We start from the raw sequence: 70,935 nt of genomic DNA on the forward strand, positions 1-70,935 counted from the left end.
AAACGTCATAGTATAGTATGTCGAAAATCGTCAAATTTTGACATGTCAGAAAAATGGCTGAAAACTACATATCATAGCCTGTAGAGATGCATCATAGTATACAAAGTGGAAAAAAAGGCTAAAGAAGGCCAAAATCGTCATAATTCATTGTGTAAAAAATATGTCCGAAATCGTCGAAAATTGTCAAATTTTGACACGTCAGAAAATTGGCTGAAAATGACATATGATAGCTTGTAGAGACGCGTCAAAGTGTACAATGTGCAAAAAAGGGCCGAAAAAGCCAAATACATAATAATTTATCATGTCAAAAAAAAGTCTGAAAACGCCATAGTATAATGTGTTGAAAAAAGGCAAATGTTGTCACATCATAAAAATGGCTTAAATGACATATTATAGCTTGTATAGACGCGTCATAGTGTACAAAGTGGAAAAAAAGGCCAAAGAAGGCCAAAAACGTGATAATTTAGCATGTTAAAAAAATTGCCAAAAATGCAATAGTATAGTATGTCGAAAAACGTCAAATCTTGACATGCCATGAAAATGGCTGAAAACAACATATTACAAGCTGTAGGAATGCATTATAGTATACAAAGTTGAAAAAAAGGCCAAAAAAGCCAAATACATCATAATTTATCAAGTTGAAAAAAGAACCAAAAAAAGAAGATGTCAATTGTCTGGATACAACATATTTTAGCTTGTAGAGACACGTCATAGTATTCAAAGTAGAAAAAAAGGCCAAGAAAGGCCAAAAATATCATAATTTAGTATGTTGAAAAAATGCCCAAAAACGCCATAGTATAACGTGTCGAAAAAAGGCAAATTTTGTTATGCCATAAAAATGGCTGAAAATGACATATCATAGCTTGCAGAGACATGTCATGCTGTACAAAGTGGAAACAAAGGCCAGAGAAGGCCAAAAACATTATAATTTATAACGTCAAAAAAATGACCAAAACTGCCATAGTATAGTACGTCAAAAATCATCAAATTTTGACATGTCACAAAAATGGCTGAAAACGACATATGACAGCCTGTCGAGATGCATCATAGTATAGAAAGCAGCGCTCTCTTTGGAATTTAAATTTGCCATAACCTCTTTCAAGCTGAAGCTGGACTTTGTTCAGACAATGGTCGCAGATGACAGACAACGCCTGACTTCCATCGAAGCTAACGCAGACCATCTCAGTGATAAGACTGAGGCTATGGAGACTATCATGGAGAATAATTACAACAATCTCCAGGCTAAAACCATCGACCTCCAATCACGCAGCCGCCGCAATAACATATGAATAGCTGGCTTACCTGAGTCTATTGAAGGTGCACAACCCATGGCTTTTTTTTCCAAGCTGCTGTTGGAGCTTCTCGGTGAAGAGGTCCCCGGCTCGCCTCCTGAGCTCAACCGGGCTCATACAACCATGACAGCTAAACCAGGCCCAGGGTCCAAGTTGAGAGTGTTAATCACACGCATCTACAATTACAAGATGAAGGAAAAGATCTATTTTGACAATATAGCATGTCAAAAAAATGGCTGATTTTTGAACATGCTGCCATAGTCTTAATGGAGCAGGACTGTTAATTAAGAGCTGTATTAAGCCACTGTTGGGTTAGTTATAGCACAGTAGAGGCGGAGACGTGCAGTCGCTCAATGTTGCTCAAAAATCATCAAATACATCATACTAGAGTATGCTGCTCAAATATAATCTCATAGTACATAATGTCACTCAAAAATCACCAAAACCGTTGTAGTATAGTATGCTGCTCAAAAATCAGGAAAAATGTCATAGTATAATTTAATGCTAAAAAAATAATCAGAAATGTCATAGTATAGTATGCTGCTCAAAAGCCATCAGAAATGTCTTTGTATGATGCTCAAAAAACACCAGAAATAATCAAACACATCATAGTATATGTCCCTCAAAAAAAAAGTCACAGAATAGTATGTCACTCGAAAGTCATCAAAAACGCCATCGATAGAAAACCATAAAAAACGTTGCAGTATAGTATGTCGTCCAAAAATCATCAAAAGAAGTCATAGTATAGTATGTCATCTTTAAATCATCAAAAAACTTATAGTATAGTATGTTGTCCCAATATATTCAAAAAGGTCATGGTGTAATATGTCGCTCAATAATCATCAAAAAAGTCTTACTGTAGTATGCCATTCAAAATGATTCATAAACGACATAGTATAGTATGTCGCTCAAAAATCATTAAATATGTCATAGTATAATATGTCGTCCAAAAAGTATGTAAAATGTCATAGTATACTATGTTGTCCAAAAATATTCAGGGATACATAGTATACTCAGTAAAGTATGTCACTCAAAAATCATCAAAAATATCCTGGTTTAGTTTGTGACACAAAAATCAGCAAAAACGTCATAGCATAGCATGTCGTCCAAAAATCCTGAAAAATTAATGTATAGCATTTTGCTAAAAAAACATTAAAAATGTCATAGTATTGCTGTCGATCAAAAATCATGAAAACGTCATAATATAGAATGTCGTCAAAAAATCACTTTCACTCAAACCATCATCATAAAATGTCATAGTACAAAATGTCTCTCAAAAAATCATAATATCAACAAAGTATAGTATGCCTCACAAAAAATCTGAAAAAAAATATCTTAGCTATTCAAAAAATCATTAAAAGTCATAACAGCATATAGTATGCATTCAGAAAATCATAAAGACATCATAGTATAATATGTCATTCAACAAATCATAAAAACATTTGAAAAGTACGTTGATCAAAAATGTATTTAAAAAAAGTCATAGTAAAGCATGTCGGCATCTGCTGATGCCCGCCAAAAACACTTTTGCAAGTTAACTTTTTTTAAAATCCAGTTTGAAATGTTTTTTAGCCAATTTATACGTGCTATGTTTTAGTCATCGTTTGTTTTATAACGTGTCTTTTATCTGGATGTATTTAAGTACCAGACTTGTGGATGAGAAGATTTTGAGTAAAGAGCTTCAGCTGAGCTCGCAACTGCACTCGTAAAACACTGACTTTTACTTTTTACTATGGGATTGCCTGCCTCGAAGTTTAAGAGGCCTCTGGGGATATTTCGGCTCACGGTTGAAGCCATTTTATCTAATCTCGGTTGTGTATTGTGTACACTTGAATGACTGAGTGATGGCTGTGTGAGAGTGTTGCCTTCTTACCTTATCAAAGCTGAGGGAAAGCATCTCTGGTCTGCTGGCAGAACTCAAAGAGAAGGACAAGATGCTCCTTGATTTCTCCTCTGTTGCCTTGTCCCAGGTTAAACACATTGCAATCCACAAACAATGATACAACTCTGTCATGGCCTGGCACCGTCAACACCGAAACTCCAGCTTCTGGGACTGCCTCAAAACAACCTGAGGCCCGGTGGGTTCTCCACAGTGCAAAATCCAAAATAACGGCGACCTCCACCGTCTGGACACACAGCTGCATCATGGTGCCCTCCAGCGGTTCTTCTATGGTCACCTTCTGCCACCCTGGTGTCAGCATAAGGGACATCGCATCATCCGCCCTGCAGCTTGTTGTCCAGCACAACTCAGCATTTTCTGTGGTCCTAGAGGCTGGTGTGAATGACCTTAAAAACAAAAAGTTAGAGCTTTTCAAAGAGGATTTGGTCCACCTGAAAGCAGATAGTCATTTGCGGCCTGCTCACCTCGCTGCATTTTTGGGATGTCATTACCAGTCGCTTTAGGATTTTTCCCAAATCAGTACGACATCCGGGTATTTCTGGCGTACTGTGGTTTTTGTTTTTGTTTGCATACGGCATACTGCATTTTGACCAAATCAGTACGTACTGCTTGTGTAGTAGGCGGTTTCATTGAAGGGATACTGTATGACCATGGGTATTCCATTTATTAACAACTTTGCTGCCTTTTTAAACAAGGCCCAGCTATTTAAGCAGGATGGCTTCCATCATAACCAGAAAGGGTCACACCTTTTTTCAATTAATATTAATCTGTCTGTGCAGTCCTGCAAGGCATTCAATGCATGACTTGGTTTAAATACATCTACTGTACTTTGCTGGGCTCGTATAGTGCCCCCCATTTAGGACCTTCTAGCTCGCCCCACCTATCTGCTAGTCCTCCTACTTCCACATCTATGAATATTCCTGTTGGTGCTGTTCATCAAGGAACAGCACCAAAAATGTATGTCCAGTCAGTATTTTATCCAAGATGGTCTATATTAAAGTCCCAGCACAACACGCCTAAAACTCTCCAGTCAACCAATCCACCTTTAAAAACACAAACAGTTTGGGGATTATCTATTTAAATATCAGAAGCCTCATACAAAAAATTGACATTAATTTGATTCTGCAGACTGACCCAGATTTTCTTGTACTGGCTGAGTCACGTTAAATAAAAGTATTAATGATTCTGATGTAGCCTTACTGGGCTACAGTTTATTTGAGTAGATAGAGTTGGGAGAGGAGGGGGAGTAGCTCTTTTTGTGAAAGTAGGATTGTCTGTGGTTGACTCCATCACTAAGCTGAAAGGCTTTGAATTGCTTGCCTTGAAGATAACATTAGGCCCCATATCAGTGATTTTAATAGTTATCTATTGACCACCATCTGCTAACCAAGAGTCTACTGACAACTTAGTACAAGTTATCTCTCGTTTTGCGAACTCTGAGCTGGTTGTAGCTGGTGATTTGAACTTGAACTGGCATAGCTTTGCATCAGATCATTTAAAGGAGACCTGTGAGATTTTTCCCATCTTATAAGTTTAGTTCAAGCCACATTGTGCGACATGGATCTCAATAAGAATAATCAAGTAAGTATTAGCATCTATTAGCATTTAGCAGTGTCTCGCTGGTCAGTGCGTCATTTCATGCTGCCTTTCTGTTGGCTGGTTAGTGGACGTAGGTTGTAACAGCTGTCACACTGCTTTTGGTGGAACTTTTTTTAGGTGACTAAAATGGGTTTATTTGATGATCACATCTGCATCTAACTTCTGTGTCAATACTACTTATAATACATATAAGTACCTCATATGACCATAATTAAAAAAAATCCGAACTATAACTTTTAGAATCAGTGTGGCTGTGGAAAATGTACCACACAGTTCCTGGTCACAATAAAGAGGCAGAAAACAAAACATCATTGAGACAAACACTCAGATAAAGACAACAGAAATGTTTTCTCCATGCTGTTTAATATAGGGGCTTTTGGTCTTTCTTTATACAGTGTGGTGGGAGTGTGAATGGAGAAGTAGCTCATTAACGTCTTTAACTGTACACACTACTATTGCCATTAAAATAGTTAATTTACATTACGTTATCTGTTGATATTACTGATGTCAGCTAAATTCCTATAGAAGACATTGAATGCCCTCAATGGTAAGATGTTAAAGGACTTGGAATAACCTCTGTTTACATTAATTATCATTACATAATTAGGCTATGGAACACATATTCAGACAATAAGACAAGGAAAAAAGCATAAAGTGACAATACACATTCAAATATTGACAAAAGAAAAAGCCAAACACCCCCCACCTCCTCCTGTCTTCCCCAAGAAATATTCAGCATCATATGTGTTTAAGGATATACGTAGTATATAATCACTCAGTCACCACCCTCCACTCACATACTGTACACTGGCACAACTACCACTACAGCAGGAAGTTCAGGTGTATTTTGGGACAGAAAAAAGCGTCACCGTGAGGTACGACAACGCTCTTGCAGAGACAGCGTAGGTAATGGCCTCCTTGGCATTGCAGTAACCTTGGAATGGGTTTTGTTAAAGTGCTGCATGATAGAGACTGACTGAAGGAAAGTCAGATGAAACTTTCAATGAATATTTATATATCTCACCCTGAAGACTACAGCGTCTTCTGGAACTGAAGCCTGTATATCAAGGGTTTGACTTCTGCAGGCCATAATATTTGTTACCTGTTGGACAGGGAAATGTAGGGAACAAAATGACTCCTAGGATATGAGTATGTTTACCATAACCTATTAGGACAATTAATTGCAGACATACAAGGTGTTACACAGGCCTGTTAGATACACCTGCACACATTAAACATCTCATAGCAAATGAGGAAAAAAAACCTACTGAATACGGAGGCCCCCAAAATCTTTTTTTGTGTGCACAAAAACACAACACTGTTCATTCTTTTCCTTCCCACACAAACTGTTTTTTAAGATGTGTGCAAAGGGTATTATCTTACACACACTTACACATAATGGACGTAGTTACCGTGACATGACCTGCTGGTTTGTAGACTTCTGTTTTTGAAGCCTTGAGTTTGAAACTTTTTGGCTGTTGCCATCTTGTTTTTTTTTGAGCCAGAAGTCACCATATTTGGATGATTGGGTAGAACTTTGGGGTGAGGGGTGGATATGACTCATACACTGTTTGTGACACCTAAAAGACAGCCTGTCACTCAAAGTGGCCCCACTCTTAGTTATGCATAAATTTAATGAAATGTAGTTGTATAGTGAAAATATAACTATATAATATATAATCGGTATATAATATCGAAATAGAGCCCCGCACAGGTGTCATGAATGTGGAATTCAGCTATACAGACCAAAAACGTGTTTTGTACCAGGCTGTAATCGTGTTTATTTCTGCCATAACATTGGGTTTTAACATGGGGGTCGATGGGGATTGATTTGCTCTTGTAGCAGCCATTCAAGAAACTGCAGTTTTTGGCACTTTTGCATTGGCATAATTTTTTAGGCCTGGAGACTGCTGCTTGGTTAACATGCAATATTTTCATGCATAAACAATGCAACAAAAGTTGATGCCGTATCACAATAGGTTTTTGCCTTAAGATGTCTCATTTTGGCGTGTTAATACTTTAATACCTGTCACAGTCAATCGATTGTTCCACTCTTGTCTAGTAGGGGTACTTGAAAGGGAGTCAGCGATTTTTGGCTATTGCTGTTCCCAGCTGAATAGTTTGGGGTGCACACAAACCTAAGCATTAGGCTACACTGTGGCTCACCTTATATGCCTCTACTTAGCTTTATCATGATGATGCAGTATAGACCGGATCAGGTTTGTATGTATAGTATATTCTGTCAGGCATGAATCGCTCATAGAGAATATTTTAGGGGTACCCAGTGGATTTATTTGGTCTTAGGCACTATCTCCCTCCAAAAAGAACTTTCTTTTCAACCCAAACTCTGAACATGACCGGCTCTGGAGCAGGTTGGGTGAATTACCATGGTGATCTAGCCAGGTTAAAAAAGAGCCACCTTTGTGTGATTAGAAACTCTGGCTTGGAGAAAACATACCTTACTAACCCACTAATCAGGTGTATGTCCTGTGTTGCGTGCACAAGATTCAAAGCACACAAAAAAAACCCCAACAAATCCTTCAGGGCTTTGGGGGGCTCCGTAATACAATAATAACAATCTACCACAGTTTAGTGCTAAACTCATCAGACACTCAACTATGACCACATAAGTAGCTGAAGTGTAGACTGTTGTGCATAGAGGTCAATTAAGGGGGTTGAGATGATTGCTGCTACCCACAAGCCTGAACGTCAATACAGCATCACTGACTAGAATGAATGTACAATGCTGATGTACAGTAGTTATCATTCACATGACTTTCATCATTAGATATGAAGGAGGAGGCCACCCCCATATCCACACACCTGTTCCCTCACAGGATTATATGGCTTTTTGTAAAACATAAAATAGTTTTAGCCTCCAAATCCACTTAAGCCGGGTGGCTTGTACAGTCAGGAGATGGGAACACAACTAGTTCACAAATCGTGATAATGTTGAAGTTAGGCAAAGTGGAGAAGAGGTTGTCCTTTGTTTGAAGGCGTCCCTTCAATCTTTTCACGGATCTCAGTGAATTGATAATAGATGCTGCTTTTGTGGATCCTTGATATCACTGAGGTGCAAATCAAACAGAGACAGTAATCGTCATGATTGTCACTGATGTCTGACAATTACATAATTTGACCAACACTGCTCATTCTCTACCAGTGTGTATTTTTACAACAGCATTAAGACTTAAATGTCCATTAGTTTGTATGGCATGTAGATACATAAAGCGCTGAGGTGAACAGCTCTTTAACATGGATGAAAGGCAACTGCTTTACAGAATTCACAGAAATAATGACGTTTAGTATTTCTAAGGATCTACCTGAAATGTCTGCATTATCTTAGTTACACTTCATCTCTTTCGTTTTTGCCTTAAACATCATCTGCATGATGTCAAACTGAATCGACACTGCAGACCAAAAAAACAATCAGTAAGTGGACGTACAACGCTTTGGATACACGTACAATCTCGACTTCAAGTAATTGCTTAAAATTCATAAAGTGAACAATAGTGCAAAATATGTCAACCAAATTGTGAAAAAAAAAAAAAAGTTTCATGCTGCTTATTTCTTCACCGAAGAACTAAACAATTCAATTGGTATCAGACTATTTTTTTGCTGGTTGTGTCAGGGTGTTTCTTGATCCATGCTTGGCTCATGAGTCTCTGACAACTGGACAAATTTTAATTTGACAATTAAACATCTGCACAAGATCAGCAAACAAAAGTAAATTGCCATCAGGTGCCACTTTCATCAAAGCCCTCTCGAAAAAACACACACATTCACACGAAGTACACATCCTGATCCTCAATGTGATTACAACCCAGATATCGTATTGATTTTGTGTGTCAACTACATGTAACACTTCATGTCTAAAAATGCTTTGCAGAATGACCCATTAAACAACTAAAGTTGGATTACTAGCAGTGACTGGCTAACTCTTGTACAGCGGACTTGGAAAAACACTAGAGTGACAGTTAAACTACATCACAAGAGCATTAAGTTAGCAGAAATATACAGCACGGAGTACAGACTGAGCACCGCTCACCTTATCCAGATCCACATCAAAGTGTCAGACTGACCGAGTGAGGGTCTACAATCAAGCATGTTATGACTTTCCTATTAAATCTGACGTATTGACCAGATTTTCCTACGGCTGTTTTGTGAGATGAAAGTAACCCAAATTGAGTTATAATTCTTTTCAATGATTCAATAGTTCAGCTGAGTCTGCCTTGAATGGAAATGTCAAGGTTTAAGGACAGGAAAAAGTCCACCTTAAAAACACAATGTCCATGTTGTTCTTATTCTCCCTCTCACAACCGAAAACCCAAGACCTGACTGCGATATGAACAACACAAACAAAATGGCTGAGAACTGTCATATAAGAAAGAAATAGTTCCAGTCATAGAAATAGAATGAGAGTAGAACACATACTCAGATTCAAATCAACGTAGCAGGATGATCAGAGTGGTGACAACTTTTATTTGTACCGCTGCCAATGCAACCACTGTTGTGAGCTAAGTTCCGTATAAACTTTTGTATAAACCAACTTGCGGCAAGTCATGAACTCAGTTATGCAAGGTTTTGCAATACTGACCACACGAGGAGTGGAGTACACAACATGGAGAAGCGTCTTTTGTGAAGTACTTTCGAGGACCTTTGCGCCCCCCAGAGTTCAGAGCAGAGTTCACTTTCTTTGCACATATCTAATAAACAAAATAAACTCTCAAAACAACAAAAATTTCTTACATCTATCTTCCTTATTAAAATAAATAAAATTGTGTACCAACCAAAGTTCCTCACTTTCACAGAACAAAGACTAATATTGGCTTAACTGCCATGCTAACTCATTGTTAAATTCACCATTCAAACTCGACAAACAAAATATCTTAGTGTTGTTAGCCATCTAGTTAGTTAGTCCACTGCTCAGACACTAATCATCTCTGGTGTGGTTGAAAGAAATCCTTATTTCTCTCCACTTTCTCTCCCTGTTTCTCAGCTGTCAGTTGAGCAGCAGCTCTTACTCATTCTTCGAAGGCAGCACCATTAACATTACATCATGTTTCAAAAACAGTTCCAGCACAGTTCAGTGCACTTTCTATTACTTCTATTTCCATGGATCCAGAACTTAACTCAACATTAAACCACAACTTAGTTTAATTAGCTTATTGCCTGCTGGCTGTAGCTTTAGATTTACCATACGGACTCAGAAGTGGAAATAATTTTTGCACCTGACTCACGGCAAGAAAGCAAATAAACATATTTTCAAAAATGTCAAACTATTCCTTTAATGGTTGAGAGAAACAGTGAAGCAGTAGAAAATATGTTGGCCGTGGCTGTAACTGCACAGTCAGAACCCAGAAGGATGCCGTGCATTAAGAGGATAATGTAATGTGATTATGTTATTTGCTTGCAGTCATAAAATAAGTGGCATTTTCTGTTTAGTTGATAAAATCTGCAGATTTGCAGGATACTTTACTGAGGGCGAAGTTTGTGAATTCATTGAACTTGAGTTTGAGCTTTTGCATCTAAACCAACCTTCTTTGATTTCTGGAAGTGTTATCATATGGCCTTGTCTGAGGATAGATACACATCGAACACAGTGAGCAGGAGGGAGCCACTGGCTTCCACTTATTTTCTATTAGAGGCAAAAAATACCACAGAAAACCTGAGTAATGGGACTGTGACTGTTTCGTTTTTAATGTTAAAGACAGGCTGCAACATCAGAATGTCCTGGGCTCCTGGACATGCTGAGGTTGATGGAAATGCAAGAGTCGCTTTCAAGTCAATCTCTTGAAAGAATCTCTTGAGATAGTTGCCTTGGTCGGACAATTAAATCCACCCCATAGACTTTAATAGTACCTAGACACCGGACCCAAGGACCCAAGATGGCCCCTATTTATTCTAATGGAGTTGCTCACCTGGCACATATGCCAAAAAAGCTTTCTAGCTTCTGGGTTTACTTTCACTGTATGCGGCCCACTGAATATGCGCAGTAGTGTTTCTCTTAATTGTCTATATGGGACTGTCCGTGGGTTCTATGTTGTCCCCACACCAACTACCCTCATGGCTGGGATTACTCAAGTAGGGCATGGACACAAAATAGGGATGGCCCACTTGGGTTAACCCTGCATGTGGGCAATTGGCATGGGGCCAGTATGGAACCCATGGACAATCCCATGTAGGGCCCATTTTTTGACCCATTTACTTCCCACATGGACCCCACAAACAAATGCTGGCTGCACCTCCACAAAATTTTATTAACCCTATCTTCAAAACCCCAAACGGGAAACCTGAAATTTCACAGCTGGAAAGATTTTTTTTTTAAACTAGGCTGTCTATGCAGTAGAATGACAAATACTTTTGAAATTGGTGCTACATGACCAGAGAAAATGGACAAAAGGAGCTCTAGCATTTGCATTTGGTTAAGAGGTAGAAAGTCTACAACTACCAAAATGCACTGCATCACACTGGACCAATAAACCCTCCCCCTAGTGCCCTAGTGGGTGAAGTAATGTGAGCTTGATCATTTTGAAACAGGAAATAATATGACCACCAGCTCAAACTAGAATTATCTGCCCTCCAACACCTAAATGTTGGAAGTGGTCGTTGGTGTCTTGCTGTGGTGTGTTTTGGTGTGTTCTACCCTTAAAAACAACCTGTATTCTTTTTGTTTTCATTGTGGTTTCTTGATAGTCACACTACATGATTTCTTCATGATAATGATAAGACAGACTCTCATACAGGCACATACCACATGTCCACACTAACAGACATTTGACTATTTGAACATGTCAGAATTGAGATGTTCTGACAGATTGACAGATCAATGAACCTTAAACATTTCCCTGCATTTCAAAAGAAAACAATCAAGTGTTAAAAAACCAAGCATATATCATTCATTTCAATGAGCTCATTCAGTTTTGCACAAGTCAGTAGCGTTAGCAGACATCTTGGTAGCAACAGCAAGGACCAGTAGGTGAGACAATAAGGAGCAGGACCAAACAAAACAGACTTTACCAGAGATCTGAGTCATAAATGCTCATTCCTGTTCCAGATGCTCTCCTCAGCTATTAACCTTGATGAGGAATGCAGGACAGGAATTTTTATCTCTTCCTCCCCTCACACTACAGGTACCCTCCAACAAGGTAAGGACACAGACCCATCCAGTAGAGGTCGAGGTTAAGGACCACAGAGGTGCTGAACAGATTCTCCTCTTATATCTGTGATCCGCCCAGGTCTCCCCCGCCTGCGGGGTAATGCCTTAGCCCACCTCCCCTGCGCAGTGAGTGCAGAGCCACAGTGCAACAACCTCGCAGCAGTGACCCTATATGATACATGGGCTGTCCGTCACGGACTGGACCACGGCAGAGCCATGCCACTGTTGGCACCACAGGGATGGCCACTGCCAGCAGATCAACCAGGAAGTGACGACTCCAGTAGCTTTTCTGAATTGTCGCAGAGTCCGATGAATCTCCTTCCTCTGCTGCAGCACCCCCTGTGGCGCCTTGTTCTTTAGTTTTATCTTCAATATCATCCTCATCATGCAACTCCACTACAGTGACTCCTGCTATCTCCTCGTGGGAAGTAGATCTCCTTGGCTGGGACGTTTGAGGCTGTTCTGTGTCTGGTGACAATCCTGGAGGACTAGGACTATGTTCTGCTGTCTCTACCTGGGATGATGCTGCAGGTAGACCAACTTCTTGCTGCCTGTCTTCCATGTTCAGGTTTCCCAGTGTTGTCCGAACAAGTCTGCCTTCTCCACAACACCCTCCAAACTTAAGCTCCCCCTCCATCCCTGCTGATGTGTCTGCTAAGTTGCACTGTTTTACTGGTGCTGCCTCCTCCACTGCACCCTGAACTTCCACCTCATTCCCTTCCACTGAGCCAATTTGCATGTGCTGCCCTTCTTCTGCCGGTGTAATCACTGTTGTTTCTTTTTGTTTTTCCGTTGCTACGGCTTCCTTCTCCCTCTTCTCTTTCTCCTGCTTTTCCTCAGCCTCAACTCCCTCTTTCCCCTCATGTAGAGGACTTTCCATGGAACATGCCACAGTAGCAGAGCGAGGAAAGGGAGGGATCACTGGTGTTTTGGAGACTGGGATGGGTTCTGTTGCTGTACTCATGACTGTTGCTGTGGTTACTGAAGTTGTGGTGGTGATGGAGTCCAGTTCCTCCTCCCCTTCATCAGACATCCAGGTAGAGGTGGGGCTGCAGGCCTGGGAGCGGAACGTGCGTTGCTCCGCAATGGTATCCAGATCAGAGGGGTAACCTGCCGTTGCAGGGATAGGGCAGCTTTCAGTCTGAATGCCTGTCTCCCGCAATGGGTGCAGGTAGAGGTGGTGGGACAGGCAAGGATGGCTCATACAGCCCACTCCACCCAGGCTGCAACGCAAAGGTGCCAGCCGCTCCCCTGTGCAGAGCTTCTCATAGGTGGCAGAGTGCTGCATAGTGTGAGGAACAGAGTGAGACAAATTGTGGGGGAAAGAATGAGGTAAAGTATGGGAGAAAGTGTGCGGCAGAGGGTTGGTCAGAGAGTTGGGTAGAGAACGGGGCTGAGTGTGGGGCAGAGAGTGGGGTAGAGTTTGGGGTAGAGAGTGGGGTAGAGAGTGGGAAAAGGTCTGTGAGTAAGAGTTGAGTAAAGATGCTGTTTCCTCAGAGAGGAAGGCGGCCTCCAGTAGCAGGTCAGCCCGGCTGGGGATGCTGCTCTCCCCACAGCACACAAAACCACTGTCCTGGGTGCCATCACCTGACAGACAAGGAAAGTCTGTGCCATTGCCGTTCCGGTCTGCAAGTGCCTGATCACTCAGCTTGGTATAGGTGGAGCTCCGGGTCAGAGAACGGGCTGGGGAACCATCGCAGGAGCAAGACCCCCTTCCTCCTACTGCCGGTTTGGGCATTCCCCCTGGACTTTCTCCGGATACCGATGCTGGTGCCGAACCTCCGACACGGATCCGACAGCCTTGCATGGCTTCACCCTCCTTGGCTAACCCAGCCTGAGCTAGCTCCATACTGAGCAAAAGGTTCTCAAGCTTGTGGTTCTGAGTATTGATGTCCTGAAAGTACTTCTGGACCCCAACGTCCCCGCTGAGCCCCCCAGCATCACTGAGCCTGGAGCGTACCGTGTCCACAGCCTGTTTGAGCTGTTGGATCTCCTGGCGTGCCTCCTTAAGGGCCAGCTGAGCCTCCACACGGTGGCACTCCTCCTCAACCCAGTCCTCCTGCATTCTGTAAAGCTGGCCTCTCAGCTCATCTATCTCTGTGTCCCTAAGAGGGTGTAAATGGAGAGAAGAAAATGTAGAAAGAAAGAACAGAAGACAAAGTAAGAGAACAAGAGAATTAGGAGGATGAACACATTAGAGTTAGGGGTGAGAACAAGGCACTTAAGGAGAAACATAAGAAAAGACAATATAAAAAAGACTTTCTGACCAATGTTGAAAATCCCTATTTCTGTCTCAGCATCTCACCTGTCTTGTAGAGTATTGATGGTTTCCTTTAGCCTGGCCCGCAGGTGTCGGATACACACCTCTTTCTGCTGCAGGGGTGTAAGGTACTGCTCTGGTGGAGGGGGCCGGATACCATGGTTGTCCGTACATGACGTGTACTTCTGATGACGACTAGGACACAAGCATATGAAAGGTATTTTTTGAGTTCTTTATAGCCGATTTCACTTCAGTGTGATGTTTTATTGATTTACTTTTATATGTCTTTTCAGTGAGGCTGGGTATTGAACCGTGGTACGTTTTCTTGGTATTCTTTTTTGGTATTGGCAAAAAATGTATCTGCAGCACTAAGTATCAAAAACTGTCACGTTCTGAAAGCCGGCACTTATACATTTATTTATTAACAGATCAGGTAGTTTCTAATTTAAATTTTAAAAATGTCAATTTTAGCTCAGTTTTATCTGGCATTAAATTATATATGTGTACGTATTATGTTTAGCCATAATTTAAAACTGAAGAATTGCTGGCTATTCAAACAATACCCAAAACCTGGCTGACTTTTACATTTTCTGCTGGCTAGGTGGTAGTGGCATTTCCCTAAGTTTGGTAGCTTCATCTTTCCTATTATCTTGTTCTCTCTCTCTCTCTCTTCTAGTCTTTTTTTTCTCAATGACTTTTAACAACCTTAGATGCTAGCTAACAGTGACTTATTTACATATGTAGCAAACAAAGAGCAACATTAGCATTCATTTAAAATTGTGTTTGTGTCCCCCTGAAAAAAGGGCAGTACAATGTTCACTCTACTGTTAGCAATGTCGTCACTGCCACCAACTCCGGTGAGAAATAATGGCTCTAGCTGCCAAATGCTGTCAAAAACCCCATAACCACTGGTTAAAAACCAACTCAATGTATTTCTCTCAAAATATTCTGTTTCAAACCCCCACCAATCTGGTTTCAATCTGGTTCATGTATAGTACCATCTCTGCTGTTATACTAATTGTAAATGATATTGTTTTTGGTAAATACAAAAGGAAAGATTGTGCAGATGATATAATTTTCACTTGTGAAAAGCTTTTGATGAGGATGATCATTCTTTGTTTATGCAGACACTATGTAATATTGGGATTGATTTAACTTCTTCTAGATAGTTTCAGAATTCCCTTTCTGAAAGATTTGAGTATATCAAAACTGGAAATATACAATCAGTTTTTAGCCGTAACAAAAGGTGTTCCACAAGGATTAGTTCTGGGTCCTGTCTTGTTCGTAATTTCTGTTAATAATACTGTCTTGTCTCTAACTGACAGTAATGTCGCTTGCGCTGCTCATGCACTTTTCAACTTTAAACAGTACTCAAAGCAAGCAAGACAATGTTCATGCTATTCTCTAGAGCAATAAATGGTGATTTTAATAGTCTTCGTCCATCTACACTGAATGGTAGCAATATGAAGAAAGTTACAGGTAATATCTTGGTACCTGGCTTCACGAGTCTTTTACATTTTTGTACAGAAACAGATCTAGAATTCTAGGAAAAGTTTAGTCAAGACAAGACATTTACCAACCTATGTAATGTATGCTGGACCTGACCACAGGACCCTACCAAACTCACTCAAATAGCATATATCTAATGCTTCATGCTTTATGGGTTAATTCTGAACTTGGAAAAAATTGTCTTTAGTTTTTGTGCACCAAACACCCAGAATTATCTACGACACATTCTCATGATTGACATTCTCACTGCCCCATAAAAATTCAAGTTGATGATCTGAAAATGTGAACGTGTTTTACTAAGTATTATCCTGTTTATATTTCTGTGTATTTTATATGTATCTAAATGTGATTGCCAATGAAGAAAAAACTCAATTAGTACATTTACATGATGTTAAAAAAAATCCAATTATTGTTTTAGTCTGACGAAAACTGGTCTAATTTCTAAAAGTTGGAATGAAATGCAGATATAATGTGATGGGAGTCAATTTACTCTTTCATGTACATGCCTCCATTGGACCTGAACTAACCAAGGTGTTCTGCGCATGCTCCATAGTCTTTGTGCTGGGCTTTGACCCGAAAGTCAAACAACATGAATTTATAGAAGAAAGCTGGAAAAAACAAATTAAGAGAATGAAGGGAAGAAAATAAATCAAGAGGTAGGTATCAAGTAAAGCATAGAGTATGTATGAAATGTACAGTGCTTTAAAGTTATCCATGTTGTCAATATTCAACGTACAACCTTTTTGCCCCTTGCCAACTTGTTTGGTATGTGACATAATAGGTCAAATGAAAGAAGGTCCAATAGCAATTACCTAAAAGGGGACAAGGACAGTAATCCAATTAAATGGCCTAATCAAAATATTTCTGTTGCTTAACTTAACTGTGGATTTAAACATACTAAATGATTCTTGGGGCTTAAATTGAATTAAATTGAATAGTTGTTGGAGCCACTATTAGTACAAAACTATTGATAAGAGGGTCATTAAAAGACTGAAAATGTACTTTGGACACTTTGCTTTATCATCAGATAAAGTGAAAATGAAATGGCAGTTCTGTCTGTTTATCAGGCTAATGAAACAGCAGGAGAATAGAAAGTTGTAGGAATATCAATTTCTGGTCTTCACTGATGTGAGGAAGTTGTTTCAGTTTCTATTTGTAACTGTTTTGAAAACCAAACCAGTACAATCAGTCACTCTAGGGAGTACATTAGACACAAGCACTTAACAGAGCTTTCCATCTCCATTACTGATCAGGCCATGCACTTTGTGATGCCTTACCCTTTGGTGGGGCTGCAGTCGCTGCCTTTACAAGAGCCTGAGTTACTGCTGCTGCTGAGGGAGGTGTTGCCATGAGGATCTCTATTACTGGGCGCGGCTGGTGTCCGCCTGGTCCAAAGCAAGAGGAGACAAGTTACCCTCTTCCTGGTAACACCATGAAATCAAACTCCAAACAAGATGTTTGTGAATTCTGTGAGCTGTTGAGTAAAACCATCATGACAATTTTCAAAACCACAAACTGAAAAAGACAGAAACCATCCACTAACATGCCAATAAAACACAGAAACGCACAAATATACACACATTACAAACACAGAGGCCAAAGTCTCTGTGAACAGTGACAAGTTTTCTCTGGAAAACAAGGACACACTCATTTGGGCACTGACAGTGATGCTATATAAAATGAGATCTGCAAAGATGAAAACCAAACCAGCAATTCAAAGAAATAATATAACTTCAAGAAACATTCCTCAAAACAAAAAATAAGGTGAGAAAAGAAGAAGGGAGTAACAGGTCAGACGAGACATGATGCTGTGAAAACAGTTCTGCCATATGTATTCCTTAGTGCAACATCATGAAACATTCACTACAGTGCAAAGGGCTGCATCATTGCCATGCTTCAGAAAGTCAACACTAATCATGAGGAAAGAAGAGGGACTCAGGACAGACCGAGAACGAGGGGTTGAGGGAGAGTTTGTCGTACGGCTGTGGCGATCTGGAGACTTGGTGGAAGCGTATCCTTTAGTCGGTGACTTGGTTGATGCATAGCCTTTAGTGGGACGCATTGAGACCATATAGCCTGTCTCCATAGGGACGTAGTCTAGCTCTATGAACCTGCAGTAGTCAAACCTGACCAGGCAGAGACAACAGGGTGTTAAATCACAAAGGACAGCAGAGGATGACACCAGACTACTGATACAATGTGCATGCTACAAATGTATGCACAGTATTGAGACAAAATGGTGCACAGCAGTCATACTCAACTTAAGGCCCGTAGGCCAAATCTGGCCCTAATAAGGTACTGGGTGGCAACCATTTTCTAATTCACACAAAAGGATTAAATTCACACTGGGTTTTCCAATTTTAATGATCATAAAAAAGGTACAGTACAGAATGTGTTTCCAAAAATATCAACACTGTTATAGTATATAATGTTAGTCAAAAAATCATAAAAACATAATACTATAGTATCTCAATCAAAAAAAGAAAGAAAAAAATTATCATAGTATAGTGTCGTTCAAAAATTGTAGAAATTTCATAGTATAGTATGTTGGTCAAAAAATGAATTAAAATATCACAGTATAGTTTGGCATTCAAAAAATTATTTTTTAAAAATGATAATATAGTATGTCCGTCGAGGTAAAAAAAAACAACAACAAAGAAATGGTTTCAATTATGTATGTTGGTCAAAAATCTCAAAATTGTCAATATATATGAGGTAGTCCACTCTGATAGTTATATGTACCCGAAAAATGGACCTACTTCACATTTCAATACATACACAGGTAGTAGTCTTCTCTGATAGATATTTGGACCTGACAGAATAACCTACTTCACATTTATACAAGTAGTAAACCATTCTGATAGATATATCACCTGACAGGATGACCTACTCCCCAGTTATAAAGGTGTTACTCCATTCTGATAAATACTTGTCCCTGATAGAATTACCAACTCTACAATTAACTATATGTTTTGGTCTGTTCTGATAGATACTTGTACCTGACAGAGAGACCTACTCCACATTATATTCCACATAACTACATATATACAGGTACCACTCCATTCTGATTTCTGTAACTTACGGAATGACCTACTCTATATTTAACTACATTTATACAGGTTGTAGTCTGTTCTGATAGATATATGTACCTGACAGGGTGACAGTTTCTGGCAATAGAAGACTCAGTGCAAATTTTATGTGGAGCAGAGCGGGGAGCAGCGTCTAGGATGCTGCTGAGATGCTCTGAGGCTTGCGATATTAAAGCTATATTGTCTATAATGTCTTCAATCAGCTCTTTCATTGACGGACCTGGTTGAATTTAGGGGTTTCCCTCAGGGTCACACACAATCTGGCACCAAAATGGGGCATAACATCTGTTTCATGATTTGGTCCGGTAGGTTCTGCTGTAATAGGAATGGAAGGGTGTCAGGACTGAACCCTAATACTACACAAAAAAAGTCATAGTATAGCATGTCATAAAAAAGTCATGTATAGTATGTCATAGAAAAGTCCTGATGTAGGGCAATATTGCACTACAGTATATCCACTACCTAATTTAAATAATAGCTCCATTGATTCTAAATTCATGCGTAAAGTTCAAACAAAATAAAAGTTGTATTGATGTTCCCACGTAATCTTCGGAAATAATAAGCATATTTCCTAAAATGTCAAACTATTCCTTTAAACCAATCCATGTTAGATAATTGACACAACTGTAAAAATCACCATAGAGACCATGTTTAACCATATACATCATCAAATTAAAATGTTAAAAAACTAAAATAAACACATACTTTTACCATGCAACATTGCTACTATACTGCTTAAGGAAATAGAGTAGTTGAGTATCACAGTACAGCTTTATCAGTGGGAGACAGGAAAAGGAAGGGTGATCTGTGATGGGCAACTTCTGTCAAGACATGTCTTACTAATGGTTACTAATATTCATGTTTTATAATCAGGGATCTTATATGACACAGTGAGCGTTGCCATTACCTTTTACTTTGAAAGAACATGTTGCCCAATCACTGGCCTCCACAGAGGGAGGAGGGGACAAGCAGGGCCTATCAGAGCAGCCATTAGGGATTTTCACACAGGACACGATAACTCCACGCCACCGCAGAAATCCAAAACATGGACACAATGCTGAACCCAACTCAGTGTCTTTATACATAAACTTCTGCTGGAACTTTTTTACCACACAAATGAAGAAAGACAAAACTATCCAATCAATGAGGGAAACAAAATTTTTCAAAACCTTGTAGTGAGACTGTTACCTTTTGAAAGACATAATAACTTAGTCTTTCTCTTGCAAGATGCTATATTCATACACAATAAATGAACACTTAGGGATTTCCCTTATATCCTTACATGGATTGTGGCCAAGATTAGCAAACTTTAGCTAGACATTAATGTATAAAGGACATGACTGAGAGTTTTTTTCTTACTTCATGACTTTTCTCTCAGCACCTTTTCACTCTCAGCTTGTGAAATACAGGAGCGCTCAAAGTGGCAGTAGTAATTAAGAGACAAAGTCCCTCCCCTTCCTGTGGACCACCATGGGACCCTCTTTTGAAAAATAATTTTTGGAAAAAGGAAACCTGGGAGGCCAAAAACTGCATCTAATTTAAAGTACATCAAATTTTTGGCCTCACCTTCCCCAAGCTTCTAGCAAGAGTTGTGCTGAGTAAGCGTGTCCTGTGTGATACAATAAAGGAGGAGGCCAGATATTGACTACTCTACTTATTTGAAGATCAATATATGACAAAAGCCAAGACAGAACAGAAACAGGCAGAGGAGAGCAGCTGAAGCAGTGAACCTGGAAGGGGGCGGAACAACAGTGTGTCAGATCGGATAGTCGATCACATCCATCTGCTTGGATGGAAATTGTGTCTGGACTGTGGGTGTTGGGTGAAAGTCTAGTGGAGGAAGTTATAGGGAGGCGGTAGGAGTCGAGTGTTGCCTTGGGGGTCAGGTGTTGGTAAGTGTGAGTGGGTGGAGTACAGGAATATTCGTTTATGCCGCGGTTTGTTCCTGGTAGAGACAGAGACCTTGCTCGAGAAGCTGAAATCATTTTAGGTCAGCTATATCTCCATTCAGGCAATGTCGGTGTCCCACCAAATCTCTGTTGTTAAACTGGTTAGTGTGCATGGTGTTGGTGATTGAGTGGCTGTAGTGAACCAGTGATCACTTGTGATCACAGCGTGCTTTGTCAGCACATTGGTAGCGCTACTTTTATTGTGCATGTAGCCTCTAAACACAACTTCATGCCACCAATGATTACAAGGAGCATGGACCAAATGGTGTTACAAATTCTCCAATTCTAGTATACAAATTTACCTAGTGATTGTTAAAGTGGTAGTTCACTCAAAATTAAAAAATAAATATATTTCCTCTTACATGGGATACTATTCATCAGTCTAGATTGTTTTGGATTTGTGGCTTTCATGTAGGAACTATATTTTGTGTACTGAGCTACACTCGCCACCTGTATCCATGCTGGCTTACCTATATTCACTGAGCTAGCTAACGTTACAGTTCAGCAGAGGAGGACACCATTAATATTTACATCTTGCGCTGTCATACGCATTAGCCTCTCGTCCATGAGTATCACTCTTCCTTCTGAGTGATGATACCGTAGGCAGGTGAAGTTCGGTGGAAGGAAACAGTTCCTACATAAGCTGGCTCACAACAGGTCTATGGATTAGCTCTGTCTAACCAAGTCACTACCAGTGTTAATTTTCACAACTATTTTTGATCGTCTTAGTAAAAAAAAAGACTGTGATGAAAACGCTTACGTTTTTATTCTTCACAGTTTTAATCTGGTTAATCTGGTTTAATCTTTAGTGGATGAAAATCCGTGAAATTTTAGACAACTTTCAGTCAACATGTTTTATTTTTCAAAATAAAATAATCCAATTAGTCTAATACAGGTATCAGAAATTAAAACCAAGGTGACAGGTTGTATGAAAAATTCATTTAGACATAATTTCTTTCTACAATATAAATAATTTCTAGATACTAATAAACTTGCATTTCTCCAGCAGAATTTTTGACTGGTTAAAGGGATGGTTTATGAGCACACACTTACTGATCATCTTTTGAAAAAATAAAAATCCCCTTTTTTATGGTCTGATAAAACTTTTAGACCACAAATAACTAATTCAGCTAACTATTTGAAACATCTCGGTTCTGACTATTTACTGGAGTTTACAGTTGGCACTCCACTCTCACAATGTTGTCCATACAGTGTTAAAAAATAATTGCACACAAGGGTTGCTGGCTGTTCTGTTCTGCTCTCCTCTAATTTTAAATGTCTAACAGTCCAACACTGACATTATCATCTTGTCAACAAAAATGAAACTGAGATTTTGTCTTTATTTTCAATTTCTTTTTTTAACCTGCCAATATCTCATTTTTGTCATGAAAAAAAGGTTGATGAATAATTTTTCAAATGTTTTTTTTGTGTGTGTGCTTTGAGCACCACAAGCCGAGAGCCATATAGTTCCATTATATTGGAAAGAAGGCAGACATACATTCCTACAGCTGATATCTCCAACACTCTGTATCTCACACCAAAACAGTCTAGTCTGGTTAATAGTAAAAAAGGCAAGAGGAAAGATATGTGCTTTTGATCTTGAAGTGAACTGTCCCTTTAAAGTATACATTTCAGTATAAGTGCACACCTATACATCAGGGTTTTGCTTGTTTTTTCCTGAAAAAAGATCCTCAGACTTGGTGCTGATGTGACATAACAACAAGCAGACAAGTCTGTGCTGTTAGCTGTTGTTAACGCCAACTTCTTAGACGAATCTGAACACTGAGATTTCCAGTGGGGATCAGTGATGTTCATGAAAATCATGTCAAAGTGAGACAGGTTGCATAACTGTTGCCTGTTCACTCGGTCTTGTTTTAGTGGCTACAATGCATGCCGGAGCTAAAGCTACAGCTACGGAGCATGCTCTTTGAGACTATAACTGAGGTGAGTCTCACGCAGGGGGCGCAGGCACCGGAATGGCCACCGGCGCTGTGGCTGCTGGCACAGCTGTCCCTGTCCCTGATGTCCCCGTCCCCGTCCCCGGCACCGACGCCGGCTTGGGCACAGGGACGGGCGAGGATGCCAGTATTTGCTGCAAGCGGCGTTTGGGCTGCAACGCCTTCAGAGGGTTGAATCTGAGGAACACAGACGAGACAGAGGACACCACAGCGACATTTTGGACCGTCTGTAGCTACATATTACCAATAAAACCACTACAACCACTGACCAGGAATCTTGGCGTCAGTGTGAGAGGGCATTTTTCTGTCTGTGAATGAGACTGCTGTTCAACACACTTAAAATCCCTCATCACACAGTTAGTATAAGTGGATTTTTGGCAATATGCAGTAGATCTACGTAGGTGGTGATTCTTCAACCCTGCAGCCAATTACAATGCCAAAAAGGCTCTCCATATTAATTAAGTAGTGACTGTGTAAAACTAGACCACAAAAAGAAATCAATCCTATTGTATACAGCAATCCTATTACATTAGGTATAAAACATTCATTCTGCATACAAGTCTGGGTTAAAGGGATAACCCAGACACTGAAGTCATGGGTGTCCACACTTAACAGCAGCAAAACAAACTCCCACACAGCTTGCACAGTATAATCAAAGTCTCATTTATCATGTCACACAAAAACAGGACATGAATCTCACGTGGGCCGTCTCTCTTCATCAATTGTCTCTGCTATCACTGATTTGATTGAAAGGTTCCTTACACTTTGGTAAATGTGACCTTACCCTTTAAAGCAACAAAATCCCACATTAACAAACTATTAATTATGGCAGAGGTAGACCTTCAGCTCCCATGTTCAGCAAGGTAAAATTGCCAGTTTTGTCAATAGAATCTGGCTTGGAAGAGAACATCGATACGGTTAACATTCAGTTCAGTTGAAAAAGTCTGTCTGTTTGGGAAGGACTGAACATTTGAATGAATAAATGAGACTTGGATTGTACTGCTTGAGCTGTGTGAGAGTTTGTAGACATGTTTTGGTATGGTTTGGTGAAACGCAGACCCCTATAACTTCAATTCATCAAGAATGGTTACAGGTTTTGGATTCTTTGTTCACCGTAGAGGCATGCGAGATAAAACGATTTCTCCAGGAATTCAACCTAACACGTGGTGACTAATTGATATACAAATAACCATTTGGGGGTTGAATTACTCCTTCAATGGATGTTGAAAAGTTATTAGTGGTCCCTATAGACAACAAAAAAACCTCATTAACGTGATCTTATCCAGTGCAGTAAACGGGCCACAGATGTCCAATAGCTGCAGGAGAAAACATCAATTTACTCAATAAACTGTGTGCAAGTTGCAGTAAACTAGCTGCTCACTGGTTGTGTTTAGGAGTTAAGTTTAAGTCCATCTACTTCATCTTCCACCAGGACCATTCAGGCTAAATAAAAAAAAAGGTACAGGAACAAATTGGGGTAAAATGCTGACACATCCATGACAACAACAGAATAGGAGAAAGAACAAGACCTGAGTAGGAGTTAAGGGTACCACTTTCTAATATGGCCCCTTTTACAAAGGGCTTTTAGGCAGTAAATCATTGTTCTATTCATAGAGTTCAAAAAAATCATTTAATAATGCTTTACTTAGGTTTTTAGGTTGACAGGTTGTGGAAACATCTCTCTGGCTGCTGAGTCATCAATTGTAAAACCATTAAATATAGCTGCAAGTGGAGATTCCAGGGTTCAAGCCAGCATGGATCTTTAAAACTTGGAATCTGGATAGGCCCTTTGACAGTTTATAACACCTGTATAAAAGATAAACAACAGGTTTTAAATGACGGCCAGATGATCATTCATAAGTGTCCAAACATGTGCCGGCCACGTGCTTCTTTGGCAACACTGTCACTTCCCATTGGTCAGTTGCAGAAACATTTTGAGGACATACTTCATTGGCTTAGTAAAAATAAATAGACTAGAGAGATGTTTTTACAAAAGGTCATTGATTCATGGCCAAATTTTTATAAAAGGGCAATGCAATCACTTGGAACACATGGCGGCCCCCATTGAGTGATTCCAAAAATAATTTTACACATGGGGTTCAAAGTTATTATTTCACAAATCTTCCAAGTTTTGAAATAATGAGACAAACAATTTCATATATATATATATAGTCTGATTTGTGTTATTCCTCGCATTTTTCGGCATTTGTAGCACCCCCTAGCAATTAATTTGAAAGAAACTTTCAGGGCATTTTTAAAGTACAAAAATGTTGTAAAATTCAAAATTGTGGAAAAGTTTACCAGTGGGACCTCAATGGTTCTTATGTGTTTTTCATAGAGCACATAGAACTGCACTTGTGTGTCAAATTTCAAGTAGATCAGATTTACAGTGTGAGGGGCGTGGCCTTTCGAAAACTGGAACTTAATTATTGCACCTCGATCTGGCCAGTTAATCATTTTTCATGTCATTTTTCTTGAGCAGCATTTGGACAAAACTTATAATCATTGTTGAAAATTTCATCTGTGAGGAAATAAAAAAATCGAGAGTATTCAGCCATAGAGCTTGAACCCCTGATAAAGTCATTTCACTCACTTATGAGTCCGGTAGTCTGTAAATATAGATAATTGATAATCAGTAATAAAGCTGTTAATAACTTTGATCCACATGCCTTGCAGCACTTTTCCAGAAGGTCAGAGGTCAGACTGTCTACTGGAGAAGTCTACCTGATGAACTAAAAACACGAAACAAGTGTCCTGCTAAAGGGGGATCAACACCAGCCAGATATTATTCACAACCCAAGGTTCTTATTAATAGTTAACAATTTATGTACAAAGCTTTACATTTGTTAACTGTAACTGGCTAAAACTCATCAACACTTTATAACAGGTATATAATTAAAAAGTGGTACCCTGTTGGAAAACAGCTGATTCCCTTGGAAAAAAATGTGTTTAGACAGTGTTCAGTTTAGAAATCATTATGCTGCACGCACACACAAACACACACACACAAACACACACACACACACAATTATACTACTCCTAAACAGGTCATGTAATAGGATTTAATTTTTAAGGAGCCGCATACCTTTAATATAGAAACATGACAGACACTCAACAAAGGCTGATGAAAGGAAGAGAAAAAATGAATAAGATGGATGTATCAATACATCCATGCAGCTCCACCTGTGCCTGTGGTGCTGCAGGAAACACCTGGTTTTTATCAAGCGTCTTAGAATCTCTTGCACGAATCACTAAACCTAACTAACCTACAACTACAAACAATCATATGGTTCCAAATCAGTATAGGCCCAAAATGGGCATCTTATCTTGGGCCAACTTGGGTAATGGAAGGAAGGAAGGAAGAAAGGAACGAAGGGAGGAAGGAAGGAAAGAAGGAAGGCAGATTTATTATTCTTTTTTTAAAAAAAGTTTAAAAAATGAAGTTACAATGTTGTCCTTGATTCTGCAACATCTTTGGAATTGAAGGATGACTTCAATGGGGCCATTATGGAAACTGTGGACAACATGGATGTATTAAGAAGATCTGGATACAGCACGGAGGTTGACCCCCATTCAATCCTATGAGAGCTGATCAGTAGTCCATGAAACAGAAAAAAGGTCTATTTCTGTGGTATGAAAGTACCCGCATCTTCCGCATTACTGAGCCCATGAGGCTAGAGTCTTAGGGTGGCTGAGCATGGCCGAGTGACTTCCAGTTTAGCATTTCACTAGCTTGAATGGCGGTCTAAAAAATGTAATCTTGCAGCTCTGTTAGACTTTCCAAATGTCATCGAACTAGATGGCTCAAATCTAGATATTGAAATGAGTCATTTTGCGGGGGTTTTGACGCTCACAAAAAATGATCTACTGATTTACAGACGTTTCTTTCCTGATTTAAGTCAATTGGAAAAAGTCTTTCTGGGCCAGTGGGCATCACGTGACGGATCCGGTTGGTGTAATTCCACTTTTGGCAAAAATGTTAAAAAAAATTCAGAGCCATAGCACACTTCCTGGGGGCTTGGTGGACAATCCCACAAAAGGCCCATTTTTTCAGAGCATTTTGTACCCACATGTGCCTCAAATATAAATGTTAGCTGGAGATAGGAGTCAAAAAAACATTTTTTCTTTTAGTCAGACCAAAGTCATACTGGTCAGAGCAGATTCTTAACTCTGAGACACATGATAAACACACCTCCTCTCCTCATGCTGCAATATGCAATGATGGAGAGTGAAACTTTTCTTCCCGACAAATACTTCTTTTCAACTGTGACTTTCACATTTAATACCCTATACACTGACAAAAGAAAAGGTCCTTATTGGCCACCTACCGGCGAGAGCCCAACGCAGACCTCCGATTGGCTGGAGCAGGGGCAGACATGGAGCCAGGCAGCCTCTGGAACAGCCTTCAGCTTCTTCTGTCCTCACTTTGTCTCCTTGTTCTTCAGCTCAAACTGAGAGCCTGGAGGGAAACACAGATATGACCAGTGAGTGACCCACACACACACACACACACACACACAAAAAAAAAAAACCAACAAAATACTGGGTACATTTTGCTGACTGCCTCTGCGTTCGATGCCTCAGCATGCAGCATGGTGCTGCTGACTCAAGCTGACACTCAGCTGGCAAAAACAGGACATCGGGGTTCAGTAGCCAATCACCTCTCAGCCATGTGGAAGCCCTGACCAATCACCACTAATCCGTCTCATCTCAGGTCAAACACCAGTGAGACTGGCAGAAGTGAGCAGAGGGAAGTGACATTTGCATCTGTATGTAAGGACAGGCTTCTGTGTGCTTCATTTGTTCGTGTGTTTAACCTTATGTGAGAGTTAGAGCCCTCAGACACACACACGGCTGTGTGGATGCAGGGAGACGAGGACAGATTGTCTCATAAACATTTAATCATTATTCCGATCAGCAAACGTTTGCAGCTCACACTGCAAAATTTTGCTAGAAAGGCCAAATGTACATTCTCTTTTGGCACAGCCATGGTGTTCATGGTGTTTGAACTGAAATCCTGCCGGCATTTAGTGGGAAACAGAGAGGCAGGTCTGCAGTGAGAGACAGAGATGGAAGGAAAAAACACATGGAGGGGAAGAGAGGAGGATAATGTGCATCAATAATACATCACACACTCTGCTTAGTGGGCTCCTGAGTGCCAAGTTTGTGTTTATGTGGAAATGCAAGGCACCTGCTGTAAGTCACTTTCCTGCTCTAACACCTCTACATGCTGCGCTGTCTCTTAACCAACCACGACTGACTCATACAAACTCTACCCGTCCTCTCCTCCAATATATTGTTGTCAAGTCTGTAAGCAGCTGCAACACCACTATATATTGGCTGCCTTTTTTGTGTTGCTCCTCAGGTTTCAATTTTACATTTTACTGCAGATTAAAGAAATGTTTAATTACTTAAGGACTTTGAAATGAGGGAACCAGAGGTGCTGAAAAGCTAATTCATTTCCAGGTTTTAGGACTCATCATTGGTTTCTGTATAGCAAAGGTCTGTTTAAATGGTCTGCTCTTCAGAAATAACCGACCATAAAATGCTATGCTTCGCCAATCAGAATCGAGTATTAAAAAAGCTGAGTAATAAGCTATTATTAAAGTCCATGTCAGATTTAGTGTAGACTCAATATGAACAACATTTTACAGGACAATGCAAACACAGTTCTATATACAAGACTATACATTAAGCACCCATATGCCCCTCCGCTAAACACTGTAATGCAGCAAACACATCCACATAACATACATCCCAAACCCCCACCGAGTCACAGCATATGTCAGGGGTATGATTCCAATCCATGGCTTGTCGATTGCAAGTCCATGTGTAACGGAGGCACTTCCTTATTGGCCAGCTAAGTTTATGCTTCTCTGTGTGGAGATGCAAGCTCATGATTAGAGGAGCAGTGCAGATGTCACACAGGGTCACAGCACCACCTGCTCTGTTACTACATCTCGGAATATGGGCCTCTGGCATTAATATGCATGAGGAAAGTTAAAGAGATAGTGGGATGTTCTTCTGAGTTGTATGAGGTACTTATCCATAGTCAGTGTATTACCTGCAATAGATGCTGGTGCACATATCCCCAGTTTGGAGGAGTGGAAGAAGTACCAGCACAGAAGCTAAGAAATGTACTGCTGAGGAGAGGGCAGCAGGAAAACATAATGTAGCCACCAAGAAAAACAATAAGTATATGCTATATTGAGTACATTTTAGCACTTTACCGTGCCCCAGACAGCACGTTTAAACAGACTTCAGTTCCCCGTCTTTACAGTTCTTGCATGAAATGCTTAACTTTTGTTGCAGTTTGGGCTTTCGTTCACACAACAACAGCGTTTTGTAGGCCTGAAAACACACACTTACATGAGTTCCAGAGTGTAATTTTTTGAAAACACCACCTATTCTGTCGATATGTAATGGAAATGCGCGGATCCTGTGGAAACGGTGAAGTCACAGCCTCACGTCATGCACGTCATGCTCTGTCTTAATGCTCCTTCAGCAAAGTGTAGATTTGTTGCACCACTACTGTGATCAGCAAAGACGCATTGGTTTCCATTTGCCAAATAATCAGTCCACCTCTATGCCTTAATGCGCAGGCAATTAATGCGAGGGGTCAGTTTGACCCCAAATGTAATTTTTGTTATCAAAAATATGTTTTTTATACTTATGTAAACAAGGTCTACTGGCCCTACATTCCAAAACGAAAGGAAAAATGTGTGGTAATGGGTTGGACTGACGTAAGACTAAAAGTGTAACACAGAATTGATTGACAACTTATACAATATGCTTTAAACAACAGTCAAAACAGAGGGGGGTCAGAATGACCCCAGAGGACAAAAGGTGTATGGCAATTGGGAGGACATTACGATAAACTGAGGCCGAACTACACCTTTTAAATGACAAAGTCACACAGTACCTAGGGCTGTCAGTGTTAATGCCTTAATCATGAGGCGATTAAACTTTGCTCGTAACACGTTAACTTTTTTAAAATCGAGGGCAGTTCCAGCTGACATTCCTGAGATTTAGAGGCTGTACTGGGTTGAATTTCAAAGCTACTGTCATGGTCCTCAGCATATAAGGGCAATAAAAAATGCTGCAAAGAGGGGCTACATTTTGGCAAGGACAAACGACATGGCCTTTTCACAGGGGTCCCTTGAAAATGGGTTCTATGGGTACCCACATCTCCCCTTTACAAACATGTTCACTTTATGCTAGTCCCATGCAGTTTGGGTCAAAAACCATGCAGTTTTTTGCATGCAGTATATGATTTATGGGTGGTATAGTGGAAACTGACCGCAGACCAGTAAACATGGCAAAAGACTGGGATCTGAGTGATGTCCTCTAGTTGGCATGTTGCATGAACAACTTAAGAAATGACCAAAAAAAAACCCAAAACTTAGGCCTCCAAGAAAATTACCTAAAAATTAGCACAAAAAAGAAAGGTGAAAAACCCCCAAAACACAAACAAAAAATGTTAACACTTGTATGATCATATCATTAAATATAAATATTTTTTGTGAAACGTGTTATAATTATAACATTTTAGGATTAATAAATAGATTTTATTTTTCTCTACTTTTTGGATAATTTTCCAATGACTCTCTCTATTTTTCTCTCGCTCACCCTCTCTGCTATTTTTTTTAGGTCCTTTTCTTGTCACTTTTGACTAAATCTTGCAACGTTGCTTATTGCCTTTATTCCCATGTGAAAGAAATCAAACTAAACTCACGTTTCAAAGGTTGAAATGCTTGTGAAAGATGTTTGATCACAGCACAAGAAAACTGATGATCCAGGTTTCAAAGGATTAAATCCAGAGTAAACAGGCCTATTGTCACCAGAGCTTTTTAATTAGTGTTTTTTTAATATATATTTTCAATCAATTTTCAATCTGCTTAATCATTTTAATATGATGCAACAAACTGTCTCAACAGTGAATCAAAGAGATGAAGAGGGAACACCGGGTGCAGAAAAATTCATGGTGACAATTCTGCAGACATTATTTAGATATGACTGGCTGCTGAGATTGTTTAGATCAAAGCAGACAATTAACAGACAAATCATTTCTTACTAGATTAAATGTACCCATGACTCATGTGCATACATATTTATCCACTATTGTGTAACTTAGTTATCATAATACTGAGTTATAAAATAGTACTCTGCAGTGTGACACAGGCCTGGGAAGGCAGCCTGTTCTGCAGCTCTGGCTGCTGTCACAACAGATGAAACCACATCACAGCACATCATACAGGATTTATTAAGTTACGTAACACCACACCCGACCACGGACAGCCCGAGTGAGGTAGACACACGCAAGCAGCTTCTGTGCTGACAAGATGGAATCACAGAGGTACAGAGAAGAGATAGGCGCTGAGAGAAGGGAGGAAGAGGGAAGATGAAAGAGAGGACAGGGGAAAGCCAATGAGATGAAAGGAGGAGGCGTCATGTGTCGGGGACCTTGTGAAGGTGAGGAAGTGAAGAAAGACAGGAGGAGTGGATGATGACGGGATGATGTTAGATAGACAAAAGCATTTTATCAAGTGTGATCATTTGGTCACACACAGAACTGTGGAAAAACACACATACACAGTCATGATTCATCCCCTCTCTGTGTCTGCAGCAGAGGAGACACTGCAGTTTCTCTTACAAAAGACACTGTGTCCTCGCTATCTATGATTATGACCTTGACTAATCTCATCTACAACTGTTCTGCACAGTTGCAGTGCACATGTGTAATTCTGCATTAAAGTCCACATACTGGAAAGTACAAAAACAGTGATACACGTTACTGGACTGAACAAAACATGATGCAAGAGAACAGTTTGATGCAGACACACAAAGGGTTAATAAAGCTCCCCTCCTCATCCGGACAGAGCACACTGCAGTGGTAATGCAACTTACGACCTGCACCCCGTAGGTTGGATGCAGTGGGGGGAGGAGGGTGTGTGTGTGTGTGGGGGGGGGAGTGTGACTCATTCTCAGCGACAATCTACAGCCTCCTTGAAAACTCTGTACGTTCTCACTCGACAAACGCTGGTAAACAGAGGTTTACAGACAGCGAGAAAGCCGCAGGGTTTATAACACTGAGTCACTGCTTTTAATCCAGGAGACCCATTCAACACACAGAGTGTGTATATGGCTGTGTGTTGCTGAGTGCTACTCATCTAAAGCCCTGCTGGTCCTTTCCAACACCCTTGTGTCATCTATGCCACTGTGTTTGTGTTCATGCAGACATGAACATTGTGCTGAGTCAGGGTGCTGCTGTGAGTTGCACATCAGCGACCTGTCATTATTGCTGAACATTTGCTGTCACCACTCACTGTTTTTACATCACAGAAATGTCATGATAAATTTCAGACACGTAACTCTAATGTTTGACTGTTCCATTACAATAATCAGCAGGGCTGTGAGCAAGGGTGTTTAGGGGGGTCTCCAAATTTCGTGCCCAGGGGCCTCTGTATTTTTAATCCGTGCCTGGCCACGAGTTTAAGGTGCATAGTGTTACATTTTCTAGTCTAACAGACTATTTCTACGTTATTGCTAATATAACACATACACCACAAAGTACAACCCCAATTTAAATAAAAGTTGGGATGCTGTGTAAAACTTAAATAAAAACAGAATGCAATGATTTGCAAATCTGGTTTTACCCACACTGAACTGAATACAGCTCAAACACAAGATATTAAATGTTCAAACTAATCAACCTGAATTCAACTCTGATGGACTGGCACAAAGTAGAAAAGTGTGCTCTGACGAGTGCACATTTCAAATTGTTTTTGGAAATAATAAACGTTGTACTCCAGGCTGAAGAGGAAACATACCACCAAGATTGTTATCAGTGAAAAGGTCAAAAGCTAGCTTCTGTGATTGATATAGGGGTGTGTTGGTGCCCGTGGCATCATGGGTAACTTGCATATCTCTGAAGGCACCATAAATGCAAAAAGGTATTTTCAAGTTTTGGAGCAACATATGCTGCCATCCAGACAATGCATTTTTCAGAGACATCCCTGCTTATTTCAGCCAGATAATATCAAATAACATTCTGCACGAGGTACAATAGTGTGGCCTCGTAGTAAGAGTGCGAGCACTACATTGGCCAGACCAGTCTCCCAGTGAAAATGTGTGGCACCAACGAAGTGAATGCAATGTATTTCCCAAAACATTTCCTTGAACACCTTATATATTTAAATAAATCAGTAATCTAAAACAATTTATCCATTTCTAACTGCATTTATAATTACAAAGCTATATTTATTTTATCCAGGTCTAGATGATATCAGTCAAAAGTTAATCATCTCTTAGTGATCCAACCAGGTCTGAGAAAGATTAACTCAGCAAACTGTGAGCACATAGCATTTCTATTCTGTACACAATGTCCCAAAGTCCATAAGTAGAGAACCCTTCCATCTGATTTAAATAATACATCTACAGGCTGAATGCCGCGCTGCATCTCTTCTAAGCAGAGAATCTCTATCTGACTATATGATGATGATGACTCATTCTTTCATGGGCTGCACAGTCAGCAGCTTCTATAACATGCTGCCTCAAAGTCACAAAAGTATGACCCACCACTTGTGGTACTCTAGGTGCTATAAATACCCACAGCTGTGCGAGAGCAAGATTAGGTTAAAGGTTTAATTGTGAAACTGGCGTTACCTACATTATGAGGTGCATTCATAGTTTAGGTGAAATTACAGGGTTTCCCACACATTCATTTTTTTTTGTAGTGGACTGCTATGATTAAAACATCTCCCACCACAAATGGCTGGACCGTTTATTAGGAATGCTATTGGAAAATATATACTATTACTGTATTTGTAGCACCATACTGTCAGAGTGCATAGCGTACTCTGGACACAGATGGGACAGTAAAACATCAGGTGCAGTAAAAGTGAAAATTTTACAAGTTTGCATTCACTCCAGCAGCTGCTCCTTTCATCCATCAGTCTGATCTTATCAGCTGTGAACAAATTGACAAATCAATTATCAAACCCGTAAGTCACAAACTGCTGCTGAGGATAATAAAAAACTCATAAAGAGCTCTGTTTGTGCTGTGTTGAATATAGAAAGGGGATACAGAATGATACACAGGGAAACAAACATTTCACTGATTTAGATCATTTAAAAAATGAAATTTTGAGCCTATATTGTGTTTGTGATCATATTTGTTTGTTGTTGCCAGGTTTGGTCCCTGAAGTGCACAGCAAGACATGTGGGACTATTCCTTTCATATTAAACACAGTGGTTGGTAAGTTACAGATGAAAGCTGCATCTACTATATTTGATACCCTGTGATTAAAAAATGCTTATGCTTTTTTTTTTTTTTTTTTAAACGTATAAAACAAAGTAAACCACATATGTAGCACACAGTATCTTATCTTCCCTTCTTGGGGTGAGAAATAATAATCAGCCAAAGCATACTTTGTAAAATGATAAATCTAGTGAAATGTGTTAGCACTACATTTATGCTGATGATTTTAATATAAAACGAATAACACGTGTGTTACTAATGCCATTAGTAATGGCTCCGTACTACACAAGTGTCCCAGTAAATCATGGCAGTAATATTAGGACCCTGAAACTAAAGCAGATAAATGGAAATACAGCCATCATTCATTCATTCAGTTATTGTGTCTATACTCACAAGCTTTTCAAACAGCGTACACCACTCATTTAATCATTGCACCACATTCTTGGAGCACAGTCCATATAATGGAGTCAGCCTTTGCAATGTGTCTACTATGGTTTATATTTTGGAGACAATGTCAAGAATGACCCTCTCGTTTGTCTTCCTACTTTGTCACCCATGGCTCACAGATGAGATTGGCAGGTACTGCATGCATATACAGATTTCGGAGACTGACAGCACTAAGAAATGCCTTTGCAACTCTACTTGCTTCATGCTACTTGTGTTAAATAGAAGTTCACATCAGTGTTTGGGCACAGCTGGTCTTCACACCTAATGTCAACAGTAACCGAGTATCCATGAAGACTACTCAATACCACCTTTTCAAGTGGACATATATTTGTTCCATGCATGAGTATGATAAACCATGCTCATATCGATCAAATTAAGTGGAACTGGCTGTGTCACAAGGTTTTGAAAAAAACATCATGGTTTGGTTCTGCAGTCATATGGGAGGCAAACGCAGGGCTCCTGGTTGAAAGTCCAGGGATTGTTGGTCCCATCCACCACCACTCCTACCCGCCCCTCAGGAACCTTCCTGCTCCTTATATTATGTCTTTACCAGCAGCAGTCCAACCTGATGCCATTCAGCGGCTTATCATATGTCCAAAACAGGTGCTGTCCAGCTGTGTTATGAATTGATGCCGGCAGTCCGTGTATCATACTGCCACAACAGGTGCCGTCCTGCCTTCCTGCCGTTCAGCCGTCCAGCCGATCAGCAGCGTGTCATAACAATGGTGCCAGTGTCTGACGCCAAAATCTCTGAAAAAGCGGTGGTATATGACAACTTCGGAATGAGAATGGGCTGGAAACACGCACTACAACTGTGGCTACTGAGAACTAGTGTGGTGAGTATTTATTCCCCATCAGCCACGGGGAGTAAATCATGAGCCCACACTCAAAGCAAAGCAGCAGCAGTGCCAGGCAGACGGTGTCTTTATAGTAATGTCTCCTGCCAGGATGACAGAAACCAAGCCGACTGGTAACACTGGAGCTCCCGTTTCTCACTCAGTCACAACATTTCTGTGATTTTTACTTAGGACATACTGTACACTATATTTGTTGTGTTTGCACACTTGTGATGCATCCAAACTGGGTTTTGAGTGAGCATCATAAGGAACCCATGTTGAAACACATAAACATACTTACTCCACACAATGGGCAACTCTAACTGTTTGCTTTTGCACAGTTCATGTGCAATGCATGCTGGTATATGTAGACACTGATTCAGAACGCCTTCACCACAATTACTCGTAAGTGTCTCACTTCTAATGAAAAACAAAGAAGAGCAGACTGGAGAGCTGCACATTTAGACGCAATACTTTCCTTTAAGCCTCTGTAGCTCCGTGGACATGCATGTAGTTTTAGAATTAAAGTGCATAAGTGTGAAGGAAAATATCGCTGAGGATGAGTCAAGCATATACTCACACATCCATCAATTGTCTCTTGAGTAAGCGCTGGATGGAAATAACATTTAGTACAGAGCATAGACAGCGACTTTTGGTTTTCACTGTGTACACAGAGCAGACCAATCCTGCAGAGTCACCCTACTGCTGCAGCGGATGCAGACTAGCTTAGCAAAGATCCAGCAAAGCACAGCAATAAAACTATGGCACAGTTCTTACTGGACCATCCATCAACACTTAACACAGAGGGTGGGGGCGAAGAGGGAAATAAAGTGATAGAGCAAATTACACTATAACTTCAATTATTAACCAGGGTTTGGGCAAAGTTTGACATTAAGCCCGTCAAAAGGCTTCTTTCACAGTCTTCTTGCACCATGTCCTCACTGGATTTGAACAAGCTTTAGCCCTCATTTGGCTGCAAGTTCTGGGTTAAAAGCACATGGCGTCAGTTTAACTTTCAAGGGACTGTGTGCTTTTAATCAGGTCAAATGCTCAAAATATCTTACACCATGGGTTTGTCATTAGTGAGCCAAGCAGTAGTAGTGATTCAAAGCGTGCCAGAACGCTGCAGCCCTAAGTGATCAAGCTAATAGTCTGTGTGAAGTATTTCTCTCGGAGGCAAGACAGGCAAAGAGCATCGAGAAAAACAGGAAATCAATATTCACAGTCACGTTAATGCCATGTGGGAGGAGACTGAAGACCGCACACATTAATCCCTTTCACTCTCCTTGTCTACATCAGGCTCGATTCAGAATGAGGATACTATCATAGATTATGAGAGCAGTACATCAATTTTAATCTCTTTCTGTGGGTTAAATATATAACTATATCCTTCTTATGGCATGTTAGCTATTTACACATTAAGCAGATACAGAGCAACATTAGCATTTAAAGATGTGGTTCTTTCCATTAGACAAATAGAAGACCTAAGTTCCCACTTTTAGCTCTGTTTGGGTCTCCACCAGCTCCTGTGAATAATGTCTCTTAAACTGCTAAATGCACCACTCTGTACACCAGCTAGTCACTAATATTGACAGTTTGTCCATATTTTTGGTACTATGGATGATAGAGTGCATTCATCAAAGCTTTGCGTCAGACTTTGAAGCAAATCTTCATAGTGTCCAAACAGTGGTACAGCAGTTTCCAGGTTGTGAGCCAAAAAGACTTTTCCCCATTGACTTACATTGAGATGTCTGTAAATCAGTGGATACATTCTTTTGAGCACCACAACTCACATGAAATGACTTGCTTAACTAGTCAATCTATTCAGTCCAACAACATTTTGAAAGCCTAAAAGAGCCGCAAGATTAAAATATCTCAACTGTGCTTTGTCGCGCTCAATCGTGTTTGGCAGCCATAAGTCTCTAGTGTGCCTGCTCTATGGGCCAAGGATGCTTACAGCTTACATCAAACTATTTTGGCTTCATGTGCCACTCGGCAACTTTCATAGCAATGAACAGCCCTGGAGCCAATGCTGTATCCAGGTCTCTTAATACATCCATGCGAGACACCTACCTGCTAGCTTAAAAATAAGTTCGCCACAATCTTTTAAAGATAGTTATGTTGGCCTCAAATCATTTTGGCCAGGTGGGGTCAGTGGTGGAGGCAGCAATTGTATAAGGGTGGCCATGGCCCCCCTTCCCACCCCTTAGGGGCACTACTACAGTGTTGTTTACAGCTTGTTTCACTGCCACCGAGAGGCCATATCTGTTAATGCAAGCTTAAACATTTACTGCACTTTTTGCTTGGACTAAATTTTGTACCATAACAAAGACAAACCTGAACAAACATCAAATGAAAAAGCCTGTTTACAGTTGATAGACATAATCTGCAATAAGGGATCACGAGCAAATACTGCTTTCCTTTAGGGGGTAACTACCCAGAAACTTTGGGAACCACTGTCCTCCATGAAGGTTAACTAACTATCTGATTAGGCTCACTGCTTTTTAAAAATGCCTGGTGTCATCTACACGTATACTTTTCCCTCACAGCTACTTACCAAGCAACTTATACCCCTTTTCCACAAAAATTAGCATACGTTTTTTAAACGCAGGTAAACCTTCCAAAAACAGGCAATAGATAGCTTTCCCGTTGCCAGTGGACTACAGCCATGTACACAGCTCTGCAGCAGACTAGTCTGTCTTTCTGTGTTTTTTTTTTTTTTTTGGTGTGTCACGTTAGACATCACAGACAGGCCAGAAAACGGGTTAGTAACTGGTGTAAACATTAAAGCAGCATGGAGGCCAATGAAAACTTCACAGTGGTTACTTCTATTTATATATCACTTACTTATTCAGTGTCTTACAAACCAGACTAATTTGGAACATAGTTTTGAGCACCGCTTGGATGGAGACAGACAGTATTTTGTGGTGGTGGATCATTGCATCTCTCTGGTAAAGGGGCTAAAATTAGTACGTCCAACCCGGTGTTGTATTTCCATCAATGCTGATCTGAGCCGGAGCCGATGAACACCCGCGACTGCTGCAGAGTCATTTGACCCAGAACTTAATGGTGATAGGTATCTTTACCATTACATTAAAAAGACAGATGTTAGAAGGTGTTAGCAGGTTTTATTTGTAGCGGAAAGGGGGCTTGAGATTGAAAGTGGCATTTTTTGCTGTTCATCCCAGCTGACATCGGGCGAGAGGAGGTGTATAAGGACAGGTCACCAGTTAATCATAGCACTGACCCAAACAGACAGACAACCACTCAAGCTCACAGTCACACCCATGGTCATTCTTAGTGACACAGAACTTAGGCTGCATGTCAGTGGACTGTGGAAGTACACCAGGAGAACATGCAAACACAGAAGGGCCACATCAAGCAAAAAGCCATTTGGAAAGATGGAAATGCTTTTTCCTCCATGGTAGCTCTACCATGGACATTACTGCACTGCAACCAATAGTTTAGAGGGGAAGGATGGCTTCATGCACTGCACACAAGAGGAAGGAAAAAGAGCAAGCAGGAGTCACTGGTGATTTTGCACAAACAGCTAAAAATGAACTGTTGCATACAGTATAGTCCTGCTGTGACGTTACTCTCTTATGGATCAATCATTCTGTTTGTGGTTCAGAAGCCAAATAAGAGATTTTCCCACCGTGAGCACATTTGAACAAACATCATGCTGTGAAAAACGATTGCCAAGTCACCATGGCGACAGTCAGTCCACCACTTGTGTGGAACGTGAGCAGGAGTAGAGCTGCCATTGGCTGGGAGTGCCGAGGAACAGGATGGAGGAGCGCACTGCTGACAAGATGGCCATGCTGCAAAGGACAAAAGTGACCTGTGCTAAAGGACAGTAAACAGGCCTCCTCTCTATAGTCAAGGCATGATGTGTTTCTTGCATTTCAGACATTTTACAGACTGTATGTGGGCTCATAAATAAAGGTTCACATGCACGGCAAAGGTTACTGAACAGAGGACCAAAGACCAAAGAGGACTACAAAGTGAGCATAAGCATCCTTTTTTTCTGTTTTCCCTGGTCATGTAGCACCAATTTCAAATGTATTTTGTATCTTTTTACTGCATAAATATCCTTGTTTTATTTAAAGGCCATTGTTCCAGTAGTGAAATACTTCGTTGAAACCTGGAGCAATATCACAATATCATCTTGTGCTACTTACAGATGCCATTCACAAATATTTTGAGAAATTCCAGTGCAATTACTTTCAATAACATGGGAAAAAAGACAATGAGCAACTTGGTGAAAAAGGCTTTCCTACATTTCAAGAAATTAGTTAATTTATAAAATTATCTTTAAAGAGATAGAAAAAAATAGTATTTCTCAAAATTATTGAAATTTTGAATTGTTTTTCCAGGTCATGTCCTTTTGTTGTTTTGAACTTTCTTTTTTATTTTGTTTTTACTAAGTTGCAAGTAATTTTCTTGTACTTTTTATGAATGCCTTGATAACTTTTGCATCATTTTTTGTTGTTATTGTTGTTACTCATGACCTTTCTACCATGTTTTTGAAAGAAATCAAGCCAATTTGCTCAGTTTTCAAAGGTTATGGGTGCCTGCTTGTATGTGGTGCAATTTGCTGCATCTAAATTCTTAATTCAGACAACATATTAGTACTTCTGGTACCAGGAGATATGGAATTAAAAGAGCATAAAAGAGTACTAACAGTCAACATACAGCATGGCTTTTGTGTTCTGGTTGTCCTGAGAGATCTGACATCATCTCCAACCACTACCACACCATATCCATTCATGTCTGCACTGTGGTTGTTACATTCATTAAAAGGATTTCTGTTAAAGATGAAGAGGAGAAATGGAAAGCCAATGAACACTGAGCTAACTACATACAGCCTTCCAGGAAAACTGGATAAAGCGTTGCTATACTCGGCATAATTCAGTGGCAACATTTGGAAAGCATACAGTAAGAGCTGTGCCTCTGCTCTGTGTCAGCTGGGAACCTGCGCTCCTGCAAAACAGAAATGCTGCAAGGTCAAACTGCAGCGCCAGGCAACCTGTCACGACTTCCCTGCCTACAAACATGGATGTCACTTACTTTGGGATTTGGGGACACATTTTGAGGTGATGCGCCATGCAGTGCAGACAGGGACGTTTTCATTCACCGAGTACCATTAAACACCATGTTATGACGCCGGTGCGTATCATGTATCTGACGCCCAAAGGCCCCACGGGAGTTACACGCTCAAACACTCAGCATGACAAGACGCGCAAACATCTGCCGGAGCGCACTGCGCAGCATCCCTCCATCAGCTGCACCAAAACAAACAGACAGGACAGAAAATAGCTCGAGCCGTGCGGAATACGCTCCAAAACAACACCAACAGTTCTTGCGCGGTTACTCCATTCACGTAAAATATCCTATTTCCTTGATGCACACCACTTTCCGCTCCGTAGGCGCATCCTGCGCAGAATGACAGCTCCGCCGCGACCAATAGCACGGATGATGTCAATGACAAGCCCAGGCCTCGCTTACCTGCGCTCTCCTTCCCGTGCAGCGCCGTCAGTCCTCTGGGAGCCGCATCGCCGCGGTTCGCATTGTTTCCCTGCGCTTCTTCACCGAGAGCCCCGCCGGACGGAGCGGTGATCCGCGCTCACACAGCCGGGGAGAGGGGGAGGAGAGGAGATGGGGGGTTGGCCAGGGGGATGCAGGAGGTGCACTGGATGGCGTCCGCGTGAGCATGGGCACAAGGGTATATAGAAGGAAGCATCTGCGTCACGTTACGTCGGATTGTTTTTAAAGGGAAACACACAAGTGGAGTTAGCGCCCTGTAAATCAGTGCATGCAGAAAAAAAAAAAAAAACAACATACAAGCAAACAAAAAAAAGACAAAAACGCGAACTGCTCTTTTGTGATGAACACTATGAAACAGGGGCGTCTCAAGGACATGAAGACATTAGGGGCTTAGGAAGATCCACCGGGGAATCCTCCCCAGGATTTCTTTTTAAATGAACAAGCTCTATTTTTATGCTTTCTTTGTGCACTCTGGCACCATATTTAACCTAACACTTTCCAGATAAATCATGACTTGTAATGTTGAAAATACTGCTTTGCAACTGCCATTATTAAAATTTAGAGAATTTTGAAGTACTTGTTTTTGAGTGTTTCTATTTTATGCTACTTAATACTTCTATTCCTCTACATCTCACAGGGAAACACTGCCCTTTTACTTTACATTTATTAGTTTTTGTTATCCTGAAAATGTAAAACAAAATATAATGAACTAATAAAAAATTCATTATATTGCTGGGTATTTTAATTATAGATTAAAATACCCAGTAGTACATAAAGCATTTAAAATGAGCTTAATCGTTACCAACTTCAACATTGAAGTGGCTACTTTGTTCTCTCGCTGCTACATCTCTTTAAAATGTTACATTTTCGTTTATTTTTTTGCATTTTATACAGTCTATTTTTAGCATTATTTTTATCAATGTTTTCTCAATACGTTTTTTTTTTTTCCATTTTAAGTTATACATTCTGTGCACTGTAATTTTATCCTTTTTTAAATCTTACTTTTACTAGTATCATCAAGTGGGTTTTATCCATGTGAAGATGCATTCTATTATGATCTTATCTTGTTTTTACATGCAGGTTTTAATTTTGTCTTTATGTCTTCTGTGTCTTTGATGTGAAGCACTTGATGCATGTATTTTTTTGTTATTGTAAAGCACATTGGGATGCAGCCCAATTCTTGTATGAAATGTGCTAAACAAATTAAGTTTTCTATTATTATTATTATATTTTTCTTACACCAAGAAATTATGGAAGGACATGCATCATATCCACATTAATCATGTACCATATCTTTAAAGGCTTTACATTTGTTTGGGGAAATGTGTTGGCTTCCTCAAGTACCCAAAGAAAGAAAACAAAGCATTTTTTAAAATAACTAATTTGGTAATGTTTTTAGCAAAGTTTTGGCTTTCTCAAGGAAATTGAACATTCCATAAAACTACTAACTAATTCAACTAACAAAAAGGTAATCAAGACACTTGATATAATATGTACATGTTAAAATATTGTTGTTTAACCCTTAGGGACTGTTTCATGCATTTTACACGCTTTTTTTATTCTTCATATTTGATACATTGTATGCCATGCTATGTATTTTTATTTTTTGAACTCTTGGAATTTCCAGGTCAGCTCCTACAATAAGTCTAAAATACATTGTGGAATCAAAATTGTTACATTCAGACTATTAAATGCAAAAAATGCAGATTGAAACCAATTCAAACCGCAAGTTTTGATCCAACAGCCATCAAAGCATAAAAACATGCATTGTATTGTTTCTGTGTTTAATTCTGAGCTTTTGCCTTGGAATTTATAGATTTTACTATTTTCCACCTGATTATGCATTTTTTTAAAACCACATATGGTATACGGAGAGAATACATGTACAGTACATATATACAGTATTAACACTAGGTGCACTGTTACAATCACTGTTGCTGCTAATCATTGTCATATCCCAGACTGTGATCATCATCAAAACTAACTAACTAAATAAATAAATAAAATCTACTTTGCATGTAGTTTATTTAATATTATTCAATTTCTATGTTGCTGTATTTACCACCTAAAACATAATGGCATCATGACAAAAACCTGGCATTTAAAGGGTTACAATTCTGAAAATTAGATATTTGATATTTGAAAAAAAATAATATTTATGATCAGAACAACATGGTTGACTGATGTTGGTTAAAAAATTAACTCAATGAAAGTAGAAAATAATATTAATCTGTAATATTTTTTAGAGCTTGCTTTTGAAAAGCGCATTTTGTGCGCAGAGCGATATAAATGTGAGTAATATTAAAGCAGGCCCAATGGGATAAAATGTAACATCCATCTGGCTTTTTGTTAAAGGGTTAAACACTGACCTTAATTCAGGCTTCTATCCAAAAACCTATTCAAAAAAACCCATTGACTTTACGATGAAGGACCTGGGAGTGCTAAGGTTGTTAACTCATTTCTGGGTTCTAGGTTAATCAACTGCACTTGTATTGCGTTTTTCTCATTAACCGTTCACACACATTCACATTCTGATGATGCAGTACAGGTAGCAATTTAGGGTCTAGTATCTTGCACAAGGATACTTCGACACGGTGATTGGAGGAGCCAAGGATTGACCCGCTGACTACCTCTGAGCCACAGCTGCCCATACAAGAAACTGACTTGAAAATCATCTGTGGGGGAGATTAATAGATGTTATCAAAGAAATAGGGAAAATGTCCAGAAAACTATATTTATAACGTTTAATATTTAATATATTTAGAAATTTTATAAGAGAAAAAATATTCTTTATTTCTTTTCATTTCTTACTTTCCTTTTTTTTTTGCTTAGATACTCCTTTTTTTAAAAAAAAAAAATGTAATTTTTCTTTCTAATTTCTTGTTAGTTTATGGGCATTTTTTTGTTACGTTACTCATTGCCTTCTTCCAATGTTTTTGAAAGCAATCAAGCCAATTTTCTTTTCAAGTTTCAAAGGGTTAAACCATTCCTGAAACCTTTCAATGAGGAGGCGGTAAAGCCTGAAGCCTGAAGAAACCAGCCCAAACTATCAAGACAGTGGTGGATGGGCATTTAAACAAGAAATATCCTGACAAGACCCTCTGTACATGCATCGCTGGTCGATCCTAGATTCAAGACCAAGTACGTAAAGGAGGAGGAGGAGGAGGAGGAGACTGACTGCATAAAAGTTCAAGACTGAGACACTGAAAGAGGCAGACACAGAAGCATGAGGGATGCGGAATGAGGGAGGAGCTGCTGCATCCAAAATAAGATAATATGTACTGTTAAACTGCTAATAAAAGTTCGTGTTCACTTACTTCTTCACTGCCATGGACTGTAATTCTAACCTTTCACCAGCAGAGGTCACCAAATCATTTTTCTCTAATGTCCATTTCATCAAATCTGTCTGTCAAATCAGTAACTTTATCTGCCTACTGTCATTTAAAAAACATTGCCATAGTCAGAGCAATAATGTCACAGCGAGACCTTGAAAGGCTCACCCACGCCTTTATTTCCACTAGATTAGATTACTGCAACGGTCTGTCTGTCTGTAGGCCTTTTAAAACAAGCTGTTCAGCAACTTCAGCTTATTCAGAATGCTGCTGTGAGAGTCCTGACAAAAACTAGGAAATATGACCACATTACTCCAGTTCTAAAATCCTCACACTGGCTACCTGTCACTCGGAGAATTGACTTTAAAATCTCGCTGCTTGTCTACAAAACAATCTGTGGCTCAGCGCCGAAATAAATCTCTGACATGCTTGAGTCATATGAACCTTCAAGGACCCTCAGAACATCAGGGGCCGGCCTACTGAGCGTCCCAAGAGTCAGAACTAAACATGGTGAAGCAGCATTTTGTTATCATGCAGCACAAACCTGGAATAACCTCCCAGATGAGGTTCGACAAGCCCAGACTCTGATCCCTTTTCAGGCAAAGCTAAAAACATTCCTTTGTTACTCGGCTACTCCACCCGCTAAAGATTACAAACTTATTTTTAAACTTGATTTTAAATCATTTCAAATGATCTTTTTATCTTTGCACCTCATTTCTGCACTTTTTCTACTTTTAATAGTGATCGTTTTAACAACACTGCGTAATTGATATCTCATCTCTTTTCCCTTTTATTTTAAATATGTATCTTTTATTATCGTTTTATATTTTATTGCTCTGTAAAGCCCTTTGAATTGTCCTGTTGTATGAAACGTGCTATACCAGGGGTAGGCAACCTGTGGCTCTGGAGCCACGTGCAGCTCTTCAGCCCCTCTGTAGTGGCTTCCAGTGGCTTTGACACACAAAAAAAGAAAAAAAAAAAAGAAATCATGGAAATGAATTTATTTTATTATTCACATTTTAATTTTTTTTCTGATCTAGGTCTAAATAAATGCTTACATTTTCCACTTTTAGAAAACGCACTGAATAATTAAATTAAACTTAACTAAAATTTGTGTCATTCGTCTATGGCCAGGCACCATTTCTTGTAAATTTTGCCAAACCTCAGTGACAGTGGCTTGTCTTGAGTTTCCCTTGCTATGCTCGTAATGTATTACAAATCCAAAAAATGGAGAATTTAACAGTAAAAAGATTTGTTTGCTTTAACTGCCAACTCTAGAAAATTAAAGTACCAAATAATGATGAATAGCCCACTGTAGAGTAGCCACATTGTCAAAAGATTGTTAAAACATTAATAAATACTCATTTAGACAAATAATCTTGATAGACTTATTTAAACTTAACAGGCTGTGCTACATTAACTTTAAGGCTCAAATATGTTCTGCAGCCCTAGACAGGCTTTTAAAATTATTTTTGGTCAAAAATGGCTCTTATGATTGGAAAGGTTGCCGACCACTGTGCTACTGTGCTATACAAATAAAGTTGCCTTGTCTTACACGAGACAGTTTTTTAAATAACTGTCAAAAGCCTCATTCATAATTCATTAATTGTAAGCTAATCAGTTTAATGGTTTCATGTTCCAGTGAAATAAAGTACATTTTCAAGTTATACATTTTTTTCAGAACTCAGACTTGTTCATCTGTGTGCTGGTGCAACAGGTCAAGTGTTTTTTTTGGGCAAATGATGCCCTCTTTGATGACTTCCATCTAAACACTATAAAATTAAGTATTCCCTATATAATCTGGTTATCTGGACACAGACTTCACACAGTGATCAGGGTGAAATGGTTAATGTCTACAACAACTTTAAATAAATATACCAGAGAGAGAATCAATATAAAATAAGATAAAGATAAGATAGAACTTTATTTATCCTGAAGGACATTGCTGTCTTTCTATGTTCTTTGCAAATTTATAGATAGATGTGAGAATTTAACATGTATGAGAAAATCTAGAGGTACAAATGCTACAACTTTAAACTACATTTTAGCCAAACATGGTCAACAGTCTACAAAGCATGTTAAAATCTTATTTACTGATTTTAGTTCAGCTTTTAATTCTATGGAACTACATATGTTCTGAAAAGGCTGTTGGATTTAAGTGGAAAAAGTGGCCTTATTTTTTTGTGAATTAGAGATTTTTTGTCCTATAAACCACAAAATTAGGTGTCAGTAAAAGGTGGTCTGTCAGAGATGACTGCTCAAAATAAAGAAACACCTAAATTGACCTGTTTTAGTATATTTTTTGTTTTCTAGCAACACACTAAACTTCTGAAAAACTGTACAGCATTATTGAATGTTAAATGTCACAGAGTACAATGTTGACTAACATTACAATAATGTAACTAGCATATCTTAACAAACTCACAGAATGGTGTTTAACCCTCTGAAACCTGGACTGACACCATTTTACTTGTGCTGCGTTCAGATGCCTTATTACAAGTATTTTAACTATTTTTTTAACCTGAGGAAACTGGGTTGATATCTTACCAAAAACATGAAGAAAAAGGCAATGATCAATTTGGCAAGAAATGTCACACTTGCCACAAATGACATTGAAAAAATAATAATTTATAAGTTAATCATCCCCACTTTTATAAAACTAATTTTAAGTATATTATTTACTGTCACAGTTCACTTATTTAAATAGGAAAAATGGCCAGAAAACTTTTTTAAAAAAAAATAAATACTGTATATTTAAATCATGCAACAGAATTTTTCAATTTCAGCACTTTTTTGGGGCCATCGCCATGTTTGTTTGTTTTTTCAGGTGACATTTATTTTTTTGACTGATTTCATGCTCATTGCCATCTGTTTTTTGGAAGAATGAAAACCCAGTTTTCTTAGGTTTTGAAAGGTTAAATATCTAGTGAAAAGTATTTTATTTCTCAATGTGGTCATGTGGTGTGGAAATCTGGATGTGAGGAATTAAATCTTTCCAGATCCTGCACTTTGAGCTTTTGCCCTTGGGGAGGTGCTGTAGACCAGTCAGCCAAATCAAACCACGATGCTGAACTCAGAGCCGACAGCAGTCCCATTTCGTTTATGGAAAACACGCTCAAAAAAATCCCTCTGTATTCATGTATTTTGGATCATTTAGTTGTTGAAACTGTGTCCCTGTTTGTCCACATCTGCTCCAGTATTGATTTTAACGTAATGAGGTAAAGCCTCAATAAACAGCCGTTCAGAGGAAGAATTTTCACAGAATTTTTCTGACATTCACTAATGTTTTCTTTTTTGGGGACTAGTTCTAACAAAATATAAGCACACTTAATGTGCTGACATGTTTGTGCATAATATCAATTAATTCTACAGCTGAATAATGTTCAAAGATTTATACGATAATATTTTAAAATGTATTATATTTCCTATTAATTATTTTGATTATTCAAAGGGTTATGGTCTTTTACTACACTAACACTTCAATTCACATCAGTTATTTTAATGGAAACCGTACCATCTAATAAGTGCTGATTGATAAACAGTCCAGTTTGCCTCTGCAGACTTTAAATTGGGAATTCTAGACTTCTCTTGACTTTCTCCTTTGTTTTCAGTGTGTGTGTGTTTGTTTTGAGTGTGTCAGTGTGTGCACACTGTGCTGTGGTCTCATGCTCATTTATGGGGATTAGCGGGGTGTTATGCTTATAAGGATCAGACGACACGCACTTTCAACTTGCCCAGGACATGGGATTCCTCATTAGAAGAACACAGGTGTGAATTATTACTGACTTTAAAAACAGATCACAAATCAGACATAAACTTTTCTTAGGATCTATCTAAGAGCAATTCTAAGAAAAATAGTGGAAGATATTCTTGTTCAAATACCAACACTTTGTCACACCCAACTGCGTCTCATAGCGACACACAGGGCACACTTTAGTGTTTCTTTGCGCAACGTATCCTCACACAACAGAATTAGCGCCCCATGAATGACATTACCTACATAATCCGAAGTTCCACAAGTATGGTTTAGAAGAAAAAAAAGAGGACATAGCTTAAAATGGCTTAAAGTTCAAATGGTTTCTTACGGATCCAAACAGCGGTCTCTTGGGGGAAAGTCTTGTGTCTGACCTATCCACAATTCTGAGGAAGAACATCGTGGCTCGAAAACGTCACTTGTGTTTGCAGAATAAAAATCCTTTGATGGGAGCCGTCTGCAGATCTCTATCTCTTCACATTTTGTTCATTTTGGATCAAGCACCCACTATGGGATGTGTGTTGTCTTATTTCTCTTCATGACTTAGCCACTACCCCATCCAGCTGACTCATACAGTTGTTACACCACTTCCTTCTTTACTCTCATTAATGCACTGGTCACATGATCACTACCATCCCAATTCTGTAGCTGATACTCTTATCACAGGCTCATGATAACATAGGTTATACGAATTATGGTGCATTACTTTACCTCCGAACAGTGCATGAGAACAGCCTGTATGTTAAGGAAATTATGTCATTCGTGGGACACTAAGTTGTAGGATTTCAAAGGAACTATTGTGTATTTTCTTAGATTACGTTGGTTTTAAATTGGATTTAGTTTAAAGTGTGGTGCATGAAGGGGCCTTCAACGTTGACATCACATGCCAAGGAATGAGGCAAAGTGTTGGTATTTGCTGAACTGGTGATGAGAATAAGCTGAATGCGAAGGGTTAATTTTACTATGTTATGTATTCTTAAATTGTACTCACTTAGCCATGACAAGATGGACTTAAAAAATATGCAAGCAAAGTGAAGGCTCTAGAGGGAATTGTAATGAATGCCTCAACCAAGATCTGATCTGCTTTCTGTGCTTGAAGGAAAAGGGTAATAAGCGGCTCATGAAAAGGCATAAATGGTAGTGTTAATGTAGGAAGATTGAAAATATCTTCAGCCCACTTTGATTTCTTTTGGAATCACACTTCCAACTTAATCTACTGCTGATTTATATCGGGTCCATGATTATACTGTGTCGTGTGTCATTCATATACACTGTTTTACATCTAATTTGAAGCTGCATATCCATGGTTATTCATTTTATGTCTGATAAATTGCCTTAAGGAAAATGTGCTTACAAGCATCTATTTTAAACAACACTGACGTGACTCATGCATTGAAAGCCTAACTAGCGACAATGCATTAAAGTAGACTCATTAACATCTCTAAAGCAGAAGTGATTTCATGTTTAGTGAAGACATGGAAGCGGTCTGCCACTCTCACTAATACTGCCGGCTTTATGCGCTGCTCCTTCCTGTTGGGAGCTTATTACAACATGCGATGGCAGCTCTTAAGTAGCCTGAGGGGGGTTAATTGTGCTCCCCAATGCATGAACAACCCAATTGCCATAGTAAATGTAAGCATTGAATTATATATTGGGTATGTAAGACTAGTATGTTATTATGTAGCAGGTAAGTTTAAACTTTTTACAAAATGTTTCAGCAACACTATGGTTAAAATGTGGTTATGTTTCAAGTCAAGGCAATTTTATTTATAAAGCCCATTATCACAAATCCAAATTTGCCTCAGAGGGCTTTACAGCATGTGACATCCCTGTGTCCTTAGACCCCCCACATTAACTAAGGAAGAATTCTCCCAAAAAAACCCTTTAACAGGGAAAAAACTACATGATAATGGTTAGGAAAATATCATGACCTGGTTTTAGTGGCACAATCACCACTGGATACGCCTGTGTGACTACAAATTTAGTATTCAGCAGCTTCCTCTGTCCCTTATGAGAAAGTCTTTCCCAAGGCAGGAGAGGTAATATCATAAATGCCCAAGCACAGTGAAGACACTTCTAAAAAAAAATCAGTCAAAGCTTCCTCTTCCTTCTCTTCCCACGCACACTAATAAGTTACACAAGCTCTCTCAATCCCAAGAAGCACAAGTTCCTGCCCAAATAAAGCTTCCTTTATCTGCAGTTTTTCCCAAACGTACAATGTGGTCACTAAAAACACGAGAAAAGTAAAGCTCAGCAGTAGCACAAACTAAGTCCTGCCTCTTGCCATAAATATTTTTTGATTTTTTTTTTACTGCTGTCTCTTAATTCAACCAGTAGGTGTCAAAGGTGAAATCTGTGTTGAAAGAGGCTTCGATTGAAGAATAGGCTTGAGCCTCTTAAGCTAGCTGTGACCCAAATCCATACTACACACTGATATACTACATACTAACAGTTATAGTATACCTTTGATATACAAAAATATCAACATACTTAGCTGATTTAAACTAACAGGATATGATATAACACATGTAACCTCAGATGTCTAATCAAACTGTGATTTCGGAGGATCCATCTAACCATCCACCCACTTTTATCTGCTTACCTGTTGCCTGGCCAAGGGGGCAGCAGGCTGGGTAAAGTATTCCAGCAACGCATTCCAGTTCCTCCTGGGGGACCCCGAGGCGTTCCTAGGCCAGATGAGATATATAATCCCTCCCGCATGTTCTGGGTCTGAAACAGGAAGCAAAATGTCTTTTTAACGGCCCATTCTCGTTCCTAACTTGTCAAATACCACTGCTTGGTCAGTGATTTTGGAGTTAGAAAGACAAAAAGGCACATAAAGGCATAGGTCGCCTCCGGGCCAACGTGGCCGCATGGCACTGCCACTGCACAATGCCAAAAGGCACCATTCACATGCACATAAAACGCCACTGGATTGCATCAGATGAGAACGCAGCTGGACAGAACTAGTCATGGTGTTATTATACGTCAACAGACCGCTAGTTGGCATGGATAGAACCTGTCGTGTGCACATGAAATGCAGCAGGACGGTGTCAGGTTGAAATGCTGCCAGTGAAGATGTTTTATAAGGAGTGCAAGGGTGCCTATAGCACAGTTGGGAGGGGAGGTTGATGGGTCCAACAAACCCTGGACTTTCATGCACGAGTCCAGTGTACACTTCCTGTTTGACTGTGATGTTTTTTCTCAACCTACCCATGTGCCTCCTTTCCCTAATTCTAACCATCCATACCAGCATGTGCATTTGTGGAAATCGTGCTATCCCAGAACGTAAAGAGCAGACACAGAAGAATACCAAAAACATATTTAGATGTGGAAGTCCACTGCAAAGCTGCAACATGTAACAACAAGGCATGAGAACATGTTGAAAAGTTGAGACAAACCATGATGTTTTTTTCTAAACCTAACCACATGCATGTGTTGCCCAAATAAAAGTAAATACGGGGTGCTTTACAGATACAAGTTTATTTTGAAAAAGACTGTATGAATCGAACGAGTAGAAACTGTACATTTCCTGTGAAAACCAAAGTGTTTTTTGAAAAGACAGAATGCATTTAACGGGCATAAATTGACCAGCTGTCCCAGAACATCATATTTACCTGTGTACGGTATTGACCAAATGCCGATATTTGACGAGCTGGGGTGAGAATGTGTTATCTCTTCAGGTTACGCAATTTTGTTTTCGTTCATCTTTACAGAGCTATTTCCTCACCACTCACAATTTATTTTCAATTTTTCTTTTTCCAGCTGTCACAGCTCCCACATTTCCTTTGAACATTACATGGTGGGAGAAAAGCATCTGTCAACAGCACACTCAAAAGTCAGTCAGTTATATTTTGTTTGCATGCTGTCTGGTTTCAGTGCAAGGTCGCAAACTTTGAACCACCAGTTGGAGTGAGATTGTTGTTTTTTGTATTTGTCTTTTATTAAATTTCTATTTTCTTGACAGTAATGGTGGTTGGAGGGAAATTCTCAATACAAAGATACTTCTGTGGATTATCTCACCCCCATTTAAATAGGCACTGATTTTGAAAAGAAATGCTGATTTTTTTTTTTTTTTTTTTTTGCATAGAGGGGTTTTGCAAGTGGAGATGCATTGTCCATCTTTAAATATAGTCTACGGTCGGCACTTAGAGTGTACACTACCCAACAACAGCACATCACTGATGATTTTGCACACCATAGTTTGTTTTGGTTGAGTTATATTTAATAAATTCACTTGCTTAAATGAACTGTAATTTTGTGTCTGGATGAGCTTTTGGTACATAGAGATTTTAACTGAAATATGTAATATATTGTCCTTCCGGGAAAATACTGTGCAGTGCAGCCATTTATTTGGACTACTGTCCTAGGCCCAGTATACAAGCGCCGGGGAGGATTAATATATTGATGGAAGTATGTCTGACTCTGCCAGAGTAGGTGGGGATTTTCCCCCTTTCAGCCAGTTGTTATTGGACTTTCTTCAAGTAGACCAATTACATCATATACCAAACAAGTCAGCAACAGGTTGCACGTCGTACGGTGGCGACATGGTTAACTTTTCAGCGCTGTACATTTCGTACATACTCTTCGCTTTACTTTTTGTACAAAATTTGATGCCTTCATCTTGTTTTCTTTTCTTCCCTTTTTCTAATTTTTTTGTTTTCCCTGCTTTCTTCTAATAATTTATGCTGTATGACTTCCGGGTCAAAGCCTGGTGTGGGGACTACGGAGCATGCGCAGAACTCCTGGGCCAGTAAACTAAGTTGTGCATACATGAAAGAATAAATCGACCCTCAACTGCATTATCTAGGTGTTAGTCCAATTTTGAGAAATTTGAATTATTGCAATTTCAGTCAGACTTAAATGTTTAAATATATTTTAGTCTAGTTTTAGTTTGACCAACACAATAACACGACTGTTCTAACATGTAAACATACTGACTGTTTTGGATTGCAAACTTACTGTGTTATCTTTTCATATAGAACAGACCAACAGAATTTAGCAAATCCTGTGTGGCAGGAAGGAGTTAGTCCTTTGAAAACCTCAGAAAATTAACTTGATTTCATTGAAAAACATGAAAAAAAAGGCAATGAGCAACTATTACTCGAAAAATGAGCAAGAATTAAGGTTCAAGAAAGTTATTTGAAAAATAGCAAAAATAGAAAGAAAAAGGTAAAAAAAATGAAAACAAACAAAATATGACATGGGGAAAAAAGTACAAAATAAAACAAAATAAAATACATTTCTGAAACTATAAATATATAATCATAGTAATTACAACCATAGTTTTATGGACATTTTCACTAGTTCTTTGATAATTTTCTAATAATTTTCCCCACCTCTCTCTTATTATCTCCTTTTATAAATTTCTTGCATTTTACCCAAATTTCTTGCTAATTGCTGATTGCTGATTTCTCCCCATGTTTTTGAAAGAAATCAAATCAATTTGCTCACGTTTCAGAGGGTTAAATGCTTTTGACAATCGTCTGAATGCTGCATAAGTAAACTGATTGTCCATCTAGATTTTAAAGGATTAATTGATTTTAATAAAATACCCAATCCATATAATAAATATAGTTATCTTGCCTACATACCACCACAAGAACCTGAATGATCCAAAATAACTTAGAAAGTCCAAATGACAGCACTCTGGTACCACTCCTTCCACAAATTGTTAAATCTTGGGAACAGATCTAGCGAGGAGACGGACAGTTACTAACCAATATTATTTATTGTTTTAGGGACTGTCCATTGTTCCAACGGTCTATAATTTTGAAAACCCCATGGTCCGAAACAGTATATCTAGTAGAAGTGTGTATGAAGTTGAAGGTATTAAATCAAAGGAGAATTTAGTTGGAAAATGGGAAATGGCAATGTTTTCTTACATTTCCTTTGAGGATCAGTGTTTTTGACATGACTTTATTGCAGCACCTTCTCCCTCCTCGTTTAATCTTTTTAGAGTTTGATAAGAGAAGATGTCAGTGAATCTCTCTCTGTATGTGTGTGTGTGTGTGTGTGTGCATTCAAGCGGGAGCATCTGACAGTAACACCCACAGCTTGTTTTCACCTTGACACATGTTTTAGATGTATCGTGCTATGTGTTAGCAGGATTCAATTTCATGGCTGATGTGTGTAGGATAAGAATCCATGGAACAAATTCTGTGATCATGCCTCTGTGTGTGTGGAGATTAAAGGAGCTATCGAAGGCATGATGATAACAGCCAAACCATTACAACAGATGGATACAAGCTCTCCTACATAGTGTCTATTTATGTCCTCATTCAACTTTGGAAGTCCAAAAGGGCCTCAAGGGGGTTAACCTAAGCAAACTGAACTGTGGCAGTATGAAAGCAATCCATCCATTATCTGTAACTGCTTATCCTTTAGAGGGTTGTTGGGGGGCTGGAGCTGATCCATGAGAAAGGAGTACACCCTAGAGCATTTGCAAGACTATCAAAGGGCCTATAATGTATATTTTTCATTGCTAATATGTATAAATAATCTGAATCAGTAAAGCAACTACTAACTAAATGTATGACATAATATAATAAAAAATCTCTTTTGAAATGTAGTGGTGTACAAGTATAACATAACATAAAACTACTACTAAATCACTCAAGTAAGTTAAAGTATGTAAGTAGTAACTTAAAATATTTTGAAGTAAATGTACTTTCTCAGCACATTCTCACTCCCAGCTCATTAAAAAATACTAATGCTTGGTGAGAGGCTTTATGCATCACAATATAACGACCAAGGTAACCCTCTAAGCATCACTTTTGGATGTGCAAGTTTCCTCTCGTTATATGCATAATGTCTTTTCAGAATAAACTTTTACAGGAAATGTTGTTTCTGCTTGTTCATACATTTTTCTTTTGAAAATAAACTTAAACCAACGTGAATTTAATTTTGTTAGAGATCATGGTTTAAAGTAAATTGTAAATTACTGTAACTTATAGTACACAACCTCTCAAACATCATGTGACACATACTACATCACGTAGTCTAAATAGGACAGTGCTGACTTTTGGTCTCACACAGGACATGAACAGCAGTCTCCTGGGTCAGTCCTGTGTTTGTTTGCCCAACCTCCCACCCTATCCAGACTATATGCTCTTTATACCATGTTGCTACAGATGCTAAAGTGTGCCTCGATGCGTCTGTTTCAGACACTGAGGGCCAAGTGCTGGTATCTGACAAGTTTCGAGTAAAACACCTTGAGTTTCCAGTACTTTTCAGTAGTTAACTTTGCACCACTGTTTTTCTTTTAATTTCTCGTTTTACTTGCAGTATTTCAGCCTTAATTTAAGATGAGTGGAACACTGGTTCAGCAGCATTTACACTGTGGGTTTAAGGGTAACTTAACTTCTGTCCATTCAAACTAATTAAAGACCCTTCTTTAACATTTTGGCAGCAATAATGACAGTAATTAAAACTTATCAGTGGGATGCAGGCTTATAATGCTGGAAGAGCTTCCATGGGTTTTAGAGGAGGCAAACAAGCTGCTAATTAAAGTGGGTAAATAAACAGCAAACCATCATTTACTTGTCATTTTGAAACACTACTTGTTTGTACAGAAGAGGCTGTAGGAAAATTATTTCAGTTCTACAATTAAAACTGCGGCTCTTTCAACAGAACATTTTTTGTATTTATTGTATTTCATAAGACAATCTTCTAAAATTTAGCCCCGTTTCCAAAAAGCCTTGTCACATCTTTGCTCCAAAACAGACACAATCGTCACAGTAATCATCACGTGGTGTCATCTGGGATCAGCAACCATTACTCATCGTGTTTGCAATGTAAACTTTCCGTATCGCAGTCTCTGCCGTCAAGAGACTAAAATGGCCGAAAGAAAATCATTGACTTTGTAATACAAACAAGCACCAATAAAGACTGGGTCCAAGTTCACTGCACTTCACACACATCCAGATGGCCTGTGAGATGCTGTGTTTAGTTCCAATAAATGAAGGTGGTATTGACTGACCCCTTTCTCTGTGCATGCAATGTGTCCTCCTCAGTCAATGTTTACAGAGAGAGAGAGACGGAGAGGATGAGAATGTGTGTGATAGTGATGTAGGAGAGAAAGAAAATATCCTGTATATTGTCGGAACACATAACATTTCCATTGAGCAGGTGTGAAATGCTGTGGTGACGAGATCAGTCGCACAGAATTTTCGGACCATGAGATGAAATGAAGAGATGGGATAGTAAAACAATATCATCATTTGCATCTGTGAGAATCTACATAGAGGAAAATTATATTCTACGAACAAACTAGAATTATCGCCCTTGCAAACCAGTCAAGTTGCAGTTGCAGTTCACATCACATGTTTAGCCAAACTCATATGCAGACACGGCTTTAAATAAGGATGATGCTGCAAAGAAGCTAAAGTTATAAAACTTGGATGCTTCACACATTTATTCCCACCAGCAACACAGAAGATCTTCTACAATCAGCACGGTTTCAACATGAACACCAAAGATTAGTGTCACCAAAACAGTATCTCACCAAATGTCTCCCATTTTGTTCCTGAGTTATGGTGACGAATTATGGAGAGAAAAATGTTCCTGCAAAATATTATGATGTCACATAAAAGCTGAATTTTGACCTTTTGGATATAAAATTTGAGTATTTCATTCTATTAGACATTTGTGAGATTTTTTTAATTGTAGTTTTGGCCAAAAACATGTTTTGTGACATCACTTTAGAATTTGATGGTCAAAGGTCAATCAGTTCATCATTGAGTCCAAGTGGACGTTCGTGCCAAATTTGAGGCAACTCCCTAAAGGCCTTCTTAAGTGCATTTACGAGAACGAGATGGACTGAAGGTCACAGTGACCTTGTCCTTTCACCACCAAAAATTTAATCACTTCATCCTTCAATCGAAGTGGATGTTTGTAGAAAATCTGAAGAAATCCCTTCAAGGCATGCTTGAGGTATCACGTTCAAGAGAATGGGACGGATGGACAGACAACCTGAAAACATTGTGCCTCTAGACATGGGTTTGGCTGGCACGGTGGCAAAAAATGAAAAAAACAAACATATATTGCTCCAATTGAGCAATTACAGCGCTGAAAAGTTTTAGATATAAGCCTTTTTCCAAAGCATATAATGTCATGAAGAAGTAAAATGAAGAACAAATCATTCAAAAGAAGCATCCATTGACATCACATCCAGGTCCTCTAGTTTAGTTTGTTACAGATATGCCTAGGAGGGGCGGTGGGGGGGACTAGTGAGGCAAACTTTTGGTGACCTTGCTGGCCTCATTAGTCTCATTAGCCTGAGCCGGATAGAGCTGTTTTGTCTTCATTATCAGCAAGGTTGGTGTTATGGATGGGTTTAAATGCGGCATTACCCAGGTCTTCCATTTTATCAGTGAATCCCAAAAGAGGTGAGGCAGGGAAGAGGCAATAAAGGAGGAATCAGGGAACTGATCCATGAGCTGGTTATCAGCATGCTGACACTGAGGCTGTGATGTTTGAAGATATGTCAGGATGCATCATCTTAGGCCTGATGGATGGGTGTTGCAGGCTGAACAAAGATGGTCCATCAGTATTTGAAGTCCCGCTGGAAGGCCATCTGTCCTGAATAGATGCCTACATCCCCACAACAGACTGAAGTTGAATATAGTTGATCCTCTTCAGACCGCAGGTTTTGCTGAGCCATGTATTCAGTGATAAGAGTCTGCAGATCCTGCTGATGTTGGCAGCAGTCCACTTATAAAAAACTTGCCTTCCAGTTTGTGCCAGCAGTTAAACTTGTCAATAAAATTCTGCTTTAGCACTTGTGACCGCTCTCTGCAAATAGCATTGGCTCCAACAAGTGAAATAATAGGATTCATTTCAGGTTATTAGTTGAGGAACTCAACTTTTCAGCCCATTCTTTTTCCAAGCTCGTAAAATACCACCACTTTTGTAAGTGCTTTAGGTGCAAGATTGCAACACCTCTGGACGGTGTCAGGTGAGAACACAGCTGGTGTTATCATATGCCATCAGACAGCCAGACGGCAACTGCTGCATCTGCTTGACACGTAGCAGGATGCTATCAGTTTGAAACGCTGTCAGTAGCAACATAATATAAGGAGTGCAAGGGCGGGAGGGGCAGTTGATGGGTCCAACAAACCCTGGGCTTTCATGCAGGAGTCTGGTGTATGCTTCCCATCTGAATGTGACTTTTCCATGTGCCTCCTTCCCCTAATCCTAACCTTCTGTGCTAGCTTGTGTGTTTGTTGACGTCCCAGCGTTGTTTGCCATGTGCTTTTGTTGCCTCAACATAACCACATGCAGCATAATCCCACCACGTGCTTGTGTTGACATCACATTAGTGGCATCCCGGAATGTAAAGTACAGATGCAGAAAGATACCTAAAGCATAAACGTTTTTTATGTAAGAGAAAGTGGCCTCTGGCACAGTGTGCTGTAATTGCCTTGCTGTCTGCTACAACTGGTTAGGTCTACAGCATTGCATCATGGGACTTTCAGTAAAAAGCAATGTGGCTTACAACTGACATTAGTTTTTGCTCCACTGGGAAGATTTCAGAGCACTATATCATGAAAATCACTTAAAATTTCAACCCTGTCTCCCAGAAATTCCATTTATTCTATTAATTTGTTTCACTAATTGCATTAAAGGGAAATGCTGCCTGGCTAATGTTCACTGAAAACATTATTGAAGGAAGCAGGTGCAGACCGGCCATTGAGAAGTTTGGGTATTTTCCCAGGGGGCCAGTTTTATGAGGGCCCGGTGGACTACGACATAACACAGCAGCAACAACAGCAGCCAGGAGCCTACATTTTGTACAAATATTCAATCTTAACTGAAGTGACAGGGCTGGTGCAATGCATTATAACAGATGGCATCCAGTTGCTGATATAAGTCAAACTGACTACTCTGGGTAAAGCAATTATCTAGAACTCGTTAACATGGATAGAAAGAGAAAAACCTGCAATGAACATTGCACAGCGGGTGTGCCAAAAAAAAGGAAAAGGCTTTGCTAGCTGACCCCGGAAGGTGTGCTAAGATAACCGATTCATTTGAGCAGTCTGCCACAGCAGCAGGTGATGATGAGGGCAGTGGTGATGAGCCTGAGGCACAAATATCAGAGAGGAGTGAACAGCTGGCAGCAGAGGCTGTGTCATGCTTATGTGCTCTAGACACGTAAACTAACTCACTAAAGAACAAAATGTTCTTGTTAAACTTGGGGTTTAATGCTGCAAGTTTTACCATTTCCGAGGTTTACTATTCAGACTTGGTGCACAATCATTTAGAGAAGTATATACACCAAATGTCTCTTAAGTGTTTTTAAAAAAATGGTCATAAACCTTGACTGTAAATGTAAATCTGGACTTCTCATCAATTCTATTTTGCATTAAAGCCTATACGGCATATAGCATTTGATAGCTAGCCCAGCAATAAAGATGATGTGTTTAATGATTACTCTACAAGTGAACATTGCTTGGAACATAAAAAGGGAAAGGCTGGAAGAGGAGGGAGCTAGAACCAGCCAGACCATTCTCATTTCAAAGTTGTCTAATACAGCCACTTTTGCAGTGCTTTTGCACAAGATTCTGATGCCAAAACCCAACTTTCATGTCCACAAGATGTGCCACTGGACTGCATAAGCTGAGAATGCTGTCTGCTCACTGTTATCATATGCTGGCAGATGGCCGTACAGCACCTTCTGCATCAGCATGACATGCTGACAGTTGGTGTAAGTTGAGAATGCGGCTGGAAGGAACCTGTCGCATCCACATGATATGCTGCTGGATGGCATCTGGTTGAAACATTGTAATGATGTAATATAAGATGGACGAAGGTCCCCGTTTGGCAGGTGGGAGGGACAGTGGATGGATTCAACAAACCATGAATTTCATGTGGGAGTTTGGTATTTGCTTCCCGTCTGAATGTGACTTATTTCTACATCTTACCATGTGCCCTTTCGCCTTATCCTAACCATCCGTGCCAGCATGTGCTTTTATTAATGTCCCAGTGTTGGTTGCTATGTGCTTATGCTTAAAGTCACTGTCGACTTTTTAAATATTTCACTAAAATCTTAACATGTTTGAATGTGTAAAATGGCAGAGAGTAAATATACTGCCCTAAGAAGCAAATGGAAAGTAATGCCCATCACTCATTGTATAAACACGCGTAAGGTATGTCCAGAAAAGGTGAAAATCTTTCTAGGCCACTAGAAGGCAGAAGAACACCAAAACAAGCATGTTTACAGTGTCATAGCTAATAGGTGGTGAATCTTTTTTCCTGTTACGTGTAACAATTACTCACCAGCTAACTGCTAACTTAGCATGTCTGCCATTTACGGATTGGCATTGGATTATGTGGACTTACCAGACTTTTTTGAGTGCAAACAGCTGCTGCTGGAGAGGCAGCTACTCATTGCTGAAACCAAACCAAACAATGGATTCCCAGGATATAAAATCTTGAGTGATATCAAACTGACTTATGATGAATTGTTCAAATACTGTTGAACTTTTTCATTTACTTCATTTGCTAAACAAGATTCTTAGTGCTGTGATTTTGCATCTTTTGACATTTACTCTTACTGAATAACAAAGCAGAGTTTGATAGGCAGCAGGTCCCGTTTTTACCCTTGCTAACAGCATGATGTCATGTAGCAATGTATGGCAATGTCATTCTGTCAATTCAGACTAATATATCTCAACAATTGTAACAATAAATATGAATAGCCTTAAATTTTGGACAGATATTCATGGTCTCCAGAGGATGAATCCTACTGACAGTGGTGATATTTGAATTCTAATCTTCTGCCACCATGAGTTTTACATTATCAGCAAAATATCTCAATCACTACTGGATGGATTTCCAATATTTAACATACAGTCATTCATGTGTAGCTTTTATCTGTTGTTTTATTGTTATTGTTTTATCTCTGTAAAGTGTCCTTGAGTGCTGAGAAAGGTGCTTATAAATAAAATGTATTTTTATTATTATTATTATAGTGCTCACAGGATGAACCAGAATGACTTTGGTGATTGCCTTAACTTTCTTCTAGTGCCACCATAAGGTCCAAAAACAGTTGCTTTACGCCAAAATGTTTGCAAATAGTATTCCCATCAGCCTCAGCTGTCCATTGTGTTTCGTGCTCATTAGCAAATGTTAAGCATGCTATCACGTTTCACTAAGGTGGTGAACATAGTTAACATTATACCTGTTGCTGCTTTGCAGTGGACTTCTGCACAATCCAGGATTCTAACAAACATCAACATTGCTGGGAGGAAAACCAAGTCCATAAACTGAGGTTTTAGATGTAACAGTCCATGAAGCACATTATTGCAAAGTCCAGAGGCTCTGATGGAAAGAGCCTGTTAACATTTTATTTTCAGTGCTGACTTTGGAATAACAAAAGTTAATTTGCCTGAGGATCCCAGGAAAATTTCCAGTTCAACGGAAATTCAAAGTGATAAAGCCAAGGGCCACAAAGTCACACAATTGTTCAAAAAATTAATTGAAAGTCAGAGAGCCTGCACAGGTGATGGAGATACTGTCTGCATCCCTCGTTCTACTGAAAAAAAAAAAAAAATGCTGATGTTGGAAACTATGAAAAATTGTACAAAGAGACAGCGTGCTTTGGACATATACTGTCAACTAAATATTATAAATACAAGAATCTCTCAGTTGCCACAGGATAAAAAATATATCATACTCCCTACTGTATAAGTATAGATACAGTATACATGAAGATTTTGATGTGTTTTAATTGGAAATATACTTTTATAACCATGTCAAAACAGGAGGAAGATGATGCCTCAGTGTTATGGCCCGGGCTGTAACCCCGTAGATTCCCTTGAGTTTCCTTGTGTTTACCTTTACTGTGAGGCTCCCCTTTCTGTCTCTAGCTCTGTTTATGTTTGTTTGTGTGTGTTCGCATGGTCCCCTTCCCTTGTTCTCCTGGTTCTGCTCATCATGCACACCTGTCTGCAATCGGCTCATCCCCTCTCCCAGTCTGTTCACCAGCCTCTTATCAGCTCATCAGCTTGCAGTACGTCTAGCACAGCTCTTCAACTGTTCTTTGCCTTATTGTTGTTTCAAGCAGTTTGAGTTACGCTTCAAGGCCAACTTATTCCTATTCCACACTACAAGACTTTGAAAATACTTCTAAGACTGAAGTGTGACGACCCCCCCCACATCTAAAGACAATGTGAGTTGTCAGTCACACACTATAATATTTAACAAAGACTGGAAATCCAATACGTTCTCATCCCAACTCGTCGCATGGTGCCGCTCTGTCAGTGACCTTCTGCGTCTACTTATAACATTTTAGGTATCGTTCTGCATCAGCTGTTTACACTCCAGGATGCTGTTCATGTGAAGTCAACAAATGCACATGCTGGGATGATGCAGCACATTGTTTATGTTTACACAACAGCACATGTAACCAACACGACTGTCACAATAGTTAGGATTAGGCAACAAAGTTATGGATGGTTAGGTTTAGGCAGAACAGGCATATGGTAAGGTGGAGAAAAAAAAACACATCTGTGTGGATGTGTTTTTTTTTTTTAACTCTGGTGAACTCTGGACTATTGCTCCCACAGTAGCAATATGAGATGACTTGGGATGTAAAACTGTTGCCATGTTTAACATTAAGCACAAATGAGGCCTGACCTCTCTCTCCCAAAATTATCACCTGCCTGCCTGTCTTACTGCTTGTCTCCCTGTCTGCAACCTTTCAGTCCCCAAGCTACCCCCTGTATTCACACTCACGCCAGACCTCTGCCCTTCATCCAGTTCGTCCTCTTTTACCTCCACCACCTACGGCCATATCAATTCAGCCGAACCTTGACAGGCTATTTATTGGATTTATTCTGAATGAGCGTCATGCCACAGTAAAGTAGATACTGGAAATGCAATAGAAATTCTAAAGATGAAATATCAAACTGTGCACGATGCCGTAACCATGCTAACCTTCACAATGATCAATGCGTGGCCTTCTGTGCGGCTCTCTGTCTTCGATGTCTCGTCACAGAAAATGTTCATTTTGATTCAAGGGTCTGTGGAATTGATCAGTTTCCATGGCAACACCGAAAAAGTTTTCCTTGTCCCTGAATACACCTAACCATTGGGCTGAATCACTAATGAAAAGTGAAAGTGGAGCTTAATGGTGAACAGGTGTGTGTATTAATCTGCCTGTGTGTGTGTGTGTGTGTGTGTGTGTGTGTGTGTGTGTGTGTGTGTGTGTATGTGTGAATGTGTTTGAGAAACAGAGTGGTCATGTAAGCTTAAGGCCTCATTCAGGAGAACAGGTTATGTTTACTGTCCCAGCAAAGTGATAATCACCCTCTCTCTTTTCTCTCAGCGCTCTGCTCTTTAGCTCTTTTCTCCACCTCTCAATTGCTAAGGCGGCACAGAAGTTCATTCGTCTCAGGTTTTCTGGTGTGTGTGTGTGTGTGTGTGTGTGTGTGTGTGTGTGTGTGTGTGTGTGTGTGCGCCTCTCTCTTCTTCAAACTCCAATTACCATTTATGCCGACTGAGCAAGGTATGATTTCAAACACTGCTGAGCATACTATACTCTTGACTATAAAGTGCTGTGTGATGTTAAGTCTCTGACAGTAATAACGTTGTAAATGCGATGTTGTTTGTGTGTTGGTGTACAGGCTCATTTGACATCACTGCCTCTATGCTGTTGGGTGTTTATGTCACCTGGGCAGACTGAGAACATGGTTTTCTCACAGTTTCATTTGCCATCTCTGTAACTCTTTCAGACAAAAAAAAAAAGAAATAAAAAATAAACTATTATTTCTGGCAAGTCGCTCCCATTCAGAAACTTCCAAATTGAACTTCATATGGAACTCTTGATGGACTCGCTGTTTGAAATGATGCAAGCAAAGGTTTGGTTTGGCATGTTGAAAACAAAACATTATTTGGATTGATAATTTCAATTCTGTAAAAGTTATCAATGAACAGTAGGGGTAGGGATACAAACTGAGTATGAATACAAATCTTGCTGCCTTTTTGCATCTATAGTGTGATCAAAAGTCTAGACAAGAATAGGTTTACAGAGGCTTTGAAATGGGAAGTCTCTTTATCTGTGATGTCCTTTAAGCTATCCGCATGTGTAGTTCAGGATGCAAGAAAAAAGGCAGACAGTGGTTCAAAACAAAAGCAAATGCTGATATACAAATCTTCAAAAATCAAGCAGATGACAAAACTCAAAGTGCAAAAGAAACACACCAAAATTAAACTGAAAACCAACCATGGAAACAGCGACGAACACAGCGAAAATCACAGCAGGGCATGTAGTGGTGACAACAGCAGCAAAGACAGTGGCGACAACAGTAATGATCACAGACAAACTGACAAAAGACAAGAGGAAAAACATGGGTATACATACACAGGGAAGTGATCAGGAGAATAAGACACAGGTGGAGTAGACAGCGACTCGAAACACAAGGACTGGTTAACAACAAGGGTGTGGCAGGGAACAAGACAGCTTGCAGGTTGCAGCAAATAAGACATACAAAACAGCTGTGCAGTGAAGACTCTGGGAACATGGTAGGCCTAATGAGACTGGCTGCAGGCGATTTCAATGCCGGTGTACATGTGGGCTGAGTAGGCAGAGTCTGCACACCATTTAACGGGTATTGGTACCATTTAACGGATACAAATACCCGTTAAATGGTGTACCATGCACCAGATCAGTTATGTGTTAAGGGGTGCACCGGTGCACTGAAATAGGGCACAGCCACTGATATAAGAGGGAAAACTAACAAAGACAGGTAGAACTAAGGATACAGGAAAGCCACAAGGGGAGTTATAGTAGTACAGAAAATGAGCCAAATGAGCATTCCTACACTGTGACAAGTATGCGTTTGATGAAGCATTGAGTTGTTACATTTCACTTATATAGCAGCTGGCTAGTTTGCTAGCTAGCTTGCCAATTCCATCATACTATCATGCTAAACTGCTTACAGAAAATAGAGAATACAGTAACACAGGACTGTCAGCATCTATGGCTCTGTAAGTGTGTGTATTTGGAAAGAGCAACGGCCAATGGGGAAACCCTAACTCTAATGTCAGCATTCACTCTGACCAATGGTGTAACTTTGTCACTCACTCAATCACTTACGCTCTTACTCACAAGGTGGGTTTCTGTGACAGATCTGCACAAAACTTAAACCATGTTTTTGAAATGTTGATACCACAATTGCAGGATTGCATTTCCATTGAGTGATGTTATGCAATTTCTGCCCTGGTGATAACATTCCAAGAGAGAAAGGATGTTCAAAACATTAGCAGGTTTATTTCTATTGCAGCCACCGCACTAGCCGCCATTATTTCCAATCCAATTGTGGATTCAAAACTTCCAGATGATCTGCTCAACTTTTGAAGAGTTATGTGATGCAATAACACCTATGTAGCACCTGCTGCATCATGAGGGAGCCAGCTCCCACCGACAAGCACATAGCCATAGTATCATGTGACCTAAAAAAGCCAAAAAAGTCTTTCCATTGCAGTTTTGCAAAATATAGCTTTTTTGAATCGCCTGAAATATCACCTCATGTGAGCGCAAACATGTTTTTTGCAATAAATGGGACTGTTTTGTAGTTGATGTGTTTCCATTAGGGTGTTGTGTATTCGCAATTTCGATTTGCACAGTTTGAGGGTTAATGGAAACCCGTCCACTCACTCACTCACTCACAGACATACTTTTGCTACATAGGGCTGGACTCGCCTCTGTGGTCCAGCCAAAAAAGAGAATTTTAAAAAATACACAGAATTATGTTGCTGTGTAAAACTCTGGAGAAAGATAGTTGATTGTTGAGTCTTATTTCTAGGTCATCAAATGCCATCCCTTTGGATTGATGGTTCAATCCAACTACCAACCCAAAGCATTATTATAGTATTATTGAATATTTAAAATAATCAATAGTGACATGCATGTGACAAATAATGACTTTTACCAACACAGCCTCTGCTGCTGTAGCTATGACTGGCTATTCAAGTGTGTTTCACCTACTCAGGTTCTCACTTCCTGTTGTGTCATTTTACATCCTTGTTTGCAGTGATTTAGTTGACACAGCAACGAGTTTAGCCTTAGTTTTGCACTGAAGTCCAGTCAAAACACAGAGCAGTGAAATGCATGTGAATGTGTGACTTTTTTGTGATGTCAATGGCCAAGTTGTGAATCCAATTCACGTATAAACAAACACAACAGGCTTACACACACAAACACACAAAACCCCTATATGGACATACAGTACATGCTAGACAGAGATAGTTTGAGAAAGCACACAGGCTCTCTATTTCTCTCTCAGCTGAGGGCCAGGAGATCAGACAAAGAACATTCATTTCTTCCATGGATCTCTCAGTAGTACAGCTTTAGGCTGTAGCAGTAATATATGTGTTGACAATATCAAGTGCTGTCCCTCTATTCAGTTTCAGCGCCTGGCCCTTTGCTTGAGGGTTGTTTTAAATCCCCAAACTTTCAATCTTTAGGTGCTGCTTGCTTCTCTTTTGACTCAGTCACTCTTCATCCAGACAGATGATACAAAGTGTCAGTGTGGCAGAAATCTGGAGCAGCATTGCTGTCATTTTGCTTGTCTCTATATTCCATTAGGCAAATGTCAAGAAATCGTGAGGTGTTTTTATCTCCTGGTATTTCATACTGTTTCTATAAATTTTTCTGACATCTCTGTTTGACACCGTGGATCTTTGGCTTATTTTCTCTTTTTCTTTTGTCTCTCCCTCTTAATCGGTCCATCTGTCTCTCAGCTCGGCTACTTGCAATTCCCTACCTGCTCTCCTTTTCTTTTCGTGTTATTCCAGGCTGCTGCTATTTTTTTTAAGATGGTATATGAAGAATGGTTCTCAGCCAGTTGTGGGATGGAAAAAAAATCTCTGCTATCGAACTCAACTCGGCCTACCACCTGGAAACACAGCACCACCCATATGGCCAGTGTTACAAAAAGAATTAAACTTAACAGAGATTTGATTGCTGATAATTTGTAGAATAAATAAAACAGACACCCCTTTACAATATTAAACTAGAATTACCACCTTGTGGTTGTATGCCTCCGAAGACCAGTCAAGCTGCACTGAAAGTTCACATTCATAAAAACACGAATGCTTCATAACCCTCTTTGAGGAAGATTTATACAAGACTAGTGTCACCTATTCAGTATCTGACCGAATGTCTCCCCTTCTGTTTCTGGGATATGCTGTTGAGTAATGTCCAGAAAAGTGTTTTGCAGAACATTATGATGTCACAGTGTAATTGACTTTTAACTTTTTGGAAATAAAATGTCAGCACTTCATCAGTATATCTGTCATAATTGGCGTATAAATTCTTGCTTAATGGCCAAAACATTTTTGTGTGGTCACAATGCTCTTTGGCCTTTGACCAACAAATTATAATCAGATCATCCTTGAAACCAAATGGATGGTTGTCCCAAATCTGAGGAAACTACTTCAAGGCCTTCTTGAGATATCATATTCAGGAGAATAAGACGGATGCACATTGACCTTGACCTTTGAATAGCAAAATCTATACGTTGAGTACAAGTGAATGTTTGTATCAAATTTGAAGAAATTCCCTCAAGGTGATCTTGGGATATTGCATTTATGAGAATGAGAAGGATGGAAGGTCACATTGACCTTGACTTTTGACTACCAAAATCTTTTCATTTCATTGTTTAATCTAAGTAAACATTTGTGCCAAATTTGAAGAAATTCCCTCAAGGTGCTCCTGAGATGTCACAAGTATAAGATGGATGCAAGTTTACAGTGACCTTGACCTTGGACCACCAAAATCTATTCCGTTCATCATGGAGACCAAGTAGACATTTTTGCCAAGTTTGAAAAAAGCCTTGAGGTGTTCTTGACACATCCAGTTTACTAAAATGAGACAGACAAAGTCATGCTGACCTTGACCTCAGCATCTCCATTAGTCCAAATATATGTTTGTGGCAAATTTGAAGAAAGTCCCTCAAGGCGTTCTTGAGATACGGCGTTCACAAGAATTGGACAACTGGACCGACAACCCAAAAACATAATGTCCTCTGCCTACTACATCTGCTGCAGAACTTGACTGGTGTTTTCACAGAGTTCAGTGGGCTGTTCTCCCAAAACACACTTTGTGTTTCTGGTCCTTCTCTCTGGCTGTCATCTGCAGAGGAAATGCATTCTGCAGCACTTTAATTCAATTCTTGGGGATTTATAAAACTGTTTGTGGCAGCAGAGAAAGCTGTGTGAAGTCTTGTAAGTGTCCTCAAGTGATGTCACTTTTGTCAGTGTCGGTTGGGGCGGGGGAGAGGGGGTTGATGGCCAGAAGCAAATGAGCAAGTCAGCCCACTTGGCTGGGTCAGTCACAAAAGTACAGCTCTCTCTATTATCTTTCTCTATATCTCTGTTTCCCAGGATGTGTAGCAGCCCAGTGGGAAAGATCCTGGTACTTCGATGCCTGGTCCGTCCTTGTTTTCAACCAAACTGATGACATCATCAGATAAGACCAAGACTTAATCACAGCGGAGAAATGGCGCACAGACAGATGGCAAGAGACTCCAACTATAATGGATTTATGATAAATGCCCTGTCAATTTAATCTTCTCATTCTGTTTACATCTCATCTGTTATATGTGTCCATGCCTCTGTTAGCTATGTAACAATCTAATTCTCTTCCCACCTGTGCAGTTTCCAAATGTCTATCTTGAGAAATAACATGGTGACAAGCACAGAAAGTTTTTTTATTTCACAGTTTTCTCAGATAAACTTTCATATAGCTCAAAATTAAAGGCTGCTTGTGTGTATATGGGGGTGTTTAGTGAGTGGTATCTGGTTTGTGTGTTTTTATGTGCTGCACACATTCCTTAGATGGCTGAAAGACATTGTTTAAGTGGCATTTCTCACTATGACAATGAAGCACATTGTTGTTTTATTTTATTTGCCTGACAGGAGTATTTTCATTGTTATTAACAATGTCCAACACGTAGATGATGTTGATGTTTTCTTGTATTTTTCTCATGAATTCTTAACTTATCGCTGTGTTTTTATAACCACAGCCTATTCAATCAACATCTATCTAAATAGCGCCTCTGTGTGGCCCAGCATACGTCAGTCTGATACTTGTATGACAAAAAAATGGAAACTACAAATATTGTCTGGCAGTAGCTAACAAGTGAGCCATCTCACTTCCTCCCTCACCTCTGTTGAGTTACACATGTGCAGTATCTACTGGCATGAACACATTACTAAATGGATCTGCAACAAACAGGCCCAGGCTGGCCTTCACTTACAAAATGTCAAACAAAAATATACTGTATGTATCAACCAGAGAGAAACTGAAAATTACCACAAAGTGACACAAAAAGATGACAAAGCGATGCAAAGGATCTGCAAAGAGACACAAAGTAACTACAAAAAATTGCAAAATAACCTCAAAGCGACACTAAACAACCAAAAAAGACATAAAACATAATTACCTCCATAAGACACATAATACCCTCAAAGAGACATAAAAAACATAAAGACTTTTTTTTTCCAAAGACACACAAAACCATCCCTATTAGGCACATAATAACATCAAAGAGACACTAAATCAACCAAAAAAAACATGAAATTATTTTAAAGAGGCACAAAATTACCCCCATAAGAGACATAACCTCAAAGGGACACAAAACAACCAAAAAAGCTGTTAATTGGGAACCATGCGACCCAATAAACAGTGATTGATACTGTTTGTCAGTAGGCCTCTTTCTGCACCTTAGGTCTACTCACACAATGACCTTCTCACTCACTGCTGTTGCAAGAATTACACATTGTACTCTGAGGAGAGAACGCATCTCTCAGGACCATGGAGATTTATTTACAGAGAATCGCGAGGATGCCTGAGGCTACCGAGAGCTGTACTCATGGAGCAGATTAACAGTTTGGAATCTGCATTTCGGAGCGATATCAAACGGTCCAACACTGTTTACCACCAGATGTGCAGGTATTCTCCACTTTGGGCTTTTTAGCCACTGGAGCATTTCAGAGGAAGCTTGGAGAAAGGGTGGAAAAATCACAGGCATCCATCAGCCATGGTATCCCACCAGATGTGTATGGAATAAATAAACTGGCCACACATTACATCCCTATAAACAGCAGCAGAACAGTCAAGTCAAGAGACGATTTCATTCCATTACTGGTCTATGTACCCAAAACATATACAAAAAAACCAAACCCAAAACAACCTGCACAACAGACTGCATGCATTTGTGCATTAAGGCACCCTCTCCAGATCTGCTTCCATATCCAAACCTCAAGCAATACCAATCTGTACATGTTCAGCTGATCTGTGACTGCCAGAACTACCTTTTGCATAACAGTCAGTCAGTCAGTCAGTCATTTTCTGAAACCGCTTGTCCTGGTAAGGGTCGCGGGGGGGCTGGAGCCAATCCCAGCTGGCATCAGGCGGAAGGCGGGGGTAACCCTGGACCGGTCGCCAGGCTATTGCAGGGCCGACATGTACAGACAGACAACCATACACGCTCACAGTCACACCTAAGGGCAATTTAGAGTCACCAATCAACCTGAGCTGCAGAGAGAACCCACGCAGACACGGGGAGAACATGCAAACTCTGCACAGAAGGGCCCCCGCCCACGGAACGAACCCCATTCCAACCGGGTTTCGAACCAGGGACCCTCTTGCTGTGAGGCAACAGTGCTCTTTTGCATAACAGTTTTGTTGATATGTGCCTGAAACAATTAACAGTTGGAGATGTATGGCTCAGAAGTATGCGTAATTGAGTGATTTAAAATTCCAGAGCTTCTCTTCCAAAAGAAAAATTAAACTATTTAATAGGCTTGGGTGGTATCACAGCGTTACGGTACACCAGGGTATGTAGAAATCCAAAAGGTTTGTTTTTCAATATAGTCTTAAATACAGGTGCTCCTCTTTCTATTGACCTCTTTGAATGTAGTGCACAGCATGCACCACCAGAAGTTTTGGTCCAATCTATACTGGTGGAACAGAAAGGTGAGCTGAAAGATACAGCTACACCTAGTGGTGGAGGAAGAAGTTACAGGACTGTAA

General features: G+C 39.7%; 1 protein-coding gene across 5 annotated transcripts; it reads right to left on the bottom strand.

The window, feature by feature from the left end:
- Positions 1–11,994: 11,994 nt before the first annotated feature.
- On the bottom strand, positions 11,995–50,578 carry snphb (syntaphilin b). 5 transcript variants are annotated; one of them, XM_042491518.1, is made up of 8 exons: positions 50,494–50,578; positions 40,767–41,001; positions 27,044–27,174; positions 22,713–22,892; positions 17,666–17,845; positions 16,997–17,104; positions 14,256–14,405; positions 11,995–14,055 (listed from the first exon to the last, which is right to left on the bottom strand). In XM_042491518.1, the coding sequence occupies exons 3-8, from the start codon at positions 27,091–27,093 to the stop codon at positions 12,009–12,011; spliced, it is 2,715 nt and encodes a 904-aa protein (XP_042347452.1). In that variant the 5' UTR covers positions 27,094–27,174; positions 40,767–41,001; positions 50,494–50,578; the 3' UTR covers positions 11,995–12,008. The 5 variants fall into 5 exon arrangements, with proteins under 5 accessions (XP_042347452.1, XP_042347453.1, XP_042347455.1 ...); XM_042491519.1 differs by lacking the exons at positions 22,713–22,892; positions 50,494–50,578 and having other exon boundaries at positions 40,767–41,087; XM_042491521.1 differs by lacking the exons at positions 27,044–27,174; positions 40,767–41,001; positions 50,494–50,578 and adding an exon at positions 19,029–19,123 and having other exon boundaries at positions 22,713–22,789.
- Between the last annotated feature and the right edge of the window lie 20,357 nt (positions 50,579–70,935).

The sequence above is a fragment of the Plectropomus leopardus genome, chromosome 8 (assembly GCF_008729295.1).
Source record: "Plectropomus leopardus isolate mb chromosome 8, YSFRI_Pleo_2.0, whole genome shotgun sequence".
In the NCBI taxonomy this organism is placed as follows: domain Eukaryota; kingdom Metazoa; phylum Chordata; class Actinopteri; order Perciformes; family Serranidae; genus Plectropomus; species Plectropomus leopardus.

Bases quoted from the DNA above. Each gene is read 5' to 3' on its own strand.
- snphb (XM_042491518.1), bottom strand. From the start codon at position 27,093: ATGTCTGCCCCTGCTCCAGCCAATCGGAGGTCTGCGTTGGGCTCTCGC. The intron at 14,406-16,996 runs GTAAGGCATCAC...CTTGTGTCCTAG, and splicing joins GACTGCAGCCCCACCAAAGG to TCGTCATCAGAAGTACACGT. The intron at 14,056-14,255 runs GTGAGATGCTGA...ACACCCTCTTAG, and splicing joins ATCAATACTCTACAAGACAG to GGACACAGAGATAGATGAGC.